The sequence below is a fragment of the Hevea brasiliensis genome, chromosome 3, assembly GCF_030052815.1.
Source record: "Hevea brasiliensis isolate MT/VB/25A 57/8 chromosome 3, ASM3005281v1, whole genome shotgun sequence".
Lineage (NCBI taxonomy): Eukaryota > Viridiplantae > Streptophyta > Magnoliopsida > Malpighiales > Euphorbiaceae > Hevea > Hevea brasiliensis.
The window spans coordinates 104080676-104152571 of record NC_079495.1 but is presented as its reverse complement, the minus strand read 5'-3'; the positions used below and the strand labels follow the sequence as shown (position 1 = coordinate 104152571).

Genomic DNA, 71896 nt, shown 5'->3' with positions numbered 1-71896 from the left:
ACAGAAGAGGAGGTTGAGAAAGCAGGGGAAGTAGACCTGCTTGAACATAAAGAAGAGGAAGAAGCTGCTCCAAATAATGAAGCAGTGAGTACGATGTAGTGGAGCGATTGAGGAAGACACTGCCCGAATTTCACTGTTATCACGATCTGAGCTCGGAAGTCCACCGACAAGCCTTGCAGAGAATCTGGATCAAGCCTTTGTAAACCAGACATCACAAGGCGGTTTGAGAAGATAGTAGAACAAATCCGGGCATCGGCTTTGTAGCCTTTTCTGAAGAGGAGGTAGACCCTGCAGGCTTAGGGCACAATAAAGCTCTGCATGTAACTGTGAAATGTAAGGGTTGTATAGTGGCCAAGGTCCTCATCGATAACGGATCAGCCCTCAATGTACTGCCTAGCGCTACCTTAGCGGTGCGGTCGACCAATCGATATCGTCGAGTGCTATGGAGGTGAGAGCCTTCGGTACAAGGAGAGAAGTCTTTGGGAGACATTGACTTGCCAATCCAAATCGGTGCATGTTCTTTCAATGTCACGTTTCAGGTGATGAACATTGAGCCGGCCTACACTATGTTGTTGGGGAGGCCGTGGATCCATTCTGCGAATGCTGTTCCTTCAACTTTGCACCAGAAAATAAAATACATTAAGGACGGCAAAATCATCACTGTAAGGGTGAAGAAGCCATATTGGTCACAAACCGCAATCACTTCCTTATGTGGAAGCGGTAGGAAGTCGTTGGAGAGTTCTTTCCAGGCCCTTGAGTTACAAGATACCGGGAAGGAGGGGGCTATGGCTATGGTGGCCAAAGTAATGTCAAGAAATGGGTATCAAGAGGGGAAAGGCCTAGGCACTGCCTTGCAAGGGATCGTGGAGCCGATACCGGCTATCCAGAAGATAGGCCATTGCGGATTGGGTTATGGGGAAGATGCTTTCATGGATGGACGATTACGGATGAGAAGCGCCGGGATCAGAGATTTGATCAGAAAATGGGAAAGATGAAAGTAGTCCCGAGAATCACAGAAGTCTTCACTAAACCGGTCATTGAAAATCCGGCAGATGTGGAAGAATCACTTGATGACCTATCCATTGATGTCATTCACCTAGATTCCTTCTCTGACTCTAGTCTCACCGGTAGGCGAGGCGAGGAAGCTGGACAAGCTGATGGCGAGAGGACATCCCTGTACTCAATTTCGAGTAAAGTACATTTGGTTATCTACACTTGATCATTTAGTCCATGGTGGCAAGTGTAATATTGTAAATGGATATTTTTCTTATGGCATAAATATTAATGAATTAATAGCGCATTTCAAATCCAATTCTCTTTTCCTTTCCTTTTGAATTTCATCCTTATGATATATTCCATTTTTATTCATTCAGGACCATTCATCAATTAACACCTAATAATCCAATAGACTCAGAAATTCCTCTGGTTAATTTTCAAATCCCCATAACTGCCATTACTTCAGGTAATTCTGAGGAAGACCTTACAGAAGAAAGCAATGAAAAAGATGAACCCTCCCTAGTGCCTTGTGAAGACGAAACACACACCATAAATTTAGGCACAGAAGAAGTAAAAAGGGAACTTAAGGTAGTGGAGAGTGAAGAATTGGGAGATATGATCAGTCTGCTTAAAGAATTCCTCGACGTATTTTCCTGGAGCTATGATGATATGGTGGGTTTGGACCCTCAGATAGTGACGCACAAAATTCCCCTAATTCCGGGGACAATCCCGGTAAAGCAGAAGTTAAGAAGAATGAACCCTGACACACTGCTCAAAGTTCGGGATGAAGTCAAGAAACAGTATGACGCTGGGTTCCTGGAAGTGGTCAAATAGCCCCAATGGGTAGCTAACGTCGTCCGTGTGAAGAAGGGCGGGAGAGTTAGGGTGTGCGTTGACTCTGAGGATCTTAATAAAGCAAGCTTGAAAGCGATTTCCCTCTCCCTCACATTGATGTGTTAGTTGACAATCTTTGCGGGATTGGGCGGTGTTCGTGTATTGATGGGGCATCAAGGTACAATCAGTCCCGATGGGCGAGGAAGACAAGGATAAGCGCATTCATCACTCAATGGGAGTGTTTTGCTATCGGGTCATGCCTTTTGGGTTGAAGAATCTTTGGTGCTACCTACCAGCGTGCAATGGTCACATTATTCCACGATATGATGCATAAAGAGGTGGAAGTGTATGTGGATGATATGATCATTAAATCCAGAGGAAAAGAAAGCCACGTACAGGTGATGAGGAGGGTATTCGAAAGGCTCAGGAAATATCAGCTGAAATTGAACCCTGCTAAATTCATATTTGGAGCTAGATCTGGGAAATTGTTGGGATTCATAGTAAGTGAGAAGGGAATAGAAGTTGATCCAGACAAGGTTCGAGCTATTCAAGAAATACCATCCCCAAAAATAGAAAGGGAGGTGCGCAGTTTCCTGGGAAAATTGAACTACATTTCGAGATTTATTTCTAATCTCACTGCCAAAGCTGAGCCTATTTTCAGACTACTCCGGAAGAATAATTCCACTCACTGGGATTCAGTTTGCCAGGAGGCTTTTGAGAAAATCAAGCAGTACTTGTCAAACCCACCAGTGTTGGTTCCTCCCGTGACGGGGAGGCCTCTGATCCTGTATATGGCGGTCCAACAGAACTCGATGGGGTGCGTTTTGGGACAACATGATGATACCGGCCGAAAGGAGAGGGCTATTTATTACTTGAGCAAGAAGTTCAATGATTGTGAGTCGAGGTACTCTTTCTTAGAAAAGACTTGCTGCGCGTTAGCCTGGACAGCAAATCGCCTCAAGCACTACATGTTGAATCACAAGACATGGCTCATCTCCAGGATGGATCCTATCAAATATGTGTTCGAAAGCCCATTCATACCAGGTAGGATAGCCAAGTGGCAGGTTATACTCTCCCAATACGACATAGTCTACATGACCCGGAAAGCGGTGAAAGGTAGCGTGATCGCTGACCTCCTAGCAGAAAATCCTATCCAAGATTATGAAGCTCTGGATTTTGAGTTCCCTGATGAGCATATTAATGAAGTGGACTGCGAAGAAGAGGAGCCAACCGACGTATGGGAAATGTATTTCGACGGAGCTGTCAATTTGTCCGGTAATGGAATTGGAGCTGTATTGGTATCCCCGGATGGAAAACACTTTCCGATAGCTGTCAAGTTGAGGTTTGATTGTACCAACAATGTCGCAGAGTATGAAGCTTGTGTAATGGGTCTGCAAGCTGCTATCGAGATGAAAATCAGAAAATTGGAGGTGTATGGAGACTCAGCTCTGATAATTTATCAAGTCAAGGGAGAATGGCAAACCAAGGATCCAAAGCTGATCCCATATCAGAAGTACTTACTGGAGCTGATTAAGAAATTCGAAGAGATCTCTTTCACTCACCTTAGTAGGGACAAGAATCAATTTGCCGATGCTTTAGCTACTCTAGCCGTTATGGCCCAAATGGAAGAAGGGCAGATAACTCAAGCATTGAGGATTAAAGCAAGAGATGAGCCAGCTTACTGCTTCATGATTGAAGAAGAGCTCGACGGTAAACCTTGGTATCATGACATCATGGTCTACTGCAGAACTAGAGAATTCCCCTCGGGGGCAAACCGAAACGAAAAGAGGATGCTTCGGAGATTAGCATCGGGATACTTCCCCAGTGGTAAAACCCTATACAAGAGAGGGTCCAACGGTGAACTATTGAGATGTGTGGATGCAGAAGAGGCAAAGAAAATCCTTTTTGAGACTCATGAAGGAAATTGTGCAACCCATGCCAATGGACACATGATGGCTAAGCAAATCATGCGACAAGGATATTTTTAGACTACAATGGAAAAGGATTGCATCAAGTATTTCTGAAAGTGCCATAAGTGTCAGATTTATGCGGATCCAATAAATGTGCCACCTCACAAGTTGTTCAACCTCATCTCACCATGGCCTTTTGCAATGTTGGGCATCGATGTGATTGGTCCCATCAATCCCAAGGCATCCAATGGGCACAGATTCATCCTTGTAGCCATCAACTACTTCTCCAAGTGGGTCGAAGCCACGTCATACGCGCACATCACACAGAATACGTTTCTCAAATTCCTCAGAAACAATATCATCTGCCGGCATGGCCTCCATAATGAAATCGTCACTGACAACGCCAAGAATCTCAACGGTCCAAAGATTCAAAAATTGTGTGATCAATACAAAATCTGACATCTCAATTCCTCCCCATACCGTCCCCAGATGAATGGAGCGGTGGAAGCTGCAAACAAAAACCTCAAGAGGATAATCCGGAAAATGACGGTCACGTATAGGGATTGGCATGATATGCTTCCTTACGCTCTCCACGCATACCGGACTTCTGTAAGAACCTCAGCAGGCAACTCCATACTCATTTGGTTTTACGGGATGGAAGCGGAATCACCTATTGAAGTTGAAATCCATTCCTAAGGATTACGAAAGAATCAAGGATTGATGAGTCGAGAATGGATCGATCAAGGTTGGATCGATTAAACTTCTTTGGATGAGAAAAGGTTAGCGGCTGACATGTCATGGCGATTATACGGATGAGGATGGCTAGAGCATTTGATAAAAGTGTTCACCCACGCGAATTCCAACCCGGGGACCTAGTTCTGAAGAAAGTGCTGCCGAATCAACGCGATCCCCGGGGCAAATGGTCTCCAACCTACGAGGGCCCTATGTAGTTAGCGGGCATTTTACGGAGGAGCCTTGATTTTGACCCACATGGGCGGTGAAGAGTTTAGAGACACGTGAATCTTGACACCGTCGAGAAAATACTATGCCTAAAAAAAAAAAAAAAAGGGGTAGGAGCGAAAACCGAAAAGGCGCTCTTAGCAAAATGTGTGAAAGAAGCGAAAACCAGAAGGCGCTTTGTAAAGCAGTAAAGGATGAAAACCCGAAGGGGCATCCTGAAAAAGTGAGTCATCCAAAAAAAAAAAAAAAAAATTCTAGGGGTGAAAACCCGAAAGGGCATCCCGAGAACAAAATGGGAGAAATAAGGAATGGGGGGCATGAAACCAGGATGAAGAGGAAAATGTCACGGCATGAGGCTTCAGAGAACTTGAAATAATGGCAGTTAAGGGATTTCAAGATCAACCGCAAGGAATATGTGAGATCTATCCTTGTACCCTTCTTCTTTGAAACTTCTTCTTTATTTTTATTAAAACCGTAATAAAATCACACTTCATTCCCCATGTTTCTATCTTTCCCTTATATTTATCTTTCTGCAATCTCGTTATTTAATGCGCTATTTAAATCAGTTAAAATTTTTGCCATAAGATTAATATTTGACAATTGATAACCTCACGTACTTTACTATGAGATTTGCAGGGAATGACCTAAAAAAAAAAAAAAAATAGAGGTGAAAACCCTGAAGGGCACTTCTAGCCATATAGACGAAGGGGAAGTAAAAACCCGCGAGGGTGCTTTTCGGAAGAAAATCTGAAAAACAGAAATGGGGCATTTGAAGAAACAAGGCTATAGGTCAAGTCTTGCAACTCGTCCTCCATTCGTCATTGGTCTTTGGGATTCTGTTAAGTACACTTCATTGGGGAAGAACTTCTTGTGTCCGGATCAGGCTTGCTTTGTGAGTGCAATTTAAATTTCCTGCTGATTTTAATTTCCCGCATTTAAATTTCCTGCTATCAACCTCTGGTTCCTTGATCTAAGTTGATTTTAATTTCCCGCAATTTAAATTTCCTGTTATCAACCTCTGGTTCCTTGATCTAAGTTGATTTTAATTTCCCGCATTTAAATTTCCTGTTATCAACCTCTGGTTCCTTGATCTAAGTTGATTTTAATTTCTCGCATTTAAATTTCCTGCTATCAACCTCTGGTTCCTTGATCTAAGTTGATTTTAATTTCCCGCATTTAAATTTCCTGCTATCAACCTCTGGTTCCTTGATCTAAGTTGATTTTAATTTCCTGCAATTTAAATTTCCTGTTATCAACCTCTGGTTCCTTGATCTAAGTTGATTTTAATTTACCGCATTTAAATTTCCTGCTATCAACCTCTGGTTCCTTGATCTAAGTTGAGTTTAATTTCCCGCAATTTAAATTTCTTGTTATCAACCTCTGGTTCCTTGATCTAAGTTGATTTTAATTTCCCGCAATTTAAATTTCCTGTTATCAACCTCTGGTTCTTTGATCTAAGTTGATTTTAATTTCCCGCATTTAAATTTCCTGCTATCAACCTCTGGTTCCTTGATCTAAGTTGATTTTAATTTCCTGCAATTTAAATTTCCTGTTATCAACCTCTGGTTCCTTGATCTAAGTTGATTTTAATTTACCGCATTTAAATTTCCTGCTATCAACCTCTGGTTCCTTGATCTAAGTTGATTTTAATTTCCTGCAATTTAAATTTCCTGTTATCAACCTCTGGTTCCTTGATCTAAGTTGATTTTAATTTACCGCATTTAAATTTCCTGCTATCAACCTCTGGTTCCTTGCTCTAAGTTGATTTTAATTTCCTGCAATTTACATTTCCTGCTATCAACCTTTGGTTCCTTGATCTAAGTTGATTTTAATTTCTCGCATTTAAATTTCCTGCTATCAACCTCTGGTTCCTTGATCTAAGTTGATTTTAATTTCTCGCAATTTAAATTTCCTGTTATCAACCTCTGGTTCCTTGATCTAAGTTGATTTTAATTTCCTGCATTTTACATTTCCTGCTATCAACCTCTGGTTCCTTGATCCAAGTTGATTTTAATTTAACTTCTGATACTGATCCCTAGGTCACTGACTTAGGTATGCTTTAGTTTCGGACACCTAATCGTCCAAAATACGGGTCTAAATCTTTACATAATTCCTACACGGAATTTTTTTTCCCTTAATAGAAATTAGGTAAAGAGGCATTGTCGACACCATATTTTGGCCGATCCCCAGAATCAATAAACCTTGAAACCGATCCCCAGCACTAAATTTTCCTTTGCCAGCCAACTACATTTCTGACCTCTCTTTGCCACATTACCGATCTCTCTTCACAGAAAATTGAATCAATGCTAAGCCCTCGTATCATCTAAGGCCTTGCCAAGTCGCTCACCGATCTCTCAAGCTAATTGTCAAATTTCCTGACCGGTCGATTATATTCCCGATCTCTCCTGTCAAACAAAATTGAGTCAATACTAAATCTTTATGTCACTGGTTTTATTGCCGATCTCTCATTTTAAGTTCAGGAATAATTAAGATTCCCATCCGATGTAATGATGATCTTGATTTTAAGTGGGTTCACCAAATTTCCAACTTTAATCAGGTCCAGATTAATGTTGATTCTCTACTGATCTTATGCTCACTATGTCTTCCGATCTCTCACACTTAGGTTAATAATCACTTTCAAGTTCTTTCAAGATACTCAAATAATCAAGTGTTTAATAATTTAGAAATGTTCCGATCACAACCATTCATTGAACAAAAGAGTCATTTCATTTCATTTCATTTCAGAATTTGTACAAGTTATTCGGCTAGGGGATCACCCCCAGCCTGATCTACATTTCGCTCACCCTCTCCCTCCTCCTCACTATCCTTACCCTCGCCCCCGGGAGCCAGGTCGGCCATCCAAGAGAAGTCCTCCTCTGGGTAAAGCTTCTAGAGTTTGGCTAAGAGGTCCTGGTGAGCATTCACATAAGCACCTGCTATTCCTGTCACCATTTCTTCGTCTTTCGCCTTAAGCTCCTCGATAAGTTGAGCGACCTGAGAAGCTTCGTTGGCCCGGCGCTGGACTTCCAGAGCACGATCCTTTTCGGCGAGAACATGAGGCTGTTGGCCGGCTTGTCTTCATAGAACCGCGCCCCTCAACTTGAGATATGTAATCACGAGTGGATAGGAGTTGGGATCGGAGAGAAGCCACTTCTGATTCTTCTTCTTGATCTCCTTACCGAGCGATGAGCCTTTTCCCGAACTATGTGCTTTGGTTCACGGACACTCCACATTCGAGCTCATGGATCGAGTCGGGATATCGTCAAGGTTGTCGGAGGCGATGCGTCGATCCTCCAAGGCGGATAGAAGACCCCGGACTTTGGCAAAATCGGGGTTCTCGAGCGATCAGGTGTTCTCGAGAAGCGATTAGCACTTGAGCACCACGAGAAGAGGGCTTCGAAGAAGGTCGAGAACGACCCCCTTCTGTGCTTAGAGCAACTGGAGGAGGTGGAGCCGGCTCTTCTTGTTGAGGAGGAGATCGGACGACCGGTGATCGGTGGCCAGAAGGTGGGACAGGCCTCCTTGCGTCTCCCAGTTCATGGCGGGAGTTTGAAGTAGGGCGAACGCTTCATCTCCTTTATTTTCCGAAATCTCTCTCTCCTTCTTAGCTTCCTAGAACCTTCACCGCCCGCCATACCTACACAAAAAAGAGGTCAGTGAGATCGATAAGGTCCAAAGATCTGAGAAATAGAAAATACCGATGCCAAGATCAGAGAGCTGAAGCCCGCGCTTTTCGCCCGTGATTAACTCCATCGTCCAATGATGCAGCTCGGCAGTCACCGCATCTAAACAGGAGTACTTTTGGGTGGCAGCTTGATTCTTGACTCGGCACTATTAGGCTTTCCTCCTTGTTCGAGGTAATACGCTTGAAATCAAGGGCCCCTGGTGCCACCGGCTACGGGAAGTCCTCGGCGGTCGGATTTTGCTCCTCGAGAATGAAGCGGTTCTTCCAATTCTTAAGGGAGGAGGGCAGATCGGTGAAGAGCCCGAAATGAGGCTTCGCCTGAAAGAACCAATGCTCGTCGTCCTTTCGGCGAGTTAGCCTGTGCAGTTCGGTGAACACCTTAGCCGTAGGTCTGATTCCCTTAGCTTGGCACAGGCCTCGGAAGGCTACCAAGATCCGTCACGAGTTAGGGTGAATTTGGGCGATGCACACTCGGTGGAATTTTAGGACCTCCTTGAAGAAGTCGTCCAGAGGGAATTGAAGACCGGCCTTTAACTGTTCCTCGTATACCATCACCATGTCATTCTCTTCAAAGGAGTGATCGGCTCGGTGATCGCCGTGACACCGGATAAGTTCATATGAATTGGGCTCTATGTTGTACTCCTGGCTAAATGACTGCAGATCGTTTTCTTGCAAGATCGACGGCAGCTCGTCCATAGGAAGATTCTCCCTCCCCGAAGGAGGTGCATGCCTTGATGGTGCGATCCGCCCCCGAGCTGGAACGGAGACCCTAGGAGGTTCTGGTTGCGTGCTTGGCCCGACCACCTCTTCTTCGTCAGACGACCACGAGAACTGAATAGAAGGAGGGCTCGCCGCTCTCTGACCCTCGGCACCTCTCATTTTCAAAGGAAATAAAGAACTTAAACTAAAAAGAAGATCAAAGCCCTTACCGGAGTCTGATCGGCGTCGGAAGAACTTGAGTAAATGAGAGAACTTTGAGGTTGTGAGCGAGAGATTGAAAATGACATACAGGAGCAAATGGCTAACCCCCCACCCCTATTTATACTCGTCTGAGCATTTAATGCTCACGAAGTTCCAGGCAGCGCATCGGTTAGCGGGACTCACGGTGTTACGACACGTCTCACGAATATTCCCAAGATTCCATAAAGAGATCGGTTAATTATAGGCGGTAGATCCAGTGTTTGAATTACAGATCGGATAAGTGTCATTCAGGTAAAGAATCAGATCGGATAATCATATTAGAGCTCGGAAAATAATTAATAAGATAATAATTGACAAAATAAAATCTTTATTTCCAAAAGATCGGATTACATCATTTGGGCGATCTCAAGAGATCGAATCTGATTACATCATTTGGGCGATCTCAAGAGATCGGAATACTGATTACATCATTTGGGCGATCTCAAGATCGGATTACATCGATTACATCAAAAGGCCGACCTCTAAAGATCGTGGAACATCCTATCTAAAGAGGCCTATGTCAATAGCCAACATTGTGATGATCCACGGTGTGTCGCCGATCGAGCTCAACATTGTCGGAACACCCAATGTGGAGAAAGCATTGTCGGAACACCCAATGTGGTGAGAAGCGAATAAGCTCGGAAGAAGCGTCGCGAGATCGGCGAACATTAGCAATCTGCTCGGTAGAAATCGGTTCGCTGATTATTCGATTGAGCGACTCGAGATAGGCGATCGAAGTCCGCATAACCCAGTCGGTCAATCGATTCAGTTCTCTCACCATCATCAGTTAAGGTTTTCACGATTATTCGATCACCGGGATCGTAAATTTTCAGTCGGTGGGTAAAGAAGTCCATCGGAAAAGGATCAAAAGCCACAGTCGTAGCCAGAATTACTGCCGGAACTGTTAAATCACGAAAGAAAAGCAAGAAAGGAAAATCGAATGAGGGGGGTTCCTTCTGTCAGGGGTATATATAGGGAAAATCGGGCATTTATTGCTAAGCAGAAGCAAGCGGACGCTTCGGGAATCGAGAGGAATTAATGCTTCGATCGGACCAGGGCTGATTAAGGGATCTGAAGAATAGAGATCGGAAGATGGGAGATCAGCATGAGAGATCGGAATAGGAACATGTCAAGAAGATCGAAAAGGGGGAGGGATCGAAAGGCAAAAGAATAAGACAAATCCCAAATAACCGTCGTCGAATCGGCGAGAGGTAGTTAAAGCGTGGCGATGAGATCTCCACCGCACGCCTAAGAATCGCCTTAATCTTGTGCAGTGCGAGGGTATGTCATGTGATCCTGTACATCCCAATCTCCACCGTTGATTTCACTTGTAAGGACGAACCGGAGCCCTTGGATCAAGAGAGAGACGATAAGACCGGCGCCTTTCGCTCTTAGCCCTCGGATCGCTCGGACAAGAGGATTTGAGACCGTCAGTTGAAAGAAGAAAAGGACAAATATTACGAAGAATAATCTCGGTAGTTCATTACGGTTCTCTTTAATTCTCAAGCATCCGATCATGTCCTTCAAAATCTTGACCCTCCATCTCCCTTAAAATAAATCACGACCCTTCATGGGGAGCACCCGATTCCTATAAATACTGCATGAAAAAGCTGTTTAGGGGCGGGCAAAAAGAGAGGTAGTTATTATAGCGGAAGAACTCGAAACTTCATTCGGATTTGTTATTACGCTACTTAGAAGTGTTGATTAGAAAGACTTTTGAAACTAGTTTTACAAGTTTTTTCTTGAAAAGGATTACGAATCTGGAACTCTACATTTCGGTTTGTTCATTATCTGGTCACACTCTCACTTTGACCCTTTATCATCTCTGTTTTCATTCCCATTATCCAAGCTCAACTTCATTCCACTCGGTTTTATCTTAATCGATTGCATTTTGGCTAAGCACCCTTGATTCCACGGCGAACATTAGCCCTCGAGGCTAATCGATCATTTGTCTTATCACTATTTGTCACCCGTAGTTATTTCAATAAATTTGGCTCCTTACGGTAGAGCTCATCTGCTTGTTTTATTAAGTGTTTACGTTTACTTTCCGCACTTTCTTTGTTCTTCTTACATATGCGATTTTCTCCAAGTTCATTTTGTGCAAAAGAACTCCAAAGAGTGTTACTCTCAAGTTATCTCTCTAGTGATCAGTCCGTCATTTTATTAATCTTCGTCATTTCTGAATGCAAGTTTTCTAGCTCCTAGTGGCGTGTAAGTGGTTGGGTAAAACGTAGGTAACTGCAACTTAAGGGTCTCTTTTAAGAGAGAGAGCCTGAATAACACGTTAGGAAAATAGCCACAATATTAGGCTGACGTAAACGACAATTCGGCAAGATGCCATAAAGTGGGATAAAACCAAAGTAAACAAAACAGAATAGATCGGACATTAATAGGTACTGGTAAAGTGACCTTAGGGGAGGTCGGGAAAATTTAGTCCAGCTTCTCTTATTTAGTCACAAAATATCAATCAGTTAAAAGAAGCCTTATCCCCAGCACCTTAGAACGCCAGAATCCTTAGCTTTAGGACCTTATGACATGTAGCTAAAATTAAAATTCGAGAGATCGGAAAGATCCCATTCAGGTTCCTGTTAATATAAAAGAGATCGGAAGAGAGTTCTTATCCGATTCTCAACTCAAAACTTTAATTAAATAGAGATCGGAGGAGAGTTCTTATCCGGTCTCAAATCAAAATTTAAAATAAATACTTAATAGAGATCGGAGGAGAGTTCTTATCCGGTCTCAAATCAAAATTTTAATAAATATTAAATAGAGATCGGAGGAGAGTTCTTATCCGGTCTCAACTCAAAATTTTAATAAACATTAAATAGAGATCAGAGGAGAGTTCTTATCCGGTCTCAACTCAAAATTTTTAATGATTTAAAAGAGATCGGAGGAAAGTTCTTATCTGATCTCAACTCAAAATTTTAATAAATATTAAAGAGTTCGGAGAAGAGTCCTTATCCAATTCTTAAATTAAATTTGAATAAAATAATTCTTTTAAATAAAATTAACACGCAAACAGTAACTCACTAAGGTTGTCTCATTTACTTATGTATCTGGGTGATCCAAATTTAGTGAAAAATCAAAAGTTCCTTTAGTCAAAAGGATTAACATGTCCATTCAAGCCTTCCTAACTAATGCAAAAATTAAATCTACTTACCCTTATTAAGGGACGAGGTGGGGTGCCTAACACCTTCCCCACCCGTTTACGGACCCCGAACCTAGAATCTCTGTTCTGAAGTGGTTTTATTTCAATTTATCTTCACAAATGGTTTTCTTTAGTTTCCCTCAAAACTAAGGTGGCGACTCCTCACTCATTCCCACTTCGGTGAGGGTTCGTTCAGGCGACCGCAAAATCCCTTGCGACAGGATATATAGCAAGGCATCTCTAGTATGAATTCTAAGTAAGAATCATGAAAAGAAAATGCTTTAGAACATGAGTGCTAGCCTTATCTTATGTGTACTAATGTCAAGGTAGAGAAGTATTTGTTTAAGCATATGATACTTTTTGCTTCAAATTCCAAATTTCTCCAAGTTTCAAGAATATTAATATTTATGTGTTTGTTTTGAATTAAAATCCTGAAATGTAGCTAAAAAAGGTTGATTTATTTTCTCTAAAATTGAGTAATCTTCAAAACAAGGTGCTAACTCGTATCATATTTTGTCATGTACTGCTAAAAAGTATGTATGAAAGAAAAAGCATGAAATCAAACTAAGTTTCAGTAGAAATCTCCCTTTTTTTTTCTCAGTTTTTTATTTTCCTTTCAAATCCAATAAATGATATCAATGCTTTATTGATCTTTAATAGACTTATTAGAATTTGTTCTTGTTAAAGTATGGTAGCAGCTATACAACTAAGCCAGCCTATGATAGCCTACAAGAGAAAGGTTGCTCCAAAAATACAAATTACCTTAGAATATTTGGAGATAGAGCTACTTCAAGAAGCAAAAAATTATGCTTTGAAGAGAAAAATTTTACCATGAGAAAGTGCACCAGGAAAAAAGAGAACGATGGTGACCAAGTGCACTAGAAAGGAGAACAATTGGCCATTGTGGAAAAAGTGCACCTGAAAAATGAAAAAAAAATGGTGATAAGTATATCATGAAAGAGTTGGAGACATGTGTTTCACCAACAATAAAATAAAGGGTAAAGTATACTTTAATACTTTGTACTTTGGCCTTTTTAGTATTGAAAACATATACTTTGTCTTATTGCAATTAAGAACATAAACTTTTGCTCCATTTTCACTATAAAAATAAATTTCTAACGGTGTTAAATAACGTTGATATGGTGCTATGTATGACGTGACGCCAACGTGGCATATGGATATGGCACCCATGTATGACGTGACGATGATATGGCGCCTTGTATGATGTGTGCTGACATGGTGATAAGTGCATAATTTATTAATTTTACTCAAATCACATTTAGTGTTTTTAGTGTGTTTTTATGTTTAATTTAGTTGGTTAAAATATATTTATCATTTAGGCATATTTTTTAGATAGTTGTGGAATAATTGTATTAAATAGAGAAATTTTCAGCATTTGACCTTTGCTGTATTTTTCAGGTGTTTCTAAAGTTGCAGGTCTCTAAATTGAGTATTATTTAATCCATTGAAAAGCCAAGATAGGGCACTTCAAAAGATAAAGAGGGACCAAAGCCCAAATCAGTCTCCAAGGTTGACAAAATGAGCTATGGATCTATTGCAAAAGCCCAGACTTGATGTGTCACTACCAGTTTTAGTATTTATTTTGCATTTGGAGTTTCGGATGTCCAAATGAAGCAAGCCCAAGCCCACTTGAACCTTAAGAGCCACCTTTACAACTTCTATGAAGGGCTGGACATGAGATGAGGCCATTTTAATTGTCAAAAATGGTAATGAAGTCGTTACTATGGGTCGGACTGTCTGTCTGAACCAGTCCCGATTTTTGGGCCATAACTTGGGCTGTAGACCTCGGATTTGGGCAAATGAGTACCTGTTGGAAAGCTAAGAAATAGGGCTATAACTTTCCTGAAGAGGGCAGAGGCAGATTCGGAAAAAAAAAGTCACTGAAAATCGGCCTTGATTCCAAATACGTGAATGCAGGCTGAAAATCTGTCTTTTGAATTTCAAAACTTTTCCTAGTTTGGTTCCTTTCTTTGGAATTAGGTTTTTTATTATAAATACGTCTTTGAGCAGCAGCTAAGAGCATCCCAATTCAGACCTTCATTCTCCATTCTCTTTTTAGATTTCTTCTTTATTTTTCTTTTATTTTTCTGTAAGCCATGAACATGAGTGGCTAAGTTTTTAATTCAGTTCAAGGGATTCAAGTTCTTATGTGTGATTTGTGAGATCAGGTTCTTAATTTAATTTATGTCTTTTTGAATATCTATTATTTTTTGATTTAATTATTTTTGATCTATTGAATGATTTGCTAAAAAGGCCTATTAGTTAATTAATTGATTTGATCAATTGCTAGTTCATTTTCATAATCCGTAATTGTTGTGTAAGATTGAACATGAGTAGCAATTAGGTTTTATTGATTATGATCGAAGTTTTTGATAATAACCAAAGGAAACAATAGGGTGGATTAAATGATTTATGTTTCATAAATTATTGTTTAGCTTAACTACTTTCTTTTCTTAAAGCAGTCATTAATTTAATGAGGATTGCTTAATACCAACTCAGTTAATAATTAGAGTCAATAAGAGTGCTAGACTCGAATTGATGAGTATTGGGAAGTCAGGGGTTTACCTCGCTGTTTGGTAAATCAATGCATTAGAATGCGAATTACCTTGGACTGAAATTTGTTTAATTTGAGAGTTTCTTATTTTTAGATCTTAATTTTGGATTTTCGATTTCTTCTTTGGATTGTGAATTAAACCCCCCCCCCCCCCCAACTTTTGTTTCTTTTTTCATTACACAAGTGTACAAAATTTAATAATTCTGTCTCTAGAGTTCAACCTGGATTTATCACTTACTACAGAAAATATTTTATAATTGGTGATTTCAGTTAATTTAATTTATGGTAGATTCGACACCCATAAAAAATTTTGGCACCGTTGCCGGGTATTGAAGTTTATTGGAATTCGTGTTTTTAGTGTTAGGGTATTTTGTTATTAACTTTGTTTTGTGGAGTGTTGCTGTTTTCAGGTTTTAGAAAAAAAAATATTATGGTGTTACTGTTCAGTGTTACTGTTCATTAAGAATTTTGGTTGAATTTGGAGGGCGGCCCATACCTATTTTGAAGGAAACGATGCTCTGATCAAGACCAATCAATAGTATTCCTTGGCCCCACCCTCTTGAGGCCAAATTCGATTGTTTTCTAGGGTTTTGAGGCATTTTTCTGTTTTTACTTTGATTTCTTTTTGTTTATGACAAGAATTTCTCAATCTGGTGAGTTGATCTTTGATCCAGAAGTAGAAAAAATAGCTAAACGGTTAAGAAAATTGACTAAGCAAACTAGGCAGATTTTGAGTACATCTAAAGGAGTCTAATCTCCAAAGGAGTTAAGTTCAGATTTGGAGTCAGAGTCAAATTCCAAAAATGAAACCATGGCTGTTAGAACCTTGAAAGAGTTGGTTGCTCCTGATCTAAACTAACAGCCTTTCTGTATCTAATACCCTGCTTTAAATGTTGCTTTTGAGTTGAAATCTGGACTAATCCATTTGTTGCCTAAATTTCATGGTCTTGCAGGTGAGGATCCACATAAGCATCTAAAGGAATTTCATGTTGTGTGTTCTAGCATGAAACTTCAAGGAGTTTCAGAGGATTAAATCAAGCTTTGACCTTTCCCTTTCTCACTAGAGGGCACAGTTAAGGATTGGTTGTATTACCTTCCTTCTAGATCTGTCAACTCATGGAATGGAATGAAGCAGATATTTTTTGAGAAGTATTTTCCTGCTTCCCGTGCTGCCAACATAAGAAAAGAAATTTGTGGCATCCGGCAGTACAATGGAGAGAGTTTGTATGAGTATTGGGAGAGATTTAAGAAGCTGTGTGCAAGCTGTCCTTATCATCAAATAAGTGAGCAGCTTTTGATTCAGTATTTCTATGAAGGACTTCTACCAATGGACCGCAATATGATAGATGCTACTAGTAGAGGAGCTTTGGTTGACAAGACACCAGAAGAGGCAAGGAGGCTAATTGCTAACATGGCAACAAATTCTTTGCAGTTTGGAATGAGAATGGATCACACTATTAGTAGTATACCCTAGAGCATATCATTTAGTATGTATCTTGTACATATTTTTATTAATAAAATACTTTTCCACTTTTTCGTTTACATAATATATTTATGTGTAATAGAAAAGGTCCATTGATATTTTGTTAAAAATATTATTCTTAAGTTGTTAAGAACATGAGTGACATTATTTCTAGCACGAAGTATCATAAATAGGTTCACAATCGAAGATACTTCATAATAAGGACATGACTTATCCGGAAAGATTGTATTCATGTTTGTTCCTAAGTTATTTATATGAGATATAAATAAGATGGAATGGTGAGTCTCATGCCATATGACAAACATGATAGGTACTTATAAATGATAAGTAGGTTGAACCAGTGACACTTATGACAAGCACATGGAGTTTACTCTTATCAATGTTTTGTCATAAATCATATTAGTGCATATAATCTTTAGACCTGAGACAGCATAGTTATCTTGTATATAGGTAGTTTGAGTTTGATACTGCTTTCATACTTGTACTGTGTATGGGTATATGGGCATGTGTTGGCTCCTATCAGTTATATATGGAGGTAGGTGTTGATCAAGATGGAATCTGTTCCTCTAAGTAAATAGAGATAAAATTCTATATTCATTTAATTGTTCTTGATGTTTCAAGTTCCTGGCCAGGACAGATAGATTTAATCAGAAAAGAGTTTCTGATGAGAAAATCTTTTTAATCAAGAATTGAAATTAAAAGAGAACATAATATTCATAGCAAATGGAGTTTGACATAAACCATGACTCCAGCTTGAGTTGGGATTTTATAACAGAGAGATTCTAGTGCATGGTAACATATGATTATAGGTTCATTTAAGGTAAACCTTATTACTAATTGGGTGTCCATGGCATGCTATGCTAGGTGTTAACCATGGTCTATGAGGTGCATAAAATGATTTAGAGAAATAATTTATGGTAAGAAAGAGTTCTGATGATATTAAGAGTTGATGTCATGTCACATTGCCAATTAGTGATTAGCCTAGTAAGTCACACACATACACAAGTAATCACCTAATTAAATATGATTTAATTAATTAATTAAAGAGTTTAATTGATTAATTAAATAGTTTTGATTTGCAATTAGATTGCAAAGTCCCTAGCATGACTTGAAACCAAATCTAGATTATTGGAAGTATATTATAAGTTAAATTTATATTTAAAGTGTTTAAATATGAATTTAATTAATGAGAATTAATTAATAGAGATTAATTAATTAATTTATATTTGATATAAATTAATTAGAAGGAGAGAAATAATTATTTTGGGTTAAGAACTCAAAATTAAGATACAGGGGCATTTTGATTATTTCGCAGTGTGACACGTGGCACCATGAGATGGTGACACATGGCATTACACATAAGCTTGCCAAATGTCTTTTAATCATATAAGATGATTAAAATTAAGATTAAATATAGGTTTGACACTTGGCACAATGTGATTGGGTCACTTAAACCTAGAGCTAATCAAAGGGTGACATGTGGCAAGGGTTTAATATGTTAACCTAGCTATATAAGTGTTGTTATGAGAAAATAAAACACAACCAGCAGCCACACTCCTTTGTCACGCCATTTTGAAGCTCTCCCTCTCTTTCTCTTCATCTCTCATCAATTCAAAGAGATTAGCCATCAATCTCTTGAATTAAAAATATTAGAAATTGTTTCTAGTGTCCTATTTACATCTCTAATCTCTTAAAAGGCAGAACTTGAATTTCTAATTAATAGAAAAAGCTTTAGAAGCTGTTCAAGGGCTGTCATAGGTATTCTTGGTGTGGACAAGCTAGAGGGACAACATTTGGTGTCCTGAAGACGGATCTCAAAGGCGCATATATGCTGCAGTGCATCAAGAGGTTAGCGTAATTATTCTTGATTTAATCTAGGGTTCTAAAATTAATCTGATTAATTTTAAAATCTTAAATGGCAAATACAGATCCAAAAACATATTAAAAGAGTTTTAATGTGTTGTTTATCATTGAAATCAAATAGTTAAAAATAAATCTTGCATGATGTATATGACCCTAGGTGAAAATTTTTGAATTCAATGGTATAAACTTGTGTTTTTCATGCTTCCGTTCCTTCACACACACCTTTGAAGGTTAATGAGGTAAATACATCTAACCTTGAGAAACAAATTCTGATTTAACTTCTTTGGTGAGGCAGTTGGCTGTAGGGAACATGCAAACTATTAAGGTATGTGGAATTTGTTCGGGTTCGGGTCATGCTACTGACATGTGTCCTGCGTTACAAGATGATGAATCAATACAACATGCTAATGTAGTAGGACATTATGGACAGCCACAATGTAGGTATGATCCCTTTTCTAGTACCTATAATCCAGGATGGCGAGATCATCCCAATTTGAGTTATGGGAATCAACCGGTGCAAAACCGATACCAGCAGCAAAGACCACAAGTGAATCAACCACAACCACCTCCGCCTCCCTCAAATCAAGGTATGTCACTTAATGAAATTGTTAAGACTTTGGCTAACAATACACAACAGTTTGAACAGGAGACCAGAAATAACATTCAAAACATAGAGAGGCAGATTGGTCAGTTGGCCTCATCTGTGAGTAAGCTGGTAGCTCAAAGTTCTGGAAAGCTCCCATCACAAACAGTCATGAATCCTAGAGAAAATGCAAGTGCGATACTGTTGCAGAGTGGGAAATAAGTTGATAATCAGACTCCACATGAGCCAATAAAAAAGAAGAAGCAAGGAGGAAAAGAGTCTGAAGTTCCTGAAGTTGAGGTAAATATTAAAACTAACTTGAATAAGGTTAATAATTATGTTCTTCCTCCATTCCCATGCAGGTTGGCTAAAAATAAGAAAGAAGAACAAGAGAAAGAAATTTTGGAGACTTTCAGAAAGGTGGAGGTGAATATACATTTACTTGATGCGATCAAACAAGTTCCTAAGTATACTAAATTCCTTAAGAAACTATGCACTACAAAGCACAAGTTGAGGAATAATGAGAAGATCAGTGTGGGGGAAAATGTGTCAGCATTAATTCAGCAAAAATTACCTCCTAAGTGTAAGGATCTAGGTTCGTTTTCTATTCCCTGCAGAATAGGTGATTCTAAATTTGAACGTGCAATGGCAGATTTAGGAGTATCTATTAATGTTATGTCAAATTCAGTTTTTCAAACTTTAAATTTGGGTCCTTTGAAAGAAACTAGTGTCATTATTCAGTTAGCTGATCATTCTAATGGTTACCCATTGGGAGTAGTTGAGGATGTGTTGGTGCAGGTTAGAGAATTGATTTTTCCTGCAGATTTTTACATTTTGGATATGGAGGATAGTGTTCCCACATCAAAGTCAGCTTTGATTTTATTTGGAAGACCTTTCTTAAAAACTACCAAGATAAAAATTGATGTGAATGATGGTACCTTAACCATGGAGTTTGATGGAGAGACTGTCAAATTTAATATCTTTGATGCCATGAAGTATCTTGCTGATGATCATTCTGTCTTTTCTATTGATGTTGTTGATACAATTGTGCAGGATGTCTTTGAGTTAAGCATGGACGATGAGTTAGAAGTGGTGATTAGTCAAGGAATTCGAGAAATCAGTACCAATCAACCATTAAGTTTAGAGGTTCAAAAGCCAGTAATGGCATTACAGTCATTACCTCCTATTCAAAAAAGGTATGGAGTATCAAAGATTAACTTACCTGTATCTCACACAAAATTATTACCTTCTGTGATACAGGCACCAGTTCTTGAACTCAAGCCTTTACCTGAGCATTTGAAGTATGTTTACTTGGGAGACAATGAGACACTTCCAGTTATCATCTCAAGTAATTTAACAAAGACTCAAGAAGACAGATTGATTAGGGTTCTGAGATTACACAAGGAAGCAGTTGGATGGACAATAGCTGACATCAAAGGTATAAGTCCATCAGTGTGCATGCACAGGATTTTATTGAGGATGAGGCTAAACCAAGTAGAGAAGCTCAAAGGAGATTGAACCCACAGATGATGGAGGTTGTGAACAAGGAGATTTTAAAGTTATTGGATGCAGGAGTTATTTACCCAATTTCAGACAGCAAATGGGTAAGTCCAGTCCAAGTAGTGCCAAAAAAATCAGGAGTCACTGTGGTAGCAAATCAAGATAATGAACTGGTTCCAACAAGGATTCAGAGTGGATGGCGAATGTGCATAGACTACCGCAAGCTGAATTCAACAACAAGGAAGGACCACTTCCCACTGCCATTCATTGATCAGATGCTTGAGCGGTTAGTAGGTAAGTCTTATTTCTGCTTTCTTGATGGCTTTTCTGGATATAATCAAATTGTGATTGCACCGGAGGATCAAGAGAAGACTACCTTCACTTGCCCTTTTGGAACTTTTGCTTTTAGAAGGATGCCGTTCGGGCTTTGTAATGCACCTGCCACATTTCAGAGATGCATGATGAGCCTATTTTCAGATTACATTGATACTTGCATTGAGGTGTTCATGGATGATTTTACTGTGTATGGTGATTCATTTGATGCATGTTTACATAATTTAACTTCTGTTCTTGAGAGATGCATTGAGAAAAATCTTGTTTTGAATTATGAGAAGTGTCATTTTATGGTGGAACAGGGGATTGTTTTGGGTTATGTTGTCTTTAATAGGGGTATTGAAGTAGATAAGTCTAAAATTGATTTAATTGTGAACTTACCCTACCCCACAACTGTGAGGAAAGTACGTTCTTTTCTTGGTCATGTAGGTTTCTATCACAGGTTCATTAATGATTTCTCTAAGATAGCATTGCCTTTGTTTAGACTCTTGCAAAAAGATATTTCTTTTGAGTTCAGTGAAGAGTGCAAGGAGGTTTTTGACAAATTAAAATATGCATTGACATCACCCCCTATTATCCAGGCTCCTGATTGGACAATACCATTTGAAATTATGTGTGACGCAAGTAATTATGCAGTGGGAGCAGTTTTAGGGCAGCATGTTGGGAAGCTCTTTCATGTGATTTATTATGCATCCAGAACACTCAATTCAGCTCAGCGCAATTATTCTACGACCGAAAAAGAGTTTTTGGCTATAGTTTTTGCTTTAGATAAATTTCGATCATATTTGCTTGGTTCTAAAATAATTATCTTCTCTGATCATACAGCGTTGAAGTATCTCTTGGCAAAGAAGAAAGCAAAACCAAGGTTGATTAGATGGATCCTTCTGTTGCAAGAATTTGATCTTCAAATCAAGGATAAGAAAGGAGCTGAGAACCTGGTAGCAGATCATTTGAGCAGGTTAGTGACACAAGAAGATCCACTTCCTTTGCAGGAACTTTTTCCTGATGAGCAGTTATTTAAATTGCAAGGTATGATCCCTTGGTATGCTGATTTGGTGAATTATTTGGTTACTAAGGTTATGCCTTTTAATTTGAATAGAGCTAAGAAAGAGAAATTGAAAAGTGAGGCTAAGTATTATGTGTGGAATGACCCATATTTGTGGAAATTTTGTTCAGATCAAATTATTAAGAGATGTGTTCCTGATAATGAGATTCAATCTATTCTTGCTTTTTATCATGCCTATGCATGTGGAGGACATTTTGGACCCAAGAGAACATGTAGAAAAATATTAGATTGTGGTTTTTACTAGCCCACTATATTTTGTGTTTCATATTTGATTTGCAAAAATTATGAACAATGTCAAAGAACAGGAAGTTTAACCCGTAGGAATGAGATGATTCAGAATCCAATACTTGTTTGTGATATTTTTGATGTGTGGGGTATTGATTTTATGGGTCCATTTCTTTCTTTTTTTTAGCTTTGTTTATATATTACTTGCTATTGATTATGTTTCGAAATGGGTGGAAGCCAAAGCCACCAAGACTGATGATTCTAAAGCTATTGTAAGTTTTATCAAGTCAAACATTTTTAGCAGGTTTGGAGTTCCTAGAGCTTTAATCAGTGACCGGGGCACACATTTTTGTAATAGAACTGTTGAGGCATTGTTGAGGAGATATGGTGTTTTCCATAGAATATCTATAGCTTATCACCCTCAAAAAAGTGGGCAAGCAGAGGTGTCTAACAGAGAGATCAAGTCTATTTTGAAAAAAACAGTGAAGCCAAATAGAAAAGATTGGAGCCTTAGACTTGATGATACTTTGTGGGCTTATATGACTGCTTATAAGACACCCATGGGTATGTCCCCCTACAGATTGGTATTTGGTAAGTTGTGTCACCTTCCTGTTGAGTTAGAACATAAGGCTTATTGGGCTGTTAGACATTGTAATTTGAATTTGGATACTGCTGGTGTGGAAAGAAAATTACAATTGCAGGAATTAGAGGAAATTCAACTTGAGGCTTACGAGAACTCTAAGATCTATAAAAAAAAAAACCAAGGCATTCCATAACAAACTAATTCTAAAGAAGCAGTTTGTGATTGGGCAAAAAGTTTTATTGTATAATTCCATATTGAAGCTGATGCCTGGTAAGTTGCGTTCTCGTTGGATTGGACCCTTTGTTGTTACTAATGTGTTTCCTTATGGTGCAGTTGAAATTCAAAGTTTAGGAACTAATAAGGTGTTCAAGGTCAACGGTCATAGACTCAAGCCATTTTATGAAGGGTTTCAAGAGCATACAGTGGAGGAGCTCAAATTGAGTAACCCAATTTATGTGGATTAAGGAGCTTTACCATGTCGAGCTAACGACGATAAACAAACATGCTTCTTAGGAGGCAACCCATGGGTGGCTTGTTAGTCACAATCAGATTTATTTTCTTTCCTTTATTTTATTTTATTTTCTAGCATTTTTTTTCTTTTCTTTTGCATTTGGGCTTTACATTGAGGACAATGTAAATTTTAAGTGTGAAGGAGGAGAAATTTGTTGCTGCAATCTTTTTAATTGTTAAAAAATAAATAAATAAAATAATAAAAATAAAATAAAATAAAATTTGTTCTCATAAGCTTGATTCATGATTCTATATTAACTCTCGGAGAGAAGTGCTTCGTCCTTGAAATGACTTTTCTATTTTAGATTGAATTTTTGAGATTTTAGGCAAGGTAATAGTAATTTTAATGATGGATTTTCCCTCTTCTCCATACCATAGAGTACTTTTTTTCCTGCATAAATCATTTAGGCTTGATTTAATGGTAAAATGATTAGTTATGTGTGCTTTAAACTAGTGTCATGCATATTTCAGAACTTTGTTTAATCTATCACAGCACTTTATGATATGTAGATGTATAAATTTGGGGAAATAAAATGTTGAACTTGAAAATTGCTCCACTATTTTAGTTAAGCAAACTAACCAGGGGTCTTCATGAACCCCATGTCGATTCTCAGGCCAAAAGCTAGCTAGGATATGAGCAAGGTACTTTTCTGAAGGTGACGATTGAAATAAAAAAAAATTAACTGTGACAAGAGAGAAGTACCAATTTTAAATTAAAAAAAATAAAATAAAAGGGCATTTCTATCTCCCATAATATTTGTAAAGAGCTATAATTGTTATGCCTTGATAAATTAGCCTTGTATTTTGGTGTGTATTGACTTAAAATTTATGGAACTTTAATTGTGTGAGCTTAATTGATTTTAAGCCTTTTGTTTTGTGTTGGAAAATTATTGATATATTGGTATGGTATTGATGGAATTTTTATGATGGTTATTACCTTACTTGCTTCTTCTTTCAAACTTTTAATCTTTTGTTAGAGAATGTTGTGATAGGGTGAAGTTAAGGAACTTCTAAGTGGAGTTGATTGAGAGTTTAAGTTATGCATGAGGACAAGCATGGAATAAGTGTGGGGGAATTTGATAAGTGCATAATTTATTAATTTTACTCTCATCACATTTAGTGTGTTTTTATGTTTAATTCAGTTGATTAAAATGTATTTACCATTTAGGCATATTTTTAGATAGTTGTGGAATAATTGTGTTAAATGGAGAAATTTTCAGTATTTGACAATTGCTGTATTTTTTAGATGTTTTTAAAGTTGTGGGTTTCCAAATTGAGTGCTGTTTAATCCATTGAAAAGCTAAGATAGAGCACTTCAAAAGATAAAAAGGGACCAAAGCCTAAATCAGTCTCCAAGGTTGACAAAATGAGCTATGGATCTATTGCAAAAGCCCAGACTTGATGTGTCACGACTAGTTTCAGTATTTATTTTGTATCTGGAGTTTCAGACGTCCAAATGAAGCAAGCCCAAGCCCAATTGAACCTTAAGAGCCACCTCTACAACTTCTATGAAGGGCTGTACATGAGATGAGGCCATTTTAATTGTCAAAAACAGCAATGAAATCATCACTATGGGCTGGACCGTCTGTCTAAACCAGTCCCGGTTTTTAGGCCATAACTTGGGCTGTAGACCTTGGATTTGGGCAAATGAGTACCCGTTGAAAAGCTAAGAAATAGGGTTACAACTTTCCTGAAGAGGGCAAAGGCAGATTCGGAAAGATAGTCACTGAAAATAGGCCTTGATTCCAGAGACGTGAATGCAGGCTGAAAATCTATCTTTTGAATTTCAAAACTTTTTCTAGTTTGGTTTCTATCTTTGGGATTATGTTTTTTTTATTATAAATATGTCTTTGGGCAGCAGCTAAGAGCATCCCAATTCAGACCTTCGTTCTCCATTCTCTTTTTAGATTTCTTCTTTATTTTTCCTTTATTTTTCTGTAAGCCATAAATATGAGTGGCTAAGTTTTTAATTCAGTTCAAGGGATTCAAGTTTTTATGTGTGATTTGTGAGACCAGGTTCTTAATTTAATTTATTTCTTTTTGAATATCTATTATTTTCTGATTTAATTATTTTTAATCTGTTGAATGATTTGCTAAAAAGGTCTATTAGTTAATTGTTTGATTTGATCAATTGCTAGTTCATCTTCATAATCCGTAATTATTGTGTAAGATTGAACATGAGTAGCAATTAAGTTTTATTGATTATGATCGAAATTTTCGATAATAACCTAAGGAAATAATAGGGTGGATTAAATGATTTATATTTCATAAATTGTTGTTCAGCTTAACCACTTCCTTTTCTTAAAGCAGTTATTAATTTAATGAAAATTGCTTAATACTAACTCAGTTAATAATTAGAGTCAATAAGAGTGCTGGACTCGAATTGATGAGTATAGGGAAGTCAGGGGGTTTACCTCGCTGTTTGGTAAATCTACGTTAAGTATTCAATAAGATATAATTATATTTCTTTTGTCTATGATCAAATCAATGCATTGGAATGCGAATTACGTTGGACTGAAATTTGTTTAATTGGAGAGTTTCTTATTTTTAGATCTTAATTTTGAATTTTTAATTTCTTCTTTGGATTATGAATTAACCTCACTCCCCCCCCCCCCCCAAATTTTTGTTTTTTTTTCCATTACACAAATGCACAAAATTTAATAATTCAGTTTCTAGGATTTAACCTTAATTTATCACTTATTGCAGAAAATATTTTATAATTGGTGATTTCAGTTAATTTAATTTCTAATAGATTCGCCACCCATCACATGGCAACAAACGTCAACACCATTTTAATAATTTTTATATCATTATTCATTTTGTCACCTATTTATGGGTAAAAGTACATTTTTTTAATTGTAAAAAAAGCAATGTTCAACCCTTAAATGTTAAAAGTATAAAATTTTAAAAAATACGTGAAAAAGAAAAAGATAAATAATGAAAATGAAAAAGAAAAAAAAAACATGAAATCAAACTATATATATATATATATATATATATATATAAAATTTAGCATTGGCTAGAATTTGTTGAGGAACAGTCGTGGCTTAGGCTCTTGGCCACCTGATGGAAAATAAGATGTCACCTTTATTTCTTTTCACAACAATGCTAAAGTTTGTTAAGCCTCTTCACAAATGACCACCAAAACAACATAAAGCAACAAAAACATATCAATCCTATGAAGTTATACGCCATTTCCCCCCTACCTTACTTTAGTCACAACTTGGCAAATAAGTGTTTTTTTTTTATTTATTTTTTTATTTTATTTTTAATTTGAGAAACTTGGTCCAAACGAATGGGGCAAAATTGAATTGATATTCATTGAAAAAAGGGCCATAAAATTGGTATGAGAAAAGAAGTGCTAGGCTAGTCCAGGCAAGGATGCTCTCTTGCGAACCACTGTTGCATCCGAATTTCAACTTCAATTACCTCAAGGAAGGTTGGTACCAGAAATAGAGGAAAGAAAATAATAAAAAATTATTTTGTATGATAATAAATAATATTTTTTAAGAGGAAGATGATATAAGAGTTCAGATCTGGACTTTAGAGATGTATTAAATATTTAAAACTCATGTTGGCTAATTATAATGTATTCTCATCCTTCTTTTTTTAAATTCATATTGTTATTGTTATTATTATATTTTTATGAAGTGATTAAGAGCGAAATAGACTCAAATTCGAGACTTTCTAATATCCTATATTTTAAAAGTGAAAAAAATCCTAATCGAATTACATCGATTCAAATTATTAATTTCTAATAATTTGAAATCTTTTCGACTCCATTTAAGTAGATATGAATTTTTAAATGACAAAATATTTAAATTTAATATTATAATAAAAATTTCTAATTTTTCACTTACACTACAAATTTAAGCCTTCAGTCATTTCAAATTAAAAAAAAATTAATCGCTAAGCTGTTTACTAGACTGGTAATTTTGTTAACCAATCCCAAGCAGTTTGTTAATCAACTGTTAACATATGGATTAAATTATAAGTGAACTTAGAGGATATATGCAGGAGAAATTTCATAGAATTTTTGTTCTATTTTAAGTTAATTTAATTTATTACATTAATTAGTACATTTAAAATTATTGTAAGTGATATTTTAATTACTTTAATTAATAGATAATTAATGTGGTTAGGATGAATACAAGTATACAACATTCGAACAACTCGTTATGTGGTGTACAAAAGAGACAAAAGAGAGACCCACCTCCAAATTTCTACCCTTAACAGTCACACAGCCACCACCGCCACTAATATATATATAAACAATCATCCCTACAAAATTTAGTTATTATATCTGTTTCATCTCCCTGTATTTTCTTTTCTTGTTTTCTCTCTCAGAACATGCAATTTGTTTTGGCAGAGAAAAACAAGTTTATTGTGTAACCAAATGGAAGGGCAGTCAAGAAAATGGATGATACTAGTAGCTACAACATGGATACAGGCATTTACAGGAACAAACTTTGATTTCTCATCATACTCTTCCACCTATAAATCTGTTCTTGGGATATCTCAGGTGCAACTGAACTACTTGGCTGTGGCATCTGATATGGGAAAGGCTTTTGGGTGGTGTTCTGGGCTGTCCCTTATGCATTTTCCTTTGTGGGTTGTCTTGCTTATGGCTGCCTTCATGGGGCTCGTTGGCTATGGTCTTCAATGGCTTGTCATTTCCAAAATCATCACTTTACCTTATGTTCTGGTTAGTCCTCCATTTTTGTCAATCTAATAATCGGTTTCTTGTTTTCTTTTTATTTTTTCTTTTTAGAGTTTCTGCTTTACTAATACATTGCGAAAATTCTTACATTAATGTCCCGGAAATTATTACTTTTTATTTTTTTTCTTTTTCTTTTTCTTTTTGGCATTTTCTATTTGTTTTCCCCTTTGTGTTTGTTCCCTAATTTCTTGGAAAGCCAGTGAATTTTCTTGGGAAATTTGGGAAACTTTCTATTACAACCAACACCCCAACGTATCTGTAGAAATTTGGGAAATCATTTTTTTTCTTCAAAAAAATTAGAAAAATGGAATTTTTTTGAAACAAAAATTAGAAAAAAATTCTTTGATTAATGTTTTTTTTTTTAAACTATTAGTTCTTGGGAAAAAAAAAACTTTTTTTTTCTTAAATACCATGGTGGAGGAATTTTGTGAAATTTCATATAGGGTCAGGCCGGAGAGCGGTATCTAAACAAGGACGACTCCATTTAATTATAATTATGCATCACCACATTTTTCTAAAGTTATTACAATACTACTACATTTCAGTTATATCACAATACTCAAGTCCAAAATTGACTCTGATTTATTCAACAAGATATTCTCAAGCTCTGCATGGTTATATTATTTTCCGTATTAAATTTTATTTTTGATTAGGAGTATTTTTCTTGTCCATAAACTTATAAATTAATTCTTGATTTCAATTTCAAATAAATCGTGGATTGATATGTAATCTCATTCTTTTTTGGTGGGGTTGAGGCCATGAAGGGAAGAACAGTAGTTTTTTAATTGGTTGTTGCTTTCCACTCAAAGATACAAGACTATGTTTTGGCAGGTATTTCTCCTATGCTTGACGGCTGGATGCAGCATTTGCTGGTTCAACACAGTGTGCTATGTTCTTTGCATAAAAAACTTTGCAACTGACAGAGCATTAGCATTATCCCTCACCATCAGTTTCAATGGAGTTAGTGCTGCAATCTATACTCTTATTGCCAATGCAATAAACCCTCAAAATGACAATCTTTACCTCCTTTTAAATGCAGTTGTCCCTCTACTTGTATCTGTCCTGGCACTACTCCCCATCCTACGCCAACCGCCTTTGTATCAGCTCTCCCCTGATGCCGCTCGCCATGACTCCTCCATTTTTCTTGTCCTCAACTTTCTCGCCATTTTCACTGGCCTATATCTTCTCCTCTTGAATTCACTATCCTCTGTTGCTTCAACAGCATGCTTCCTTCTTGGGGGTGCTATTCTTCTATTAGTCCTTCCCTTGTGCTTGCCAGGCATTGTCTGTGCAAGGAACTGGGCTAGGCATACCATCCATGCAATTTTCCATTCTCAACGTTCAAGCTCCAATTTGGTTGACACTGATGATCTTGATCTTGTTAAAGAACTAATAGGAAGTGAAAACGGCAATGGCTCAAATGGGAATTCTTATGGGGTGATGGAGAATGACAGTTGTTTTTCTTGTTTGGGAAGGATATTGGAGAAGGATAGGTTAACTATGCTTGGTGAAGAGCACTCAGCTCCAGTGCTAGTGCGTAGGTGGGATTTTTGGATATATTACATTGCATATTTCTGTGGAGGGACAATCGGGCTGGTTTACAGTAATAATCTAGGACAGATTGCACAGTCTCTGGGATACTATTCAGAACTTAATTCCCTCATTACCCTCTATTCAACATGCTCATTCTTTGGCCGCTTACTCTCAGCTGCCCCGGATTTCCTGCGTGAGTATGTATTTCCTGTGAAATTAAATATAAGCTTACACATCACTATTCATAATAGAAACATGAGTATTGATGTATTGCCTTTAGACCACATGCTTTACTAGTTTTGAACATAGAAGGTAATTGTAAAAATTTGAGATGATTCTCTTATGAAGAATGAGTGTCAGGTATACTGCATCCCTAAAGAAGGCATAACCAGAAAAATTTGCTTGAACTGTTGATGGTTTCGTCCTTATATATTTAAGTATTAATGGATCATGCAAAACCTAGTCAGTACTTGAACTTACAGAAATTTGAACTAACTTGCAGTATTAGTTAAACAGAAGAAAAAAAAACTAAGTTTTGAAAGTTTACAAATGCAGCAAGGTGTGCTTCGCGAGGACCGGGTGGTTAGCAGTTGCAATTGTGCCAACACCAATTGCCTTCTTCTTGCTTGTTGCATCAGGCAGTGAGGGAGCATTGCGTGCTTGCACCACTCTGGTTGGACTAAGCTCCGGGTTTGTATTTTCAGCGGCCGTGTCAATCACATCTGAGATATTTGGGCCAAACAATGCTGGGGTCAATCATAACATCCTTATCACCAACATTCCTATTGGATCACTCCTCTATGGCCTTCTTGCAGCTATAGTATATGATTCCAATGCAGGAAGCACAAACTTGCTGGAGAGCCTGTTGGGGAAAGAAATGTTGTGCATGGGTAGGCAATGCTACTTGAAGACCTTCATAGCCTGGGGTTGCATTTCATTGGTAGGTGTAGCTGCAAGCTCTGTGCTTTTTCTGCGAACCAGACCAGCATATGCATATTACCGTTTTGAAAGCAGCCGAAACGGGACACAATCCTCCTAAACTAAGAAATTACCGTTTTGTCACTAGGATATGTACTTTATATACTAGAAAAAGGACACAGAAGAAAATACAAGATATTGTGGGCGCAAGCCAGCTCAAAATAGTGAAGTCACTTGGCATTGTACTAAAAAATCTAAGATCAATCCCCCACACACTTGGAATGGGAGGGATTTAGGGAGAGGGAGGGCTACCCCATTTGTGTTGCTCATTATGTGAACCTAAATACTGCTCTTAGACCAAGAAAGAAGAAAAATTAATTCCAAGAACTTGCAAATTAAAGAAGGTATAGAAAAGATGGCACATATTTGATATAGATCATGACTGTAAATACATTCATTATATGTAATCACTATTTTAGTCTGGGAATTAGCCCCAACCTGGGCTACTTGGACAGGTCATCACAAACTGCATAAATATAACGAGAATAAAACCAAGGATAAGGTCCTAGTTAGGACACTAACATTACATAGAAGTGGAGGCTTGATCTGCAAAGGAAAATAGGAAATAACCACTTCACTGAGGGTTTGAAGAGTTGATTGCCCAATCTTTTCCAAATCAAGAAAACCAAGAAAAGATATCTTGCAATTTAATGCACAAAATACAAAAACCAAAATTTGACAGTCAGAATTACAAATATAACTTGTTTGATCAATGTATGCAGATCTTTAGTGTGCTACATCATGTAAAACCAAATCAACCAATGTCCCTCAACTGCTTTCTATGTAAAAAGTATAAAAACCAGATATGTTTGTCATTTTTTATTCATATTAAAAAAAATTATGTTCAATTTCAATTCTCACTTATCATCATTCATATTGCTATGCTTTTAGCTGTACCCAACTCATCTAGATACATACAAATGTAATTAATAGAGGAAATAAAAACTCATAAATATTCCAAAATCCAAACTATTGTCGAGTAAGAAGCTTTGGATTATACACTACAAGTCTAATAGATGCATTAACATTACTAGTGAATAGATGTAACAAGTTATCATAATAGCGTAGAGCATATTTGATCTCAACAAATATGTTAGATTTAAGAGATAAGTTTTATTTAGATGTCGTACAGTTATTTATAAATGAAAATTATATTTTACTAAAAGAAAAAGTTAGCATCTTCAAGAATAGCCCAAACATCAAAGAACAAGAGAAGATTATGTGGTTTGGCCAGCTAGTAGCTAGCTTAAATCCACTAACAAAAATCCTTAAAAGCTACATTTTATTTACTTATGTGTTTAATATAATATATAAGAGTATATTTATAATGGAATATACAAAGTATAATGGCATGCCATCAATTTGATGATAAAACATAAAAAAAATTACCCCTTCATGCAAGCACCTATCAACTTATTGATTTCTACTAATCATATGATTTTCTGATAATTCATAAGATTCTTCAACAGCTAGCATATTAGTAACAAACCCAATGAAACAAGAAAATCCCACATGCCAAACTCCATGTACTCTTTGTTGTACCCAGACTTTTTAATGCACTCCTTTGATTGCCCTTCTCAACTGCTGGATCACCATAAATGGCAGACAATGTCTATGCTGTTTCTGTCTTAATTCTCTGTTCAGCTTTGCTGCTATTCAAAATCAGATTCAGGCATTTTGTTACATATCTGCAAATTGATTGACACCAACATCAGATGTAATCTTTTGTCAGTGTTTATAACTACATATTGAAAACTCACTATAATATATATTGTAAAGCTTGGTTTTTTGTTCGGTAGTGGATGCAACGTGTGAAGTTTGATAAATTAGAGAGAAATTATATTTGTAATTCCTTTCTTTTAACTCCTTTTATTTGGCATAGTTACAAGTTCAAATCGTTCAACTTGAATTAGGACTGTCGTCTAATTACAATTCTTTGGTAGAAAAATTTCAAATTTACAATAGGGCATTTAGAAATCTTTTTCTCCTGTATCAATTCATGTTTGATATCTTAAAATCTGAAACTTAAAATAGAAGAAACTAACGCGCATCTAAAAGATTCGTTTTTGCTATTGGATTACTCCCGTAAACATTTGAACCTTCATTTTATTTTGTGAATCTCTACTTGACTTTCTAAGAAGTATAGAATCCCAATACAGAAGGATTCAATTCAGTAAAGATGATAGCTATGAATTCATTTCATTAAAGCGTAACAATCTATGAAAATACACAACCAAATAATAGTACTAACCTCCACCACAAATGAAATGACAATACCAAGGTGCTGAATGAGAGGTTGAGATTTTGGTAGAGTCAATTTCAAGGTCAGAAATGTGCATGATCTTTGGCCATTCTGGACCCACTCCATTCTCCCTCTGGCATCGTTTGGTCAGCAATGGACAATCCTTGATATGCAAATGCTGGAGAGATTCAGGAAGGCCATCCTCTGGGAAGGAATCAATCAGGGGGCAATCCTGGATGTAAAGGTCCTTGAGTGAGGTAAGACTCTTCAGTATGTCCTTAGGGACCAGGGATTTCAGTCCAGCACAAGAATTAATGCTCAAACACTCAAGTGAAGAAGGTAGCCCTTCAGCTGGCAATTTTACAAGCTTTGGACATTCCTTGATAGAGAGGAGTTTGAGAGAGCTCAAACTTCGCAATGGTCTTTCGTCTTGTGACAAAGACATTAGTTCCTTGCAACTGTGGATGTACAAAGCCTTGAGCTCAGGAAGATGAGGCCATTTTGGAAATGATACCAGATTTTCTATGTTGGAGATGATGAGGGAGTAAAGAGAGCTGGTATTGGGTACTGCCCTCAGTAATGTTCCATCACTATATGAATCTAATGCTAAACATTGAAGATTTTGCGCGTGCTCTGTTGATGGGAGGGTAGTCAACAATTCACAATTGCTTATCTCCAGTTTTTGTGGGGAAAAATTTTGGGGTAGTCCTTTTAGCTTGGGGCAGTTTACTATTTTTAATTCTGCTAATTTTGAGAGAGAAAATCTTTCCCCTTCAGATACTGTTACTTCATTCCAGTCTTCCAGGCTAGGATTATCAACAAACACCAAGGACTCCAGAGACGGAGTTACAGGAAGCACCTTTAATGCATTGCACTTTTTAATCGTCAGAATTTCTAGCTTATCAAAGATATCAGGCAACTTTCTTAGCTTGGGACAGTCACAAATCTTTAGCCTACGCAGGGAAGGATATTGCATGTTTGGCCATGCCTCCAACTCCTGCAATCCTTTGACGTTGAGTGCCTCCAGAAGGGGCAACTGCCCAAGAGTGAGAGTTATGGATTTTGTGCAATGTTTTAATGCGGCAGTGACCAAATTCTGAAGCAGTCCATCTCTCATCCAAGTTGGGAATCTAGTGCCCTTGTAGTTCCAAAGTTGGAGCTCCTTGATATTCGAGTGAGGTAGCAAGTCTTCAAGGATCCTTTCTTCAGCTGCTTCATCATATGAACTGAAGTCTCCGTTGCTCCATTCAAATATCAATTTCTGAAGGCTCTCCTTCTCACTCAGTCTGGCCTCCTTTGCATTAACTGCATTTTCAAGCATTGAAATATGCAATGTTCCTCTGAGATATGCCATGTCCTTCAACTCTTCAATTCCATATCCAGTCTTGCAGCCCACCTGAAATGCTGACAAATTGTGCAAATTGGTTAATTTTCCCATCCCTGGTGGCAATGCCTTACAATGGAACCAGAATATTTCATCCAGCTCAAGGTAGTGCAGATTAACAAGCTTCCTAAGGTCCTTGGGTAATGCAAAAAGCCGAGGACAACCTAGCAGTTTCAGTGTTTGAATATTGCTCAAGTTGCAGATTGAGTCAGGAAGCACTTTGATTTCAGTTTTCGAGATGTCTAGGTAACGCAACAATTTCATCTCTTCAATAGAGCTTGGCAATTCCAGGATCAAGCTTGAACTCAGATCCAACATGCGAATGTATTTCAATGAATGGAACACTTTTCCAAGGGCTTGCCCAAAGTCTTTTACATGGTCACCAGGCAATAGAAGCGTGCGCAGCTTGCTGGAACTATCAACAATCTTCAACAAAGACTGCTCAACATCATGGCAAAGTAAAGACATATGTCGATGCTCTTCAGAGAAGCTGGATGATCTGAAATCCTTAACTTGACAACAATAGGTGCTTGAAACTGATTGTGCTAAGTCATGGATAAAATCATGCATTCTGTACTGCACCTTACCATCAATATTCAAGACTTGGAAGAATGACCTTGCTAACAACTCATCAAAATATTCTATTCCAATCTTCTCTGCTCTGTCCAGCTGACTAGATTGAACAAAGCCTTGAGCCATCCAGAGTTTCACCAGCTCTTCCTTATAAAAAGCATAGGCCTTAGGAAATATGGAGCAAATTGCAAAACATTGCTTTAGATGAGAAGGAAGGTGATTATAGCTCAATTTTAGAGTAGGCAAAATATTAAGTGAATATGAGTCCTCTAGCTCTCTTGTGCTGCTATTCATAACCTTTTGCCATTTGCTTTTTTCCACATTACCACGCAAGAGATTCCTCATAGCCTTTACTGCCAAAGGCAGACCATCACACCTACGCACAATCTTCTTACCAACGTCTTCCAATTGCTCCTGCACCAAGCTTGACATATTCCCACTTCTGAAACCGTTATTAAACAGGGACCAACATTCGTATTCAGGCAAACATTCTAAAATGTGAGGTGACTTTGTGCACGCAATCTCTGCTACCTTCTCGTTTCTAGTAGTAAGTAAAACTTTACTGCCTTTCTCCCCCATTTCTAAGAACTGTAGAAGGGGCTCCCAATCTTTATTATAATCCACAGACCAGACATCATCTAGAACAAGAAAAAATCGTTTTCCAGGCAAAAATGCCCTAAATTGAGACTCTACAAGGCTTGAGGATAAATTAGAAGGGAGAGAAGTTTTTGAATACGATTCCATCATCTCTCTCAGGATCTGTGTAAGATTGAAGTGTGGGGAGACATAGACCCACATCCTAAATTCAAAATGCTTCTCTACCCTGCTGTCGTTATAGACTACACGAGCAAGAGTTGTTTTGCCGATACCTCCCATTCCAACGATGGGAATAAGGGAAACCTTCCCCTGTTTCTCGGATTCATCTGATATCAGCAAATTTACGATTCTCTCCTTATCATCCGCCCTACCAAAAAACTCTGTTTCTAGAGAAAGACAAATGGGCGTATCCTTTCGAGCATTCCCGCCATCAACATTAAACTCTAGAGAGAAATTTTTCCTTTCGTCAGCAATTCGTCCCAATTTCGACGAAACTTCCTTGATCCTAAGCGCAGCATCATATTTATAGGAAGTTTTACTCAAACTAAAAGGAGGGTGAAAACAGAGTACCTCCTGCTTTCTCTTCCACAGAAAAGCATCTGTTCTGAAGGTATCTAGCACGTCCTCTGCATCCCAGACAGCGCCTTGGAGCTTTCGAAGCCAATCTCTGTAATGGGATTCCTCCAGTTGCTTTTGTTCAGCTATTTGAAGCACGGCTTCAATGGCGGATAAGTTGCTTGAGAGCTTTTCTACTTGTTCCTTGACGCCTTTGAACAAATGATACTTGTCTTTGATCAAAGAGATAGAAGGGTCGAGGAGGATGCTGCTAACGATGCGAATAATTCCAGATAAATTAGGGTTGCCGTCGCCCATGGTGGTTTCTTGGATTTCCGAAGTTTCAAACATCTAGTAGCTGGCACTCCGAAGGAAGATACAGTATGGTTTTGCATCACCAAACCCAAGGAGCGTTGCTCATTTATGTTTGAATGAATCAACCACATTGGACTAGTCCACACGCTTGGGGATTCCAAATATTTTTATTTTTAATTTATAATAGAATAAATTAAATAAAAAAATTTAATTTTTATGTTGTAATAATAATATAATAATATAATAATAATAAATTTTCCCAGAAATAAAGATGAGAATTTTACGGAATTTTTCTGAGTAGAGGCGGAACTAAGGGAGGCTAAGGGTGAACTTGCCCCCAAATATTTTCAAAATATTTTGATAGATTTATTTATATATAATTTATATTAATTAATTCTTTAAAATTTTTATTAATTCCTATAAATATTTATAAAAAAAATAAATGTAATAAATTTTTATTTTTAATTGACCAATTTATGTTGTTTATAATAATTTATAATTTATATATTATATTTTTTAAAGAAATATTATGATTTAAATTTAAATATTAACAGTGTTTGATTGCCATTAAATAAGTAAAAAATTTTAATTAAAATTAATTATTCAAATTATTATATTTATAAATTAAAATTATTTTTTATATTATTTTTCTCTTTATTTCTATAGATAAATATAAATTTTTCTTAATTTTTTTTCTTATTTTACTTTCTCTTCTTTATTTTATTCAAATTAAAAATTATTTTATTTACATATATACAAATAAATAAAATTAATAATCTCAATGCTCATTTAAATTTTGGATTGATTAACTTAAATATAAATTTTTTTATACGACATATTTATTTTATTATTTTAACAATCTCTAATTTTTATGTCTATTAATTTTAATGATATTTTAATCTTATGTTTTTATACATATAATCTAACTATTTGAAATTATATTTATTTTTCAACTTTGAATATATGAATTTTATAGTTTGATATTTTGTGTGATTTTTATTTACACATATATTTTATATGTATTATGCATGTATGTATGAGAATAATTTTACTGATGTAGTTAGCTCGACTTCCTCAATAAAAATTCCCTGGCTCTGCTCTTGTTTCTGTTTCTAAGTACCATAAAATTTATTTTTTTTTAATGAATTTTCAAAATTTAAAAGAAAATAAAAATTTTAAAAGTAGATCAACAATAAGCACAACAGGCTAGGCCCAAGCCCATCAGCAGAGCGCCCAAGGAGAGCCAGACGCGGGTAGCAAGTGCCACGACGTTCAAATGCTGTGGTTTTGTTCCTCTTCAACCTTGAGAGACAGGAGTCCTTGCTTTCATTGGCTTTTGAGAGGGAAATGGGACGTGTTTCAATTGTGGGAGATCGAGGAACATGATTCCTAATCGTAAATCAAACATAAATGGATTAAAATGGTGCGAAACTATGGACGCCTAGTCGTAAATCAAACATAAACAATGGAATATTGACATTGCATTTTGTAGCATCAAAATCCTGTAAAACCACCATTTCCAAAGAAGGGAAGAAAGACATTGGGAGAAACTAGCAGTGCCTGGCCACAACATTAATAAATAAGATATTAGATCAAAGGAAAATTCAGGAACCAGATGCTTCGCTTATTAATTGGAAATTTGAAATACAGGCAGGTAAATTACAAATACAAGCAAGACCCTACTGGGCAAGAAAAACAAGCCTCAAAGCAAACACTAGATAACAAAGCCAACAACCAGCATGGAGCAACAAGTTACAAAAAAATTCTCTCCAATGTGCATGGTGAGACTGATCAAATAAGCAGTTGTTGCTCCCTGGGTAACTGGTCATTACTTGAATTATGAAGACATGAGACAAATAAAATAGCAGGAAAATCAATTTCTTCTAAAACCATCCAGTGACACTTATTGGAAGATATAAATATTAATTGTATCCTTGCAAAGATTTCGGTTTTCACTTCCAACCCAGAAATAAGCTGCTTGATCACTTTGCGATGCTTTACACAGTATGTGTTTTGGATCCATCTCCTTTCAAGTCTTCAGTTCCTGCAAATTGAACTTAATCATTTTAACCCCATCTCTTAAGGCTGAAAGCTGTTAACAATTAGCAAGTGAAAAGAAAGTTGCTGCTTAGTTGTTATCTTACTAACCTTTCCCACAGAAAACATGACGATACCAAGGTTTCTTCTTTGGCAATTTTGGGGTTGAAGACTCCTCTATGAAATCAATTTCCAGGTCATGGATGTCCATGATCTTTGACCATTCTGGTCCTCCTTCCTTTTTGCATTGCTCAGTCAGCTCCGGACATTTTTCGATGTACAAATGTCGGAGAGAAGTAGGAAGGCCATCCTCAGGAAAGGACCGCAGCAGAGGACAGTCCTCAATGTAAAGGTCTTTGAGCGAGGTAAGGCTCTTCAAAGTCTCCTTGCTGCCTAGAGACTGCAATTTGCGGCAAGAGCTAACACTCAAACACTCTAGGAGAGTTGGTAGCCCTTCATTTGGCAATGTCAAAAGTTTTTGACAGCCTTGAATGGATAATAACCTGAGCGATGTTAAGCTTCGAAATGATTCTTCTTCTTCAGATAAAGACTCAAGATCGTCACAATTATGGATGTGCAAAGCCTTGAGCCCTGGAAGATGAGGCAATTTCGGTAAAGATACTACATTTGCCATATTGGAAATGACCAGGGAGTAAAGAGAGCTCGTTTCAGGTATTTTCCTCAGTAAAATTCTATTATTGCTTCTGTCTAGTGCTAAATGCTGAAGACGCTGTGAAAACCCTGTCGGCGGGAGGGCAGTCAACAGTTCACATCCACTTATCTCTAGTTTCTGTGGAGCAAAGACTCGGGGAAGTGCTTCCAGCTTGGGGCAGTCAATGACTTTCATCTCCAGAAGACCCATGAAAGAATGATGGATTTGGCTGACATTCTCTCCTTGATCATTTCTGGAGATTAATTGCAGTACTTTTTCTTGCCAATCCTCGAGAACAAGATTGTCAACAAGTGTCAGAAACATCAGAGATGGGGTCACAGGAAGAGCTTTCAATGAAGCACATCTTTTGATCTTCAAAACTCTCAGGTAAGGCAAGAACTCAGTTAACTCTGTCAGTCTGTTGCAGTCACTAATCCTTAGCTGAAGTAGGGAGGAGCATTGCAGTATTTCCAACTCCTGCATCTTTTTAATATGGAGAGACCTGAGGCTGGGTAGTTGATCAAAGGAGAGGACTTTGCATTTTGTGCAATTATACAAGGAAATGCTGACCAGCTTCCTGAGCTGCCCATCTGTCATCCAAGGTGGAAATCTAGCTCCTCCGTAGTGAGAAATTGCAAGCTCCTTGAGATCTGAGTGAGGTTGAAGACGTTCAAGCACGGTCTCTTCTGCTGCTTCATCTTGTGAACTGACTTCTCTGCTAGTCCACTCAAAAACTATCTTCTCAAGCCTCTCCTTCTCATTCAGTTTAGCCTCTGCTGCATCAACTGCATTTTCAAGGTTTGAAATGTGCAATGTTCCTGTAAGATGCGCCATCTCTTTCAATTGTCTGAGTTCATATCCAGTCTGGTTGCCAACCCTGAATGTGTGCAGATTGTGCAGCCCTTTTAAGCTTCCAATATTTGGTGGCAAAGTTTTGCATTTGAACCAGAACATATCATCCAACTCAAGAAAACAGAGATTAACCAAATTGCCAAGGTCCTTAGGGAGCTCGAAAAGCCAAAGGCACCTCAAGAGTTTCAGAGTTTGTAGATTGCACAAGTTGCATATTGAGTTGGGAAGTTCTTTGATTTCTGTCTGAGAGAGGTCAAGGTAGTGCAACAGCTTTAACTCTTCAATAGAGCTTGGCAATTCGAGAAGCGTGCTTGAACTCAAATCCAAGGCACGAAGGTATTTCAATGAATGAAACAACTTATCAAGGACCTGACAAAAATTCTTCAAGTGCTCACGAGGCAATAGGAGTGTGCGCAGCTTCTTGGAATTATCAGCTATCTTCATGAAAGGCTCTTCAACATTTTGACAAAGCAGGGAAACATGACGCCAATTTTGAGAATTTCCAGGGTGGATATCTGATTCGTTATCCTTGACTAGGCAACATTGAGAACCTGAAATTGATAGTGCTAATTCATGGATAAGATCATGCATTCTGTATAGCACCTTCTTGTCGATGTTCAGCAGTTGGAAGAAAGACCTCGTGAGCAACAAATCAAAATATTCAGCTCCAGTCTCCTCTGCGTTATTTTCTCCTGTGGGAAGAATGAAGGATTGAGCCATCCAGAGTTGGACCAACTGTTTCTTATCGAAAGCATAGGCCTTGGGAAATATAGAACAGAAAGCAAAACATTGCTTCAGATGAGATGGCAGGTGATTATAACTCAATTTAAGGGCTGGTAGAATATTTTGATCTTCTAACTCCCACATATTGCTTTTCGAAATTCTTCTCCACTTGGCTGGATCAGTGTTGCCACGCAACATACCCGCCATTGCCTTCACCGCCAAAGGCAAACCTTTGCACTTGGCAACAATTTCCTTGCCATTGTCCTCCAACTCTTTTATTAGCAGACGATCTGAAAGATTAACCTTCTTGAATGCAATTCTTTCAAACAGCTCCCAGCATTTATCTTCAGGCAAATACCCTAAAAGGTGGGCAGGTCTAGTGCCAACAACATCCGCAACCCTTTGACTGCGACTGGTTACTAAAACTTTACTTCCGTTCTTCCCTAATTTAAGGAGTTGCAGAAGTGGCTCCCAAAGCTCGTATTTGTCATTCCAGACATCATCTAGAACAAGTAAAAAACGTTTACCAGGCAAAAATTCTCGGAAACGAGACGTTACCAGGTCTGCGGATAATTCAGAAGGGAGACTCATCTTGGAATAGGACTCCATTATCCCTCTAAGGATCCTTATCAAGTCGAAGTCAACTGAGACAGACACCCACATCCTAGACAGGCTGAAACACTCCTCTACCCTCTTATCATTGTAGACGAGTTGAGCAAGAGTTGTTTTGCCAAGTCCTCCCATTCCAATGATGGGAATGACAGAAAGGTTGCCTTCTTCATCAGAATTATCTGACCGCAACAGATCAATTATTTTTTCTTTATCATCCTCCCTACCAAAAACATCCTTTGTGTCCACAAAAAAATCTGTCGGTGGACGGTCATGGGATTGTGATGACATTCCACCATTGACATTGCTGTTGAGATGGAACTTTTGTTTCTCTTCAGAAATTACCCCCAATCTTGCAGAAATTTCCTTAATCTTATGTGCAGTTTCCGATTGAATTAGAATCTTACTTGAACTTATAGGAGTTGGAATTCTGCGTGCTTCATGCTTTCTCTTCCAAAGAAAAATTTCTGTAGCGAAAATATTCAGTACGTCCTCTGCATCATCAGCTGCATCTTTAAGCTTTCCAAGCCAGTCTCTTAAATGCTTCTCCTCTAGTTGCCTCTCCTCTGCATCATGTAGTGTGGCATGGATAGCTGTTAGATTGCTCGACAGCTTCTCCATATCATTCTTGAGACCCCATTGCAAAAGAAACTCGTCTTTGATCAAGGTAGCAGCAAGTTTAGCTATCTGACTAACAATAGGACTGACTACAAGAAAAACTGGATTAACCATAGCTCTGATCTTTAGCAATTCTTAAGATTCCCTCAAAGAAAGAATAGCAATTGGAAATATGGTTTCTGGAACCAAAGAAAAGAAGAAATACAAATGAAATCCTGACCCCCAAGAAAGAAGAAGAAATTCAAATAAAATCTTTAACACCCAAGAAATAACAAGAAAAGCAAATACGTATCACACTCCTATATATTGAAACACTCAAAATATTTGAGGATGAGTTTCTATCTGTGCATACGCTTCCAATCCCATCCATTCTTATAGATGAGTTATAGGAGAATCTACAGATTAGAATGATTTTCTCCCAAGGTTCCTTCCTAAAACAAAGCCTTCCCTAACTAAAGCCAGGCCAAGTTAAGTCAAGTCATGCCGCGTTGATGACAATAAGAGCTAGAAGGTAAAGTTGACATTTCATTACACACAAACTTTATAAAGCGAACATTGACGAGTTGCATAGGAATTTGCCAATGACAATTACCTAACTATTCTTTCAAGAATCTTTCTCTAACCATGAGATAAGCAGGCAAAGTTGCTGTTTCATTTAATGACACGTAGCAGGGCAAGTAAATCTAGGAAATTGTCGATGAGAGCAACGTATGGTGTTGTTTTCTTTGAAGTATCTTTCCTAGTTGAAGTTTCTCTAGAGTTCAGACACGGTGCTAATGATACTTGCAGGAGGCTAGCAACACGGTTTTGCTTTTTATTTAAAGTATATTCCAACCCTATCCCATTCACATTAATTACAATTTACCAGTCTAATAATTTTTAGATCTTTTTTTATACATTTAACTCTGATTGGATTCAAACTCGGGACTTTACAATTCTAAACACAACTCCAACTCCAATTACTGAATTAAGGCATATTGTTAATAATAAAAGAAGAGAACTTAATTTTTTTTTTTTTAAGAAAAAAAAAAACTTGCACTAGTTTTGATTGAAGATTGCCAAGAAAAGAAACATGAGCTGAAGCCAGGGCAACGAGATATTATTGCTTAAATAATTTTCCAACCATTTGAAATTACTTGATCCATTTGAAATTGGAATAGGGAAATTTTTAGTGACATGGGGAACACCTAAGAAAAACAATGAATTTAATGCTAATAAGTCATGAATCAATATAATTAGATTGAGTAGATTCGTTGCCAAACATTTTTATGGCCAAGGAAATCAAGTCATGCACGCGGACATGGTGAAATGACAAGTAGGCCAGTAGGGTAATTAATAAAAAGAAAAACAAAATGTTTCATTTACGCTCTGTTTGGGTAAATTGTGAGAGAGAATGGAAATATATTTTTTTTTAATTTTTATTATATTTAGATGAGTAGAAAATAAATAATAGAAAATAAAAAATACAATAAAAATAAAAAGATAGGTATGCAATTTTATAGGTTTACAAGGTTAGTTTTTTGTTTTTATTTTTTATTTTCTCTTTAAATTAAAGAGAAAATAACTAAAAAAAAAATAAGATTTATTTTTTTTAATTTTTAATTTTTTCTCTTTTATCCAAATAGGGGAAAGTGTCGTTCCAAATTTATACTCTAGTTGTTTTCCTTCCTTCTTCTTTCTACCCATCCAAACAAGGTATTAACAGCAAATAAAACAAGTAATTCTAGGAAATTGCATGTGAATGAGGGTGGTGTATCACACTCCCGTGGAAGCACTCCAACACATTTGGAGATGAGTTTTTATAATTCCACATATGCATAGTGTATATAGGTTTTCTTTTGAATAAATCATTTGTGAGAAAAAAAATTAAATTTTTATAAAATCATGATTAATTTCTATTTTTTCAGAAAAGAATTTTTTTAATTAAAATAAATTGAATTCTTCTATTATAAATATGAAAATTAAAAAAAAAAAATCAATTGAACTAATTCTTATAAAATTTTACATTTCCAAACAGAGGGATGAGGACAAGTAGGGCGAGTAATTCTAGGATATTGGCAATAAAGGTGGTGTATGGTAATAGTATGATTTTCTTTGAACTTTCTTTCGCAGGTAAAGTTGTCAAGAGTGTTGACATGGTGCTGTTTACAATTTCAATCTTATAGTTTCGTAATTAATACACAACATGATTAAAGTCAAAGAGTTTGAAATATCTATTAGGAGTAGTTGGTAGTTGGTGGAGTCCTACATCATTATGAATAAGGGGGAGTCGAATTAAATTAACTTACACAATTTTAATGAAAAATTCCAAGGTCAATATAATTATATATCAAAAATCATTTTTTATTACATTATTAGATTTTCTACTAAATTTTAAAAAATTTAATATATTTAATTATTTTTAAAATGATATTTTTATCAGATATATTGAATTTATTTAATAATTTCTTCGAAAAAAATGTTAAGAAGAAATATTTGGAGAATTATTTTAGGGTAAACTATAATTTAATCTTTGAGATTTATTAATTTAGTTTTTATATTTTTAAATTTAAGTAATTTAATATCTGAAATTTGATAAATTTTATAATTTAGTCTATAATTTCTTGTGGCCAAAATATTTTATGGCCTACGTTCAACGTTAAGATTAAAAAGATGTGAAGTATGTCTGTATATCGATCAGAGACCTAAATATTATTTTAATTTTTTTACATGTTACTATTATTATTATTATTATTATTTAAAAAAAAGAAAAAGATGAATAGATGATTATGAAGGGTTCTAGAGACTTGTAAAGTCTTTGCTTAGTAAGTAAGTTTTAGAAAGCGAGCTTATTTTATGAAGATTTTTTTTTATTCGATGAAATAATTTTAATCATTAATCATGTTATAATTTATTATAATAAATAATTACAATAAAATCATATATATATATATATATAATTGTTTTAAATAATAATAATAATAATAATAATAATAATATTAATATTATTATTATTATTTAATAGAGAGAAAAAGGCGAATAGGTGATTATGAAGGATTCTAGAGACTTATAAAGTCTTTACTTAGTAAGTAAGTTTTAGAAAGTATCATATCGAACAGCTGAGCCTATTTTGGGAAGATTTTTTTTATTCGATAAATCGTTGTAATCATTAATTATCTCATAATTTATCATAATAAATAATTACAATAAAATCATACATATATATGTATAATTGTTTTAAATAATAATAATAATAATAATAATAATAATAATAATAATATTATTATTATTATTATTATTATTATTATTATTATTATTTAAAAGAGAGAAAAAGGTGAATAGTTGATTATGAAGGATTTTAGAGACTTATAAAGTTTTTCCTTAGTAAGTAAGTTTTAGAAAACATAATATTGAATAGCTGAGCCGTTGTAATAATTTACAATCATATAGTTTCGTAATTAATGCAAAACATGATTAAAGTCCAAGAGAAAATGAATGGATGATGAAAGTTTGAAATATCTATTAGGAGAGTTGGTGGAGTCCTACATCATTATGAATAAGGGGGAGTCGAATTAAATTAACTTAAACAATTTTAATGAAAAACTCCGAGGTCAACATAATTATATATCAAAAATCATTTTTTATTACATTATTAGATTTTGTACTGTATTTTTAAAATTTAAAAAAATTAACATATTTCGCTATTTTTAAAATTATCTTTTTATCAGATATACTGAATTTATCTAACAATTTATCCGAGTTAAAGAAAAAATCTTTGAAAAAAAAATATTAAGAAGAACCATTGAAGAATTATTTTAGAGTAAACTATAATTTAATCTTTGAAATTTGATAATTTAATTTTTATATTTTTAAATTTAAGCAATTTAGTGGATTATAAATACCATCAATTTTTATAGTTGAAGTGGCATAATCTAATAGGTTCACATGGATTACAGATATTTAACATTAGAAATTTCAATCAATATTCATGAATCCATAAAACCAAATTCGTTAATTTTAGCCAAATATGAAAAGTATTGTGAATGTAAGATTACAAGCAAAAAAATAGTCACAGATAATCATTAAATAAACAACTACTCATTTTTCATTGTCCATATAACTCACCTAATTATCAAATTAAGGGGGGAAATTAATGCTTATTAAAAAAAATAAAAAGGGAAAAAACATGCAATTTTAGAAGAAAAATCTGGCTTAAGTAGAATTAGTAACATTCACATAAAAAAATTGGAAATTCAGGCTAAATTTAAACAAGCTATCTTTAGAAAAAAATCATATGCAAGAAAAGAATTAAATTAAATTTTCACACAATTATATAATTTCTTTTAAAATAATTTTTTTAAGGTAAAAAAATTTAAATTTCTTTCACTTATTATATTTACAAATATAAAAATTGACAAAAAAAAAATCAATTAAATTTTGTGAAATTTTAATTTTCAAAAAACCTGATAAAGAATTTACACTTATTTAGGAGGTGATAATGTGTAAGGAAAAAAAATGATTAATAATAATAAATTTGGCATGAATTATATCATCAATAAAAATTATCAATAGCCTTTCTTACTTAAAATGTCAAAATTTCAATTCAAAAATTAACATGACAAATGAGATTTTTCTTTTTCAACTCAAAAATAGATGGGAATCCTTACAACAAAGAAAAATAAGTAATTTCCACAGAAAAAAAAAAGAAAAATAAGTTAAAAAAATAAAAATTCTTAGTAAATTTGAATTCTTGGTTTATATGTAAATATTAATTTGAAAAGATTTATGATATCATCTCATACGATACAAGAAGTAAAAAATTTAGCCATGAAAGGAAATAATTGTAATTTCTTCAAATTGAAAATGAACATTCAATAGTTACAGCTAATATACATATAACATTTAAATTATAAGTTTTTGTTAAATTTTATGAACTAAATTATAATTTATTCATTATTTTACTTTTTAAAACTATTAATTGCTCGTATTTGAAGGAAATTCCAATTTAGTCCAAAGGCATGGGCCAATACTTTTTTAGGTTTCGGAATCTCTCTCTATATATATATACTAAAACTTCAACATTTATATGAGGAAAAAAGCCATTAATATTTAAAATTAATGGATTTCCTAGTAATTAGAAATTATTTCATAGTGTCTGTTGGTTTTGTGAAAAATATTTTCTTAAAAAATATTATTTTTTTATTTTTTATATTTAAAAATTTTTAAAAATAAATTAATAAAAAAACTTTTTATTAAAAATATTAATTATTTGTAAAGAAAATGACTTATTCTTTAAAAAAGAAGTCATATACCATTAAAAAAAATTATCAAATGAATTTAACGACATATTAAAATTTCATCACAAAAATATTAATTAGTAATGAGGATTCAATGACGGAATAAAATTTATCGTTGAAAGTTAATTTTTTTAATTAGATACAAGCAGCATATTATAATTATTGTTGAAATCTCATTGCTAATAGGTTTTAGCGATGGATCTAATAATCCGTTGATGATAATTTTTTTAGTGTATTAGTTTAACATTATAATCAAATAATAAAAAATATTTTAATAAAAAATATCTTTTTAAAAAATAATTTTAAAAAATATTTTTTATATATAAATAATTTTTTTTCCTAAAAACATAAAGCTAACAATCTCTCTATATAAATATATAAGTACACGTGTTTTCAAGAAATATTAGTGGCATAATCTTTCATGGTATTATCACATGATAATTTTTTATAGTAAAATTTGCTTTACATAATAATTATTATTATATTTTTATACTAAATTTAATTTCCTTTTATTATTTTTTATTATTATTACCATTATTATCGTTACTATATTAACTATCTTAATTTTATGATTTAAATATAATTTCTTTTAAAAATAAATCGTCAAAACTCAACCTTAGCCCGAAAAGGATATCTTGTCCGGGTAGCACACCAAATTCCTCATAAGCTCTCAGTCTCCATGGGCCGCGCACGGCCAAGGCCCAAGCCCACCACGACTCCACTTGCGCAGACTCTGGGTTCGCCAGGCCCACTCTTAGCGCTTATTTTTTCTGGGCGAGACTCGAACCGAGACTCCCTAACGTTAGCCTAGCGAAAGGATATCCTGTCCGGGTAGCGCACCAAATTCCTCATAAATAAATTATTAAGAGCAATATATCAATAAAACATATTTTTTCTTATTTATTAATAATTAAATAATTTTAATACATTAAATTATAATAAATAAATTATAAATTACTAAGAATCAAATAAAAAATTTATGCAAACAATTAATCAAAAAGTAAAATTTACAATACATATTAACATTTTTTCTCAATATTCCCTCCCCACTTCGCCTGCAATTTCTCAGTTGGCCCAGCCATCGTTCTTCTCTCTCGCTGACTTTGTGGACGCGTACTGCCATCCCCATTTCTCACAAGCTTCGTGCACAAGAGCTAACATGCATTTATTGTTTGGATGATGGAAAAAAAAAAAAGGAAAGTGGGATAGAAATGGAAGAAAATCAGTAAATTTATAAAATTCATTTGTTGGGTTGATGAGAAAATCTGTAAATTTTCTGATTTTCTTTTGGGTGTCAAAGTTTTGTGAGTTATTTTCAATTTCACATCTATTTTGTGAATTATCATATTTTCATTTGTTAAAGAGAGAATGAAAATTGTAAATAATTTTCTTTTTCACTAATGAAAAATTGAAACAAATTTAAACAGAGAAACTATATTGTTCCAAATTAAATTTAGATAAATTATTTTACCCAATATTTAAGGAATACAGCATGAAAATGGCACAGCCAACTCCAGATTCATCATACAAATTAATAATAAGATTATAGCAAACAAAGATCAAAATAAACAAAGTACATATTTGTGCATTAATTTTGATTATTGGGTAGTGATCATTTTTGGCCTAATAATGGCACCTTTAATGAAAAGTCCCTTCTTCCAGTGTCCTCCATGTTCGATGATGTCAAAGCAGACTTCTCCCGTCTCTCCTTGCTTTGTTAAGAAGTTGCCCACGTTGAGCTCTATCCATTTCTTTCTTGGCTTCTCAAGAATAACAACTTGGCGTTCTCGGACTTCTCCATTAGGAAGGGACAGTTTCAGGGTGATAGGCAGTTCCCATCCTGATGCCCCATTTGTCAACTTCACTTCATAAACAATCTCATAGGCAATTCCTGGTGAGAGTTCTGATATGCTAAATTTTCCTTTCACATCCAGCCAACACACATGGCTTAGTTTTGCTACTTCCACATTTTCATCTCTGCAAATCATGAAATTGGAAAAGAAAAAAAAAAGCAGTAATCATATGAAGAAAATTAATAGATATTCAAGTGCCTATCTCGAAGTCCAGAAGATAATAAAAAGAAAAGAATGAAAATCTCTCACCCTGTTTCCTTGAAACAATTCCAAACCCAGTTCTCGTGACCACCCCAAGTGATGTAGAGTGATCTTGCAAACAACATGAAGCAATTATGATCAGACTTGTCAACCCATTTCTTCTGCAAATAAAATGAAAACGGAACAGTTAGATCTTTTGTAATGAACATATTTACTGTTTCATCAGCAATATTTTTTTGCAAACGGTTGGTTGATATATTTAAAGAACTAATTACAAGAGAGAAAGAGAGAAACCATTCTCTTATGTTGAAGAAATTTTGGAGATTTCTCTTCTGCTGTTGCCTTCTTGAGTTTCATGGCTAATTTTTCTTTATTTTTGAGTTCTTCAAGCGAAATCAGACTATCGTCCTCTGTGTTTTTTCCTAAATGAGCATGTATAGCAATTCGATGGAGTCCTCTTATACATATTGAAAGAGATAAAGATGTCCTGTGTACATACCCTGGAAAAAGAGAATGAACCGCGTGGGGTACCTTTTCCACCCTAAGTCCCCAACTGCATCTTACTGTGCATATCGAGAAAGAAAGAATGAGCCGCGTTGCGTTGCGTACTTAACCACTTATTACATAAAATATTTTATAATTGATAATTTTAATTAATTTAATTTTTGATAGATTCGATAGTCATCACGTTCTGTTTGGGTAAATTGTGAGAGAGAATGGAAATAATTTTTTTTAATTTTTAATTTTTATTTTCTTTTTTTATATTTAGATGAGTAGAAAATAAATAATAGAAAATAAAAAATACAATAAAAACAAAAAGATAGGTATGCAATTTTATAGGTTTACAAGGTTAGTTTTTTGTTTTAATTTTTTATTTTATCTTTAAATTAAAGAGAAAATAACTAAAAAAAATAAGATTTATTTTCTTCAATTTTTTATTTTTTCTCTTTTATCCAAATAGGGAAAAGTGTCGTTCCAAATTTATACTCTAGTTATTTTCCTTCCTTCTTCTTTCTACCCATCCAAACAAGGTATTAATAGCAAATAAAACAAGTAATTCTAGGAGATTGCATGTGAATGAGGGTGGTGTATCACACTCCCGTGGAAGCACTCCAACACATTTGGAGATGAGTTTTTATAATTCTACATATGCATAGTGTATATAGGTTTTCTTTAGAATAAATTATTTGTGAAAAAAAAATTAAATTTTTATAAAATCATGATTAATTTCTATTTTTCTAGAAAATATTTTTTTTTAATTAAAACAAATTGAATTCTTCTATTATAAATATGAGAATTAAAAAAAAAATCAATTGAACTAATTCTTATAAAATTTTACATTTCCAAACAGAGGGATGAGGACAAGTAGGGCGAGTAATTCTAGGAAATTGGCAATAAAGGTGGTGTATGGTAATGGTATGATTTTCTTTGAACTTTCTTTCGCAGGTGAAGTTGTCAAGAGTGTTGAGATGGTGCTGTTTATAATTTCAATGCTTATAGTTTCGTAATTAATACACAATCCAAGAGAAAATGAATGGATGATGAAAGTTTGAAATATCGATTAGGAGTAGTTGGTGGAGTCCTACATCATTATGAATAAGGGGGAGTTGAATTAAATTAACTTAAACAATTTTAATGAAAAACTCCAAGGTCAACATAATTATATATCAAAAATTATTTTTTATTACATTATTAGATACATTGAATTTAAACTATAATTTAATTGATTATTATATATTTGATTATTTTTAAAATTATCTTTTTATCAGATACATTGAATTTATCTAACAATTTATCTGAGTTAAGAAAAAATCTTTGAAAAAAAAATGTTAAGAAGAAATCATTGGATAATTATTTTAGGATAAATTATAATTTAATCTTTGAGATTTGATAATTTAATTTATATATTTTTAAATTTAAGTAATTTAGTATCTAAAATTTAATAAATTTTAAATTATAAATACCATCAATTTTTACAGTTAAAGTGGTATAATCTAATAGGTTCACATGGATTACAGATATTTAATATTAGAAATTTCAATCGATATTCATGAATTCATAAAACCAAATTCGTTAATTTTGGCCAAATATGAAAAGTATTGTGAATGTAAGATTACAGGCAAAAAATAGTCACAAAAATTTAATCATTAAATAAACAACTAATCATTTTTCATTGTCCATGTAACTTACCTAATTATCAAATTAATCCTTATTAAAAGAAAATAAAAAGGGAAAGAACATGCAATTTTAGAAGAAAAATCTGGCTTAAGTAGAATTAGTAACATTTACATAAAAAAATTTGGAAATTCAGGGTAAATTTAAACAAGCTATCTTTTAGAAAAAATCATATATATGGAAGAAAAGAATTAAATTAAATTTTCACAAAATTATACAATTTCTTTTAAAATAATTTTTTTAAGGTAAAAAGTTTTAAATTTCTTTCACTTATTATATTTACAAATATAAAAATTGACAAAAAAAATCAATTAAATTTTGTGAAATTTGAATTTTCAAAAAAGATGATAAAGAATTTACACTTATTTAGGAGGTGATAATATGTGTAAGGAAAAAAATGATTAATAATAATAATAATATTTTTATTATAATATTTTTATTTTTTTATAAAATAAAAAATTTTTAATAAAATAAAAAATTAATTATTTATAATATTGTTATTATAATTTTTTTTTATTTTATAATAAAATAAAAAAATTAATTATTTAATATTAATTATTATAATTTTATTTATTAAAATAATATTTTTAATTTATTTAAAATATAAAATAAAATAATTAAAAAAAATTGAACTCTACTTAGCGTTTAATTTTTCTTAAATATTTTTAATTATTTATTTTTTTAATTTTAATATTTTATTTTATTAAAATTTAATAAAATTAAAAATTAAAAGATAATATTTATAATAAAAATATTATAATATATAATATTAAATATTATAATATTATTTATTAAAATAATATTTTTAATTTATTTAAAATATAAAATAAAATAATAAAAAATTTAAAGAAAAAGTAGCGTTAAATTTTTCTTAAATTTTTTTAATTATGTATTTTTTTAATTTTAATTTTTTATTTTATTAAATTTTAATTTAATTTTAAATTAAAAAATAATATTTATAATAAAAATATTATAATATATAATATTAAATATTATAAAATAAAATAATTAAAAATTTAAAGAAAAGTAGTGTCTAATTTTTTTCAAATTTTTTTAATTATTTATTTTTTTAATTTTAATTTTTAATTTTATTAAATTTTAATTTAATTTTAAATTACAAAAAAATATTTATAATAAAATATTATAATATATAATATTAAATATTATGATTTTATTTATTAAAATAATATTTATATTTTATTTAAAATATAAAATAAAATAATTAAAATTTAAAAAAAAAATTGAGTGCTATACAAATAAATAAATATATATATATATATATATAGTAGTGTTCAACTTTTAATTTTTTTAATTAATTATTTATTATTTAAAAGAAAGTTGAACGTTATTTTAAATACAGTCCAACTTTTCATTAAAATTTTTGATATAGATATTATTATAAGACATCTGTCTAACTCAATATAATTTATATTTTTTTAATAATTACACTTAAATTCACTTTTTTTTAATATAATTTTTTTATTACACCTTTTTTATAAAAATCCCGATAAAGTGAGAGTTAAGATTGCAGTTTCGTTGTCATTTGATGTAAAATTGTGTTTGAGTTGTTCACTAATTGGGTATAAATTGGCACTCTTTTCATTCCTTTATTAATGGCGTGTCAAAGTCCCCTGAGTGCTTTCTCCATTTCATTTTCTTTTTCCTCCATTTTGTTCCTATTCTTACGGTTTCTAATTGGATGGTTTTATTTGTTGCTGAGAAAACTTGTGAGAAAATATTGGGGGAAAACAAATTGAAGGGCTGAGAGGAAGAACATATAATAAAATTCAGCATTTAACTCGTGCTTTTCTCTCTCTCCCAGCACATGATTGTTGGCTGAGTGCAAGTTGAAAATTTTTGTTAATGTGAATTGAAGGCTATTAGGGGATAAATCACCCTTCTGACAGCAAAATTTACAAGGAGATGCTATGGATCGTGATGAAGAGACTGCTCGGATTCAATGTAAGTGTTTTCTTCTCAGCTCCACAACATTTCCTACTTTCATCTGTTTAACATTTAACTAAAATGATACTTTTCTTTTCAATTGTATATTAAGCATCTATTTACTTGCGTTCAAAACTGTAGAGAAGACGAAGCAAATGTATTTTTGAGTTCATTTTTATTCAACATTGGAAGTCTTAGGTGGTAATTTACTTTCCTCATATTTTTTAGGGGCGGGGATGTGGATAGTTGGATGGATTGATGGATTAAGAACTGTCAATAGTTCTTGGTGATAATTATATTGGCCACGATCCTTCTCTTTTATCTTTGATGTCATGTCATCATCACTGTTGTTTGGTTGGAGAAACACTTGTTCTTCAGGAGCTTCTGTGGGAGTATGTACAATGTGTATTCTATCATTTAAGGGAAATGGGATGTGTTCTACCACCTAAGACCTGGGTGTCAAAGTTCACTCTTAACTTCCAAGATCTTTATATATATCTACATATTATTTTTTTTTTATCTATACATCTATGAAAATGCTTTTTATTTTTGGGAACAGACTGCCAATACCTTCTGGATGAGTTTTAGACTTTTAATATACCTGAGTAAAAATTTGTAATTATATTAATAGTATTGGAATTTGACATAATTAACTGCTTCATTGCAGATTTGGCAGAGATTGCTAAGTTTCTTGGTCACTCCAGCTATAGACACAGAAGCTATCCAAGTAAGTTGTTTAATATTGCATGAATAGCAAGTTGTTAATCATTAAGTGCCTTGCTATTTATATCTTTTAATGTATGACTACTTCTAGTTTACTTTTCACCAAGTTAGATACACCAGAAATACATCTGACTTCTAATATTTTTGTTCCAAAAGCATCAGTAGAGTAACTTGCAACTTCATTTTTCTTTAGGTTTGTAAAAGCAAAACACTTGCTTATTATCAGTTTTTTATGATTCTAAATTTGACTAATAGATTCTAATGTAGTCGTCTAAATGGAAGTATTGCAGCTCTTTTTTTATGAATGCAAAAATGTTGACACTTGAGTTGACAGGTTATATGAGCAAGTTAAATTTGTACTACCTTTTAGATGACTTGATGTGTGTGTGATGCCTTTGTGGTCCAGGGGCGAGGAAACTATGAGGATTGAACTGAAATGCTTCGCTTTATAGTAGAACTTGTGGAGGCAAGCATCTATGCTGATAATCCAGAATGGAGGTTGAGTATGCAGGCAGTGGACGATTTAATTCATTTATATAGTTGATCATCTCCTTACTTGTCTTAACCATTTCAACCTGTTGCTGCTCTTGTCTGATGTCATTATTTTCTCTAAAATTTGGTCTGCATCCTTTGACAGCATTGATGAGCAGGTGGCAAAAGACATACAAGTATTTGATTCAATTGAGAGAAACAGGCATTAATTTTCTCTGAGGAATGCAAGTTGTTCCTTGCAGATATGCAGATTCAATCTATATATCCATTGTAAGATTATACTTTGCTACGCTCCCCCTTTTTCATGTTCACCCTTTATTGTAAACAATATAAAGCATATGTATCATCCTCCTGTAATGATTTATCTATTTAAGGTTGCTTCTTCCGGGATAATGTTGACAAGCTTTTGAATTTTCTAATTTGAGGACTGTCCATAAGTACCTGTGAATTGTGGCCATTTATGTTGCTCGAACTTCATTTTAGTCCTCAAAAAAACATAAATTTCTTTCAATCAATTTGGAGAAGATTACTGTTGCAGACAGCATGATGTCAAATGTCTATCATACAAATATTACTTTTTCATGCCATGTGATTTGGTAACATTCTGTTCCTTTCATCAAAGTAGATTTGCAGGCCTGATCATGTGTCTGAGCTGGAAACAAAACTTTCAGAGCAGTCAAAGATACTCTTGAATCTTCAGCAGAAAGTTGATGATATGGCTTCAAAGGTTTATATCAGTTGCTGAGCGTTTGGATCATGATTTAAAAATTTGTGCTATTCCACCTTTTACCCTTATTTTTCCTCCGTAGAGAACTGAAATTAAGGTACTGTTTAGTATAAATGAATTTCACAAAAATTTATAAAATTAATTTGTAAATCTAAAATTTGAATGATCGGCTTAAATAAAAATTTATTTTAAATTCTTAATAATCAATTCTATAGAATTTATTATAATTAAATCAAATTTCATCAAAATTGATAGATTTTACAAATAAATTTTAAATTTGAAAGTGATAAAATTATCCTCTTATTTTATATTATTTTATATTATTTTTATTTTTTTCAAGCATAAAATTCATTTATTTAAAATGAATTTAATATTTAATACAAAATATATCAAACAAAAAGAATTCATTTATAAATAAATTTTATTATAGAATTCATTTGCAAACGAAATGAATTTTATTCTAAAATTGAATCAAACAAGGTCTAAAGTTCACAACTCATTCAAAAAAGCAAATTTTTTTGCTGAATATCAAGATTCTTCTGTTGGATGACAGTTCCAATTCCTTTTTTGTACCATAGCTATATCTTATTATACCCCAATATCATGTTATGTAATTCTGCCCTCCTCCCCCCCTCTTCTAATCTTTTCGTTAACTTTGTTCATTTTTCATTCTTTTCTCCAGCATGCTTACAATCCAGATGAGGAATATGCAGAGGTGGAATCTCAACTGCGGACACATTTGGAATCTTTCCTAGAAACTGCAAGACAATTCAGTGTGATTTATACTCCTTAATTAATTTTAAGATAAATTAATTATCTAACAGAAAACGCTCAATTTTTTTTAATGCTATGTTTGGATATCAAAAGTTGAGATAAGGGATTTGGAGTTAATTTTAGTATAAATTATTAATAACTTATACATATCAAATATAACCATTTTATTTGCTAACAACTTTTTTTATAAATTATTTAAAATTTAAAATTTTATAAGATGTTCTCTGCATTATTAAGCCTAATATATATGACTCTAATTAATTAGATAAAATATATACTTTTATAAAATTCAAATCTCACATTTTAAATTCTTTCATCCAAATGTAGTTAATTAATTAATTTTTTAATTAATTAAAATTCAAATTCCTAATCTTTCACGTTCTTCCATTAAAGGCTTCTCTCTGTGTGTTAATCATTCTTTCTCTATTTTGAGAAAAAAAAAAAAAATCATTCTTTCTCTATTACATATGCGGAGTATCTCTCTTACTAAAGAAAGAAGCCTTTTTCATCAATTCCTAGCAATATTTGGCATTTGCACAGCTCACTCTCTTGTGGTATATGTGTTATATTATTTGGTAAAGAAATCCATAGTATGCAAAATTATGCTACTTCCATACATAATTGGAATATTTAACGAGAATAATTCTGTTAATAATAATAATATGAGTTCATTCCTTATCAATCAAATATTGATAATACTTTAAAAGTAATAATTTAAATTCAATATATTAATATGGAGATTATACCCTTAAAACTATGTAGAAAATGGAAATAAATCACTCACTGGCAGATCTCCAAATTCAAGTCTATCCCAATCCTTTGCCTAATATATATATATATATATATTTCATTATAATTTCAATTTTATACTTAACTGAAAAACATGATAATAAATAAATAAATGAAAATATTTTAAAATTAACTTTGTATTAATTAATTAACATATAATAAAAAGATAATATAGATAAATTATGGCATGGATAAAATGGTCGTTCTTAAAAGAACTTGAAATAATTGTTTTAGTTATTGTGAGAATCCACCTCCATGGAAATTAAATCCACTAGGCATTCTGATTCCTAATATAATTAAGTTTTTTTTTTTTTTTTTTTAAATATATATATAATTCTCTCCTTCTCCAATTCTATCTCAGAAAATTTCACAAAAAAAATCATGTACTCAACAAGAAACATCACAGAGAAATTCCGTTCACTCCTCAAGAAGAAGTACTCAAGCCAAATAGACTCTAAAAGCTCGTACAATTGTCTTGCACCAACCGAACAGAAAAATAGTAATCCAAAACCTCGACTGGCTCGGAGAGGATGCGTAGCAGTCTATGTGGGCGAAGAATCTAAACGCTACGAAGTTCCTCTCCAGTATCTTTCGATCCGATCATTCCAGGAGCTGATCTTGCAATGGGAACATGATGATCTCGATACCAAGATTGAAGGTCCAATAAAGCTCCTTTGCTCAACTGCTTTTTTCGAAGAACAATTGTTGAAGCTAGCCACCGAATCCATGTAAACAGGTATTTTTAACTTACAAAAAGATGGAGCCCAAAATCATTTTTAATGCAGTAAACTAGGGTTCCTTGTTCATCTAATTTTTAGCTATTCAGTGAGATCGTTAGTAACAAAACCAAAATACATATTTTTTATGTTCACCAACTTTAATCCTATTCTGGATTATTCATACTCAGTTCCTGTTATTTTGATACCATCTACACAATCGGCTGGAAGAATTTGTGGCAATCCTTCCTTGGGACCATGCACACCGGCAGCTTAGTTGGAATCTTGTTTAGAATGTATTTGCGTAATTCTTGTTTCATGTGTTTCATTGTTGGTATTCTGTTTTGTTCTGGATTGCATCATTTTGTTGTCTTTGTTCAGTTCCGATGGTCTCTTTTTTATGGAACTCTTATTTTGTTTTTTCGAGTTTTTCACTTACCATGCCGTGTTCTTGCTTAAACCCGGTGTATCTCCCCATTGAATTTCATTCATAAGAGGAACTTTATAAAGATCCTTCAAAGAAAGACATGATTGACTGAGACTGTTCAAATAGGCACATGCTAACTGAACAGTATTCTCATAGTAATTGGGGTTTTGAATTTTTAGTTTATGAGGGGTAGTATGGGATCTGTAGTAGGTGAGAAAATCATTGATTTGATCGAATATGCTGCCAATAAATTTTTATCTCTTATTTTAGTGTGTATTTTCGAAGGAGCATAAATGTGTTCTATATACTTGTGTATTGAATCTATAATAAATTAAATTTAGACAAAAATTTTTCGTATGTCAACTTGAGTCAATTACTGATATATCCATACTAAGTTTTTCTTAATTTTATAATATTAATAAAAATTCCATTTTATAAAAAAAAATACAAATTCATTACCTCCGCAAACCATATCATATCACAAGTATGATTTGGAGTTTTAAATCAATAACGCTAATTTTGGAGGCAACTCTCCCCTCACCTAAAATTTATTCAATAATAAAAAAAAAAACTCATTATTTATTATTTTTTTAATAACATCATACTCCTGTTAACAATATCCTAAAAATTCTTAATAGAATTACTGTTAAAAAGAATCCCAATTGAATTTAATTTGAAAATCATATTTATACCTGAATATTTTTTAGATGTTCTTGATAACTAGCAACGACAAGTTTTTCTTTTTTACTGTAGATCCTATATATTTAAATGGGAATTTGATGAGTAAATCTGCCTACAGCTCGTTTTGTTTCTAATTTTCTATTGTTATCAATTACACTGATCTTAGGGATTCTCTTATTAATACTGGATTAACTTTTTCAGGATTCATGCTATGGAAATTTAAGTAAAATTTTATAAATACCATCATTTTTTATAGTTGAACTGGCACAATCTAATAGGTTCACATGGATTACAGATAATTAACATGAGAAATTTCAATCAATATTCATGAATTCAAAAATTAAATTCGTTATTTTTTTTAGTATGAGAATTGATAGAGTGAAACTCAGACCTCAATTTACCAAAGTGTTTGATAAGTTAGACTAGTTTTAATTTATTAATCTTTAGCCATATAAATATTATGTGGATATTTAAGGATTGTCCCTGAATTTTAAAGATTGAAATAGAATCGTCATGAATATAAAAATATAACATAAGATCCCTAACTTTGAAATTTTGCACAATAATATTCTTCCAATAATAAATAGTTAGTTTATACAATCTTAAATAATAGTGACATAAATAATTCTCTTCTTAACATGATAGTGCAAAAACAGCTTTATTTTCTTCACAGGTGAATCATAGAAAAAATCTCAATCATATGAGATAATAAAATAATAGATATATAAAGCTGATAAGAAGGACTCTATCTTCAAACAATAACAGTAATTGTCCATGTTATCATAATTTTGAATTATCCATATTAGCGTGTTACTTATAAATCAATTATTAAAAGTCAGAAAGATTTTATTATACAAAATTATAAAATTTCAAAAATTTAATTTTATGTTATATTTTTAAATTTAAAGTCAACTTATTTATATTAATAAAATTTAAGAATGACTATTAAAATTTATTCATTAGATAGTATTATGAATGAAAAATTACAAACCAAAAATATTTAACAAAATAAAGAGACAGATAATTATTAAATAATAACTAATTATTTTTTGATTATCCATGCCACCTAATAATCAAATTAAAGGGGAAATTAATCCTTGTGAAAAGAATAAAAAGGGAAAGGACACGCAATTTTAGAAGAAAGAAGCTGGCGGAGAGCAACCTACCACCATTCACATAAAAAATTCGAAATTCAAGCTAAATCTAAACAAGGCAACTAATAATTTCACCTATAAAAATACCCATCCCCCAATTTTATTTTATTTTCTTTTTAAAAAAATCTGACATTCAGATAATGTCAACCTCTAAAAAATGGAAAAAAAATTATTTAATGATTTTGTTTTGATCGTTAATTGTAATAATTTTTCATGAATTACGTTATAATTAATTATAAAAAGTGTATAAAATAGCCTTTATTGCTCAAAAAGTCAAATTTTCAATAAAAATTAACAGAAGATTTTTTTTTTCAAAAGAAAAAATAGATGAGAATCCTTATAACAAAGCAAATTAATAAGTAAAAATTAAAAAAAAAGGTCAGAATTCTTAGTTTATATATGTGAACGTTAATTCGAAAAGATTTATATATAGCAAATATTTTTTTGACACCATAGTTAAAGGAAAATAATTAAAAAAAAAATCTACTCATAAAAGGAAAATATTGTAATTTCTTAAAATTGAAAATGAACATTTCAAGAGTTATAGCTAATATTTTTTTGACCCCACAGTTACGAAAATGTCTCTTGACATGAACTTCAATAAAGTGACCTCCACCTATATATATATCTCAACAATTTTAATCATTTTCATCATCTCCAATCTAAATCTACAGAACCATATATTCTTTCGTCATGGCAGCCTCTATAGCTTTAGCCATTATTACACTTTGTCTCTCTTGTTTAGTCTCCACGGATGCTGCCTCCAAACGTAGCCAGGGCTTTAGTGTTGAACTAATTAGTAGAGATTCACCAAACTCTCCCTTCTACAACCCGGAAGAAACTCCCACTCAACGCTTGGCTAATGCTCTTCGTCGATCGATAAGCCGTGTCCATCATTTTAATCCCGAAAGTCATGTATCGCGCAAAACTGTACAGTCTGAGATATTCTCAATCCGGGGGGAGTATCTCATGAGAATTTCACTTGGCACACCCCCTTTTGATATTCTAGCCATTGCTGACACAGGCAGTGACCTTATATGGACACAATGCGAGCCCTGCAGTGAAACATGTTATCAACAAGATGCTCCTCTTTTTAATCCAAATTCTTCCTCAACTTATAGAGACTTTTCCTGCTCTTCAAGACAATGTAAAAGAGTGAGTGGAAGCGAAGAATGCGATAGTGATGGGATTTGCCATTATTCATATTCTTATGGAGACCGTTCCTTCACTCATGGAAATATTGCTGCTGATACCATCACCTTGGGTTCTACAAGTGGCCGTCCTGTGTCTCTCCCTAATTCTGTATTTGGTTGTGGACAAAACAATCAAGGAACCTTTGGTCCCCAAGGCACAGGCATTGTTGGCCTTGGAGGGGGCTCCATTTCCCTTATTTCTCAACTGGGTTCTACCATTGGCGGCAAATTTTCCTACTGTTTGGTGCCATTCTTCTCCACAACAGGAAACTCGAGCAAGTTGAATTTTGGAAGCAATGGGGTGGTTTCAGGAGCGGGAGTCCAATCCACCCCATTAACCCGCAAAAGCCCTGACACCTTCTACTTTCTGACACTGGAGGCTATAAGTGTTGGAAACAAAAGAATAAAATTTTCTGGTTCTACCTTTGGAACCACTAAGGGAAACATTATTATTGATTCTGGAACCACATTGACGTTAGTCCCAGAAGACTTCTTCTCAGATTTGGCTTCAGCAGTAGAAAGTGTAATCCGTGGACAACGCGTCAATGACCCCACCAACACTCTCAGTCTCTGTTATAGAGTTCAATCTAATCTAAATATTCCTATACTGACAGCCCATTTCAAAGGTGCAAATGTGAAGCTGCGATCTATAAACACATTTGTTCAAGTTTCTGAAGATGTTACTTGTTTTTCTTTTGCACCTATTAGTGACGGTGCAATATTTGGGAACTTGGCACAGATGAACTTCTTGGTAGGATATGACCTTGAAGGGAATACCGTGTCCTTCAAGCCAAGTGACTGCTCCAAGGAGTAATTTAGGGCAAGTTTGGAGTAATTTAGGGCAAGTTTGGTTCGCACTTTGAAATCAGAATCAGTTTCAGAATTGAAATAAAAAACAGAATGGTGAATTTTTGTTTACTATAAAATCTGAACAAGTATCTTTTTCAGGGAATTTGATACACATGTATAAGATTTATATTTAATAAAAATAATCTAAAATTAGTTTCTTATATTTTTATTTTTTAAAATTTTTATTAATTATAAGAAAGTATAAAATCATATCAAAAAGATAATAGATATAAATCATGACATGGAATAATATGATCTTAATTAAAAGGAACTTGAAATAAAGATATGGTAACTATTGTGACAAAATCCTAATCCACCTCCATGGAAATCCACAATGCATTCGGATCCCTACTCATGCTATAATCAATAATTGAATATGCATAAGGTTGTTCGTTACAAATTCAAGATACATCTTGTTTATGTTGACCAATTTTAATCATATTATATATACCACAGTTTCTATTATTTTGATGTCATCTATTCAGATCCATGAACAAGGGAAATTATGTCATCTATATATGGAGACCCATTAACATGGTGAACAGGGGGTTTTCGCAAGGAAAGAGGGAGAAGACCACGGTCAGCGTCCTTCGCCGTTTTCGCTGCACTTAGCATTCATCTGGCCACATTACCAGTTAATGATCACGAAACTGCACAAATAATATAGAATGAGCAAAGTATCTTGACGATCGGATATTAAATGGAGAAGATGCTAAATTGAACGGCCTAAACTTAACGGCTGATATCTGACCATGAGAGGAGAATCTCGGCGAACGTTTTTCGAATCCATGGCTAGCGGCTCTTGAGCATCTCAGAATCATTATTGGTGGCAGAACCACTAACAAAAGCAACTTTGACAATGCCTTTGTAGTTGGCCTTCGACATGGGGCAGTTACCCCAATTTCCAGAATGTATCGCTGCATTCATGGCAAATTTTCTTACTGCCTAGTTCCATACTTTTCTAAGCATTCAAGCAAAATGAATTTTGGAAGCAAAATTATGGTTCCAAGTCCTGGAGTGGCTTGGCTTCTACACCATTATTTTCAGGGAACTCAGATATTATTTGCTGGCGTTGGAAACAATCAGTTTAGAAGGTCATAGATTAGAATTTAAACATCATCATTGATTCGGAAACTACACTTACATACCTGCTAGAGGGGCTTATGATCTATTGGTGTCGCGGAAGAGAAAACTACACTTACTACACTTACATACTTGCTCTTTCAAAATTTGATTTCTTCAACTTTCCTCTATGCTTAAAGAATTTCAAATTTCTTCAAATCATTTCCTAATGCACTCATTGATCTTTGATTTTCCACAAGATCCTATCAAAAACAATAAAATTACAAAAATCAAATATAAAGTATTTAAATTTAACAAAGAAGCTAAAATAAAGCTAAAAACATAAAATATACTAAAATATAAGGGCAAAATAGATGCAAAACTACCCTAAAATGCCTATATGAAATGAGTATAACAAATTCCCCCAAACTCAAACATTTGCTTGTCCTCAAGCAAATTAAAAATAATTAATACAATTTGGGGTACCTTACCTTAAATTTATGAAAATTACTTATCCAAACTCTCAAGTTTACCTTTAGCCACCAACAAACCATATACCCACTTTCAAGATGCAAAGAATTCAATCCTTACCAAAGTTATCACCGCTTAGCCTTGGGTCAATTATCCATATCATCAAGATCAAACCAATCAATCACAAAGAATAATCATGCCTAAATAGACTATAGGGAAATCCATAAACTAAAGTGTCTCAAATAATAATGGAAGTAAATGAATGGATTAATGATATCACAATCCCATAGGCAATTCTCCTATTCCAATCTCCACTAATGTAGCAAAACACCATCAAAAGATCAAAAGGACTTTCAAGGGTTGTAATAGGGACAAGGGGGTGATAATGTGGCTAACAAGGAAAGGATAAAGGTAATAAAATATGAGAATAATCAAATTATTAAAAGATCAAGACACACAAAATTTTTTTTTCTCTTTTTTTTTTCTTTTTTTTTTTTGAAGAAAATGTGGGAAGGAACTTTACAACTATTCACCAATGCTAGCATATAATTTTGAAGCTTTTAGAGGGAGTACATAAATAACATTGACTTTGAATTATAATTGTCCCTTTCAATTCACCTCCAAACTCATTTCTTTGTGTACTTGGGTGGTGAATTACTTTACATTCCATAATTGAATTTGCTAGCCTTTTTTTTTTTTGAATCACTTCTCCCAATTATTATTATTATTATTATTATTATTATTATTATTATTATTATTATTATTATTATTATTATTATTATTATTATTATTATTTTTAAGTGTATTTATCACTCAAAGAATTATTCTCATGGAGGGTAGGTAAGTGTTTAGGTTTATGGCTAGGCATTAATGTGGGTTCCAAAGGAATAAGAGGGATAAATGTAGGCTCAAATTGGTTCCAAAGGGAAATTTTTTAAGTGAGGTTGGCTAAGGCTAAAATATGGATTTAAAATTCAAAGAATACCTAGATCATTTCTTTCTCAAGTGCATGCTATGATTTCGCCTTGAAAGGTTTAGAAAGATTGTTCTAGGATTGGTGAGACATCAATTAGCTACTTCTCACCCTAGAGTTTTCTCTAAGCACTCAAAGTCAACGCAATTGATTGGGTGGCCCTTGGCTAAGAAGATATAAACTAAAGCAAGAATCTAATAATTTTGAACCTATCCAGAACTTTCAATCCATCAAATCCTTCTAAAAGTAAGCTCAATTACTCTTCAAAGTAATTCTCAATCCTATAAGGACAAGGTGAAAATTTATTTTTATGATATGCATGATCCTCAAATGAATGCATAAATCAAATTAAAACTAAGTGTAATCTATATGAAAACTATATGCAAATGTATGTGTATGAGTATAGACATGTGTGTGGTATATGTAAAAGTGTATGGATTATCTATATATGAATGAATGAAATGCAATAAATGAATGAATGAAAATTTTAAAGAAAATTTTAAAAATTTTGCAAAAATTTTGCCCTCACCCCCAAACTCAAATGAAACATTGTCCTCAATGTCTAAAATGAATCAAAGATGGGCAAAATTGTGTGAACTAATCAATTAATGAAATATATAAAATTGGGGATTAAATCATTAGAAGCTCAAGAATTCCAAAATTAGCTCAAAATGATATTAACAATGAAGCTTTAGAGAGAAAAATGTGAAAAAGTATCGCAAATGTATGAATTTACACTGCTTAAGATATTGCTTAACCTGTTGCGTAGGGTAAGCAAAAGCATAAGCATTGGCATAAGCATAAGCATTGGCATAAGCATTAGGAACATACCATAAGCATAAATAGTAAAAGGATAAGCTGTTACCTCAAAATGATGTCAAACATATGCAGCTCAAAAGAAAATTGTGCAACTCATCAATATCAACAAAATTAGGACTGAATAAAAGATAAAGTACAAAAATAATGTGCGAGAAGATGAAAAAGTGTAATGAAATAAGATCTAACAGTTAAATCAAGAATTAAACTAAAAAGCATTCATAGAATAACTATATCCATATCAGAAGATAAAATAAAATAAACTAAACTAAAGGAAATGAATGCAAATATAATCATAAAAACTAATTACCAAAGTATTGCAACTATTACTAAAGTTTGAAGATTAAAATAAACAGATTACAAAATAAACTTAAAACAGAAACTAAAACTGAATTGAAGAACTAAAACTAGTACTAAACTACTGCTATTGTTTAAGCTCTGCTGTCAAGGCTTTGTTCTTTGTATCGTGGTCCGCCAGTTCCGTGGTAGGTTCATTGTGATCCAAGCTTGACGATTTCCAAATTTTCTGTGAGGTCTTTCATTTCTTGAAGCATGTCTTGGCCCCAATGATATAAATTGTTATAAGATTGGGCCAATTTGTTGTAGAGCTCCAACATTTGAAGTTGTTGCTGCTTCTGCTTCTTTTTAAGAGATGAAAATCTCTTTTTAAGTTTCTTTTCTTGCTTCTTCTTTTGGTTGACCTGTTGCTAACTCATGGTATCAATTTTAACTTCTAAGCTCTTCAAGGTTGCAAGGATATCTATGGTGTCAGGTGAGGGAACAGATGGTTGGACAGTGAAACTGGCTTCTTTGGATTCCAAGGATCTTAAGAGGGACAAAATATCTGTTGAAAATTGCGGGGTAGTGGTTGTTTGGGGTTCTGCTAGTGCAAAGGTAGTTGGTTCTGCAGTACCACTGGCTTCAGCATGCTGCTGTAACAAAGCATAGGTATGTCCTACTTTCTCACAAAGATTCATGTGTAGCAACATTGTGCTATCTATATATGATTCACCAGACACTGGCAGTAGCTTATATAGACTAAAGCTAAATGAATTGGCTATGGCAGTTATATATCCTCCAAAGACTATGCTACCTTTGGTATGCTTTGTGACAGTTTGGTGCCAATGAGTAGCTAGAAAATGGGCTGTGCTAACTTGTTTTCTCTCCTTCATGCACCACAAGAAAAATAAATCTCCAGCACCCACAATGCTGTTACTGTGTCCCCTTCCTAAAACAGTGTAAGAGATAAATCTATGGAGGTATTTCAACACATGATCGACTATCCTAGAGGCTTTTGCTGTCCTCTGTCTGTAATAACCCCCATAAGGTACAATGTCTTTCCAGAACTGAATAGGGTCATAGATGGTTTGTTGCCACTCAATATTTTTATAGCCCGAACCCTGAAAACCAAGAATTTCATTCATAGAATCTATGTCTAACTCCCTATCAATGCCAGCACATCGAAAATAGATCACATCCTTATGCTCAGGTACTGTTGGTTTGAAATTCAGCCTTAAGGAACTCAAAAATTCCAAGGTCAAATCCTTATACACTGGTTCCCTAATCCTAGCAAACTTAGTCCAGTTGACAGTGTCTAAATAGGCAAATACAGAGTCATAAATGCCTAACTCTTTTAAAATCTGCTCATCCATATATTTGTTTGCCAAAATAGGTTTAGAAGCTAAACTCTCATAAGCATTTTTCATATCCATGTCTTCAAAAGCCCAAGGTAATGGAGAAAGTACCTCCTCTATATCATTGGCAGATGATGTAGGTGCTGCTGGAGCAGTGGCAGGCTGGGGAGATTTTAAGGGTGACTGAGGTACAGGGGTTTAAACCGCTGGTGATGAAATTTGCGAGGAGGACCTAGTTCTTTTGCTGACTGGTTCAGAGGGAAGTTGAGGTGGAGAGTTTAAGTCCAAAGGAATAGAGGGCGTTCCTTTTCTTTTTCCGACAGTGGCTTTCTTGGGTCTACCCGCAGCCTTTTTAGTTTTACCTTTAGATTTGGTTTGAGTTGGCGCAGGTTCAGACATTGGTTCTTAGAAATGAGTTTCGAAAATGGGTGTTTCATTTTGTGGTTCATTTTGTGGCGAGAGGGGAGTCGACGGAATGAGGGTTGGTGTTTGGCTTTGGGGTAGTGGTGGTGTTTGCGGTGGTGGCGATTGAGGTAGTGGTGGTGTTTGCTGTGGTGGTGATTGCGGTAGTGGTGGACTGGGACTGGGGTTAGGGTTTGTGGGTAAAGAAGATGGAGTAGCCATTTTCGTTTTGACAGAGCGTTGAGATTTTCTGGGCTTGGGTTTGTGGGCGGACCACATCTTGGTTCTCACCATTTAATGAAGAGAAATAAACTCTTCAGCTTCCCTAGAAATGCCGAAAAAAATGGTGGAGGGAGGGGGTCGGCGGAATGAAGCTTTGGTTTATAGAGAGTTTGGGCGAGGGCTTCATAAAAAAAAAAAAATAGCAAAAATTTTGGGCTTTTTAAAATGTAGGGTAGATATCTGGTAATTTGGGTTATGCTTGGGGTTAAGCATAGGGTTCAGTAGAATTTGCATAGGATACAACTTAGTAAGCAACATCATTAGCAAGTTTCGGCAGGTTTTGGGAAAAATTGTGATTTTACTTACCAAAAATAGTTCAAATGCTATAGAATGCTATCATGACCCTCAGCAATTACCAAATGCACATTAATACCACAAAATTGAAAAATTTAAGTTCATCATCTCTCATAAACTTATCAAGCATGTGGTAATTAGCTCAAATTAGGCACTAATTGTGATTACCTTTTTGCAAACTTAATGAAATGGTCTCATTCCTAAACTTATACCAAAAGCACATTTTCAGCAGCATTTGAGACAAGTTTCAGACATTTAAAAATTGCAGAAAAGACATAGAAATTGACTTTTTAAGCAACATGAACAGTAACAAAAATTAGCAGACTACAAAAACTAGTAGCAATTCAAACAAAAACATGTAAATTTCTAACAGATTACAAAACTATATATACACTAAAAGGTAAAACTTAACAAACACTATTTTTGCACTTTAATAAAGCTCACATCAATTTTAAATATCAAAATTGATCCTCATTTAAGTTGTATTTCATAAAATTTACACAAGACACAAAATTAAACATGTGCTATCAAGTAGATTGCAATATCAGTAATTTAGCACAAGTTTAAAGGTGTTACTGTTCACAGGTACTGGATAAGGTGCAGAATTTTGCTTATACTTGCTCCCTTTCAATTCTTTCTTTTTGCTACAAGTGTTAATTTGCCCAATCTTCATGAATGACCTACAAAAGATAAACAAATGTCACTTCTGAGTTTAATGAGGGTAAAAACTGAAAATGAAATGAAATGGAAAATTAATAAATTATAAAAGGATACGCTTAGGTTGCCTCCCAAGAAGCGCTTGTTTAAGGTCTTAAGCTTGACCTTCCACTCCAAATCACCTAAATATCCCTAATTGGGGAACCAAGCCATGAAACCTCTATAACCTTTTGTGTGGGTTCTCCAACAATATAATGCTTTAATCTCTGCCCATTAACTTTAAAAGTCTCTGAGGTTTCATTGCCTATCTCAACAACTCCATAGGGGTATACCTTTATAACAGTGTAAGGCCCTGACCATCTTGACTTTAATTTTCCGGGAAATAACCTTAACCTAGAATTATATAAGAGAACAACATCACCTTCCTGAAATTCTTTCCTCCTAATATGCTTATCGTGCCATCTCTTAGTTCTTTCCTTGTAAAGCTTGGCATTTTCATAAGCATCCAATCTAAGTTCCTCAAGTTCATTTAGTTGCAGCATTCTTTTTTCTCCTGCAGTTTTTAAGTCAAAATTCAGTGTCCTTATGGCCCAATATGCTCTATGCTCCAACTCTAAAGGTAAATGACAAGCTTTCCCATAAACCAATCTAAATGGGGTGGTGCCAATAGGAGTTTTAAAAGCTGTTCTATAGGCCCAAAGAGCATCATCTAACTTTAGTGACCAATCTTTCCTTGAACTATTCATCGCTTTTCTCAAGAATTCTTTTCAACTCTCTATTTGAGATCTCCACTTGACCACTAGTTTGTGGATGGTAGGGTGTTGCAACCTTATGCTTTACTCCATATTTTTGTAATAATCTTTCAAATTGATGGTTGCAAAAATGAGAACCTCCATCACTTATAATGGCACGTGGAGTTCCAAATCTTGTAAAAATGAACTTTTTAAGGAATTTAATCACAACTCTAACATCATTAGTTGGAGATGGTATAGCTTCAACCCATTTGCTCACATAATCTACTCCAACTAAAATGTATTTGTGTCCAAAGGATGATGGAAAAGGTCCCATGAAATCAATGCCCCACACATCAAATAGTTCCACTTCCAATATATTTTGGAGGGGCATTTCATCTCTCTTCGAGAAATTACCCATCCTTTGACACCTATCACATGCATTTACAAACTTTCTCACATCTTTAAACATATGTGGCCAAAAGAACCCTGCTTGAAGAACTTTTTCTGCAGTCTTTGTCACACTCATATGACCCCCATAAAGTGAAGAATGGCAATCTTTAATAACATTCCCTATCTCTTCATTAGCTAAACATCTTCTAATCAACCCATCTCCACATCTCTTGAACAAATATGGCTATTCCCAATCATAATCCTTCACATCAAAAAGAAATTTCTTCTTCTGCTGCCATGTTAGGTCAGGTGGAAGGATTCCACACACCAGATAGTTCACGAAATCTGCATACCAAGGGGTTTTTGCATTCATGATTACTAACAGTTGCTCATCAGGAAAATAATCATCTATTGGGGGCTCTTTTCCCAAATTATCTCTTTGTTCTTGCCTCAATCTAGACAGATGATTTGCTACCACATTTTCTACTCCTTTCTTGTCTTTAATTTCCAAGTCAAACTCTTGAAGGAGTAGCACCCACCTTATTAACCTAGGTTTGGCCTCTTTTTTCTGAAGGAGATATTTGATAGCTGCATGATCTGTGTATACTATTACCTTAGACCCCACAAGATAGGACCTGAATTTGTCTACTGCGAATACCACTGCCAAAAACTCTTTCTCTGTAATAGAGTAATTTATTTGAGCATCATCTAAGGTTCTACTTGCATAGTATATTGCATACACCTTCTTATCTTTCCTTTGTAACACCCTAGGTAAATCCCACATCGACAAAACACGGGAGAGATGCTGGGTTCATAAAATGGAGGTTCCTAACCCCTATTGACGCGTTTTAAAACCGTGAGGGCTTCAGCCCAGAGCGGACAATATCACTAGTGGGCCGGGTCGTTATATTTGTGGTATCAGAGCCGCTCCGCGTGCAACCTTGAACGATGGTGGGGCAAACCTCAGCGAGGACGCTGAGTCCCACAAGGGGGGTGGATTGTAACACCCTAGGCAAATCCCACATCGACAAAACACGGGAGAGATGCTGGGTTCATAAGATAGAGGTTCCTAACCCCTATTGACGCGTTTTAAAACCGTGAGGGCTTCCGCTCTGGGCCAAAGCCCTCACGGTTTTAAAATGCGTCAATAGGGTTTAGGAACCTCCATCTTATGAACCCAGCATCTCTCCCGTGTTTTGTCGATGTGGGATTTGCCTAGGGTGTTACAATCCACCCCCCTTATGGGACTCAGCGTCCTCGCTGAGGTTTGCCCCACCATCGTTCAAGGTTGCACGCGGAGCGGCTCTGATACCACAAATGTAATGGCCCGGCCTACTAGTGATATTGTCAGCTCTGGGCCAAAGCCCTCATGGTTTTAAAACGCGTCAATAGGGGTTAGGAACCTCCATCTTATGAACCCAGCATCTCTCCCGTGTTTTGTCGATGTGGGATTTGCCAAGGGTGTTACATCCTTTGTCCCAAAACAGCCCCAATTGCATAATTGCTAGCATGGCACATTAACTCAAAAGGTAATGACCAATTGGGTGGCTACATAATAGGAGCAGATAACAAAGCTTCCTTTATCCTACAAAAAGTGTTCATACAATTAGTATCAAAATGAAATTCCACATCTTTACTCAATAAATTGGTAAGAGGCTTAGAAATCTTAGAGAAATCCTTGATGAATCTCCTGTAAAATCCAGCATGCCCCAAGAAACTCCTCACTCCCTTTACGGATGTTGGGGGTGGCATTTTCTCAATAATTTCTACCTTTGCTTTATCCACCTCAATACCCCTGTTTGACACAAGATGTCCCAAAACAATTCCTTCTTTTACCATAAAATGGCACTTTTCCCAATTCAAAACTAAATTGAACTCTTCACATCTTTGCAAAACCTTAGACAAGTTAGATAAGCACTCATCAAAAGATTTACCATACACAGAAAAATCATCCATGAATACTTCCATAATACCCTCAATCATGTCAGAAAATATGGACATCATACATCTTTGAAATGTAGTAAGGGCATTACATAGTCCAAATGGCATCCTTCGATATACAAAGGTACCATAAGGACATGTGAAGGTAGTTTTATCCTGATCATCTGGGTGAATAGGGATCTGAAAGAACCCTGAATAGCTATCCAAATAGCAAAAATAAGAATGATGAGCTAGTCTCTCAAGCATTTGATCTATAAATGGTAATGGAAAATGGTCCTTTCTAGTTGCATTATTCAATTTCCTATAGTCTATACACATTCTCCATCCAGTTACAGTCCTTGTAGGTATTAGTTCATCATTTTCATTTTTCACTATTGTGATGCCCTCTTTCTTGGGTACAACATGAACTGGACTTACCTAATTGCTGTCAGAAACAGGGTAAATGATACCTGCATCAAGCAATTTCAAGATTTTCTTTTTCACAATCTCTTTCATATTTGGATTCAATCTCCTCTGTGACTCTCGAGAGGCTTTATGATTATTTTCCAACAAAATTCTATGCATGCACACAGAAGGATGTATTCCTTTAATATCATCAATGGTATAACCGATTATCCTTCTATGCTTTCTAAGAACTCTTAATAATTTTTCAACTTCACAATCA

The 71896-nt window shown here is 34.4% G+C and overlaps 5 protein-coding genes, 1 non-coding gene and 1 pseudogene across 8 annotated transcripts; 3 read left to right on the top strand and 4 right to left on the bottom strand.

Annotated features, from left to right (window-relative positions):
• Positions 1–16242: 16242 nt before the first annotated feature.
• Positions 16243–16349, bottom strand: LOC131178882 (small nucleolar RNA R71). Its single transcript, XR_009147890.1, has one exon. It is a non-coding gene; the product is annotated as a small nucleolar RNA R71 (small nucleolar RNA).
• An 11100-nt stretch (positions 16350–27449) lies between these two features.
• On the top strand, positions 27450–30882 carry LOC110650918 (protein NUCLEAR FUSION DEFECTIVE 4). Of its 2 annotated transcripts, none has more exons than XM_021806067.2 (3): positions 27450–27919; positions 28766–29664; positions 30023–30882. In XM_021806067.2, exons 1-3 carry the CDS (start codon positions 27611–27613, stop codon positions 30504–30506), a joined length of 1692 nt encoding a protein of 563 aa, XP_021661759.2. In that variant the 5' UTR covers positions 27450–27610; the 3' UTR covers positions 30507–30882. The 2 variants fall into 2 exon arrangements, with proteins under 2 accessions (XP_021661759.2, XP_021661760.2); XM_021806068.2 differs by having other exon boundaries at positions 27496–27919; positions 28766–29660; positions 30023–30202.
• Positions 30883–31701: 819 nt separating this feature from the next.
• Positions 31702–36354, bottom strand: LOC110650917 (disease resistance protein RGA2). Its single transcript, XM_021806066.2, has 2 exons — positions 32697–36354; positions 31702–32133 (listed from the first exon to the last, which is right to left on the bottom strand). The coding sequence occupies exons 1-2, from the start codon at positions 36145–36147 to the stop codon at positions 32126–32128; spliced, it is 3459 nt and encodes a 1152-aa protein (XP_021661758.2). The 5' UTR covers positions 36148–36354; the 3' UTR covers positions 31702–32125.
• Positions 36355–37714: 1360 nt separating this feature from the next.
• Positions 37715–42334, bottom strand: LOC110650916 (putative disease resistance protein RGA3). 2 transcript variants are annotated; one of them, XM_058144381.1, is made up of 2 exons: positions 38260–42328; positions 37715–38155 (listed from the first exon to the last, which is right to left on the bottom strand). In XM_058144381.1, exons 1-2 carry the CDS (start codon positions 41714–41716, stop codon positions 38109–38111), a joined length of 3504 nt encoding a protein of 1167 aa, XP_058000364.1. In that variant the 5' UTR covers positions 41717–42328; the 3' UTR covers positions 37715–38108. The 2 variants fall into 2 exon arrangements, with proteins under 2 accessions (XP_058000364.1, XP_058000365.1); XM_058144382.1 differs by lacking the exon at positions 37715–38155 and having other exon boundaries at positions 38255–42334.
• Positions 42335–48315: 5981 nt separating this feature from the next.
• LOC110648665 (protein PHLOEM PROTEIN 2-LIKE A1) lies at positions 48316–49454 on the bottom strand. Its single transcript, XM_021802981.2, has 4 exons — positions 49432–49454; positions 49227–49354; positions 48981–49093; positions 48316–48855 (listed from the first exon to the last, which is right to left on the bottom strand). The coding sequence occupies exons 2-4, from the start codon at positions 49287–49289 to the stop codon at positions 48477–48479; spliced, it is 555 nt and encodes a 184-aa protein (XP_021658673.1). The 5' UTR covers positions 49290–49354; positions 49432–49454; the 3' UTR covers positions 48316–48476.
• Positions 49455–50287: 833 nt separating this feature from the next.
• On the top strand, positions 50288–54706 carry LOC110648667 (AUGMIN subunit 7-like; annotated as a pseudogene).
• Positions 54707–60227: 5521 nt separating this feature from the next.
• Positions 60228–61541, top strand: LOC110648664 (aspartic proteinase CDR1-like). The gene has a single exon (XM_021802979.2). It carries the CDS (start codon positions 60228–60230, stop codon positions 61539–61541), a length of 1314 nt encoding a protein of 437 aa, XP_021658671.2.
• The last annotated feature ends 10355 nt before the right edge of the window (positions 61542–71896 follow it).

Excerpts from the sequence above, each read along its gene's own strand:
- LOC110650918 (XM_021806067.2), top strand. The coding sequence starts at position 27,611 with ATGGAAGGGCAGTCAAGAAAATGGATGATACTAGTAGCTACAACATGG. Across the intron at positions 27,920-28,765 it reads TCACTTTACCTTATGTTCTG|GTATTTCTCCTATGCTTGAC; the intron begins GTTAGTCCTCCA and ends ATGTTTTGGCAG. Across the intron at positions 29,665-30,022 it reads GCCCCGGATTTCCTGCGTGA|CAAGGTGTGCTTCGCGAGGA; the intron begins GTATGTATTTCC and ends TTACAAATGCAG.
- LOC110650917 (XM_021806066.2), bottom strand. The coding sequence starts at position 36,147 with ATGTTTGAAACTTCGGAAATCCAAGAAACCACCATGGGCGACGGCAAC.
- LOC110650916 (XM_058144381.1), bottom strand. The coding sequence starts at position 41,716 with ATGGTTAATCCAGTTTTTCTTGTAGTCAGTCCTATTGTTAGTCAGATA. Across the intron at positions 38,156-38,259 it reads TCATGTTTTCTGTGGGAAAG|GAACTGAAGACTTGAAAGGA; the intron begins GTTAGTAAGATA and ends TTCAATTTGCAG.
- LOC110648665 (XM_021802981.2), bottom strand. The coding sequence starts at position 49,289 with ATGAAACTCAAGAAGGCAACAGCAGAAGAGAAATCTCCAAAATTTCTT. Across the intron at positions 49,094-49,226 it reads TTCTTCAACATAAGAGAATG|AAGAAATGGGTTGACAAGTC; the intron begins GTTTCTCTCTTT and ends TTTTATTTGCAG. Across the intron at positions 48,856-48,980 it reads AATTGTTTCAAGGAAACAGG|AGATGAAAATGTGGAAGTAG; the intron begins GTGAGAGATTTT and ends CATGATTTGCAG.
- LOC110648664 (XM_021802979.2), top strand. The coding sequence starts at position 60,228 with ATGGCAGCCTCTATAGCTTTAGCCATTATTACACTTTGTCTCTCTTGT.